Source organism: Rhamphochromis longiceps, linkage group LG5 (assembly GCF_057381845.1).
Source record: "Rhamphochromis longiceps isolate RC_006_pf linkage group LG5, R_longiceps_female_GT1.1, whole genome shotgun sequence".
Classification (NCBI taxonomy): Eukaryota; Metazoa; Chordata; class Actinopteri; order Cichliformes; family Cichlidae; genus Rhamphochromis; species Rhamphochromis longiceps.
In genome coordinates, this window is record NC_140561.1 from 36910973 (window position 1) to 36983061 (window position 72089).

Genomic DNA, 72089 nt, shown 5'->3' on the forward strand with positions numbered 1-72089 from the left:
CTTATTAATAGTTTCAGTATTTTGGTATTTAAAATATAAAGCTGTTTATAGTAAGTATTAATAAATTCAGTCGCAAGACGTTTGTATGCAAAGTATACGTTCTAATAGTGATAATAGTTTCTTTGGTTTAGATGAGGAGTAAATAGCGTGTATATGTGTGGAAAAAAATACATACACGTTTTTCTGTAGCCTCGGGAAACATTTTTCTTGCAACGATTTCGAAGTAGAAGGCTTGGTGCTCCGTAGTCACGTGACTCCTCTGTTTACAGACATCCGGAGAAACATGGAGGACAGCACTGGCAGTAATCCCCAGTCTCCCGGATTCACAGAGAAACTGAAGTCTTGGCTCTCTTGGTCATGGACTTATGTGTGCTTCCTTTGGTTCGGGATGGTGCTGATAATGATATACGTCCTGTGGAGTCCGCTGAAACTTCAGGAAACTCTTACCTCAGGTGAATTAAGGCAGATGCTAGCTAGCTATTGTTAGCCTACGGGTGTATAGCTTTAGCGAAAGCTGTGGTTTGACAGCTCGCTGTCTGAGTTATCGAGACACGAACAGTGGCGACTGTCTGGTTAAAAGTAAAGCTTCTATTTAGATATTAATTGGCAGACACATTTTGCATTTTCTCCTACCGTAGATCACACTGAATGCAGTCGAAATTAAGTAGTTGATGATTTGTGTTACCAAGTTTGCTACTGTGAGCTAAATGTCACCTGGTAAAGACCATCGAAGTTGAATATTTTCAAGGTTTTTATTAAAACTACTGTTGGGCGTAAGTGTCTCCTTTATTTTCTTCTTTCAGCTTCAGTGTTTTTAAACACACTGACACCCAAATTTTACGTGGCTCTCACTGGAACCTCCTCTCTTATCTCTGGACTCATCCTTGTGAGTTAATTTCTTTATCACCATAAATTACGTTTTAACCGTAACACATTTTAATACATTCAGTTGTAACGTAGGTTTTGGTTTAGAGTGCATTATGCTATATGATGCAGATAGCAATAATTCTTTTCAGATGTTTTAAAAAATATATATATATAATTTTTCATTCCTTCTTATGTTCAGAAGGAACCAAAAAAAATCATCATAAACCCTTTAATTATTATTATTATTGTTTTTAGCTTTTTAAGTGTTTTAGCTCTTCATCACTCTCAATTTAAAGATTCATTTAGCACAAAATCAGCGACAAATACCAATACAAATGTTCAGGCTGTATAATGGCACATATTAATAAAAGCATATTAACCGTTTATGTTTTTATTACAGATATTTGAATGGTGGTATTTTCGTAAATATGGGACTTCGTTTATTGAACAAGTATCGGTGAGCCACCTGCGTCCTTTGCTTGGTGGAGTGGAAAGCAGCTCCACAACTGGTCTGTTCTCATCAGTTAATGGAGATGCAGAGCCTAGGCCCAGTGTTTCTGGTAAAAAAAAATATACATGATGCAGCCGATCATAGCATTATTATTCATATTTATGTAAACAGTAACAACAACCTCTGTTTGTAGAATGCAAGGTCTGGCGAAATCCTTTGAATCTTTTTAGAGGAGCTGAATATAACAGGTATGTGTTTGTTTAAGATTTTATTCAGATAATTATGTGGTTCAAACACATTTAAATTTCATAAAGGTTAAGTGTGTAAAATCTCACCACTTGATGTCAGTAGATTGCAGATTGCAGTCAGCTTAATTGATGGAGCAGTGGTGGAGGAGGAGAAAAATATACAAATATTAAATGGACATTTATAGTTTGAAAGAGCTATTTGTGATTTTTAGATCAAAAGAATGTTATAAGATATACTGCACTATCTTGATACTGGCCAATCTTTGGCTAAATATATGAAACTTATCAGGAACAATGGCAATGTCCATGTTAGCCACTGTATTCAAGACAAGGAGGCAACATGGCGGCTTTCACGAACCAGTGCCTGCTGCTATGTATATGAACATTATTTTTTTCTGTTAAATAACCTTTTAAAATGAGTAATTCATAATATCTGAATTTTTCTAAAGATTTGTAACGATTTAAACCTACTTTTTGTCTTTAGTGCAGAAGTATTATTTTTTTCATTTGATTCACTGAACCATAAAATGGAAGCTATTATTTTTACTCTGTGTACCACAGGTACACCTGGGTGACTGGGAAGGAACCCTTAACATATTATGATATGAACCTATCTGCTCAAGATCATCAGACCTTCTTCACAGGAGACACTCAGCAGTTAAGGCCAGAGGATGCTGGTGAGTTATACAAAGATGAGGCAAATTGCTCAAATCCATGCAATCAATGCATACATGCAATACATGCCAGAAATTCCTTTTTTTATGATGTGAAGCACTACGGGTTTGTATACCAGTACCATAAACTCACATCTATATTGCAGTAAGCCTAGATGATCATCTTCTTACAGTGATGCAGAAGGCCTGGAGAGAGAGAAATCCTCAAGCCAGGATCAGAGCAGCTTATCAGGCCATAGAGATCAACCACCAGTGAGTTCTACTCATACACAGTGAACCTCTCCATACATATTTCTAGACGCCTTGCACCTCAAGATGCTCAGTGTTAGGCTTCATTAAAGTGAGACTGTATTACAGTTATATTGCCATCACATTAATGAGAAAAAGAGGTTGAGGTTGGTGCTGCTGTTTAGAATCTTAGATTTAGAGAACTTAGAGTTTAGAGTACAAGTAAATTCAGACAGCTTTGTATGGTACTTGTAATAATTAAATAATCTTTGAAGAGTCTTTATTGTGCTGACTTTTGTTTAAATGCATTAATATATTTCAATGATAATGTTTATATACAGTATATTAGCGTCTTTAAGGGTGCTACCATTCTCAAGTTTTGTCTTTGTTATGACATCATCTCTTATTTTTTATTTGTGAGTAAATATAAATATTTTCTTGTGCACTATAAAAAACAGCTTGGATTGCTATTTATAAATACATTAATTTCTTGTGTACATTTGTGTAGATGTGCTGCAGCCTATGTGCTTCTAGCAGAGGAAGAAGCAACAACTATCACAGAAGCCGAACGCCTTTTTAAAAAAGCTCTAAGTATTGGTAAGGATGGTTTTTAATGCACTACAATAAAGTACTCTAGGGCATAGTAGTACAAAGAAAGCTCAGTAGATGAAGAGTAACTCAACACTGTATATTTATCCTGCTTGTGCTGCATGCCCTTACCCACATTGTGCAGTTTAGTACTTCAGTGTGGACCTCTCAATATGCCACAGATAGATATAATACAGCAAAGTGTATTATTTGTTTTACACTCCCTCTCATGATGGAAGAATTACAGCTCCAAGATAACATGAGTGCTCTACATTGGACCACAAAATGTAGCGTGATATTCATATACAATACAGTTTTAATTTGTTTTGTTTTTTAAACTCATGGTTATTTTGCTTTGCAGTGAAATATTTTCTCTTTGCAATACAGCAGGAAAAGATATCAACCTACTAGTATATATTAAACGCAGATTGGCAATGTGTGCACGCAAGTTGGGGCGAATTAAAGAAGCAGTAAAAATGATGAGAGATGTGAGTATCACCTTTAAACATGTTTACTGCTTTATTGTTTTGTCACAGAAAGTATGTTACTAAGTCGACATGTTTACTGTACCTAAAACTGTGAACCTTAATATGTTTTATCTCTGTACAGTTAATGAAGGAGTTCCCATTGTTGGGAATGTTAAATATACACGAAAACCTCCTTGAGGCTCTTCTAGAGCTTCAGGCATATGCTGATGTGCAAGCAGTCCTTGCAAAATATGACGGTAAGACTAAACTCAACAAATATTTAATTACTTTTGAATATCAACATACCATGATTTTGCACAAAGTAGGTCAGTCATTTGAGTTGCATGCCCAGTCACATAAACACAACTTCTGCTTCTACTTTAGATATCAGTTTGCCAAAATCCGCTACTATATGCTATACATCTGCGCTGCTGAAAGCACGGGCTGTCTCAGATAAGTAAGTTATTTTTTCTGTTAGCTTCAGTTGTTGTATGTGATTGCCCTAACTTTGTCACGAATGTGAGATGTGATTTCTTAGGTTTTCACCAGAGGCAGCATCCAGGCGGGGGCTAAGCACAGCAGAGATGAATGCTGTGGAGGCCATACACAGAGCCGTTGAGTTCAATCCCCACGTGCCAAAGGTCAGTCATTTATCTGACAGCAAACATAGGTCTTCATCCTGAATGAAAACATACATTAGTGACCAGATGATCTTTAAACCAGGCTGTCAAACACAAAGCCCGGGGCCAGAATTGCCCCACCAGAGACTCCATTCCAACCCACTGGACGGCTTTGGAAAATCTGAAGGAGGGCATAGATTTTGCATTTTTAACTGTTTTGGGGTTTATTTGCATTTGTTTTACATTTCCGGCTTTTATTGGATAGTTTAGACAGGACAGGAATTTGGGTAGAAAGAGAGGGGGAAGACACTCAGCAAAGGGTCGCAGGTACGACTCAAACCTGGGCCGCTGCCGTGCGGCATGTGGTCGCCTGCTCACCTCCTGAGATAAAGTGGTGCCCACTTTTCACTGTATTTTCATTGGTTTTACAGCTTTTCTACTGGTAAAGATTGCCACCCTAATTAGATAAACAATAACACCGAAAACAAAACATTTCTTGTATGTTTTTTTTTTCTCAACTCTCTTTCACTATCCACTATGGAAATTTCTTTGGATCGGGTTGAGGGGGGTATGTTAAATATTGTAATTTTAGACATTTTTGGTGCTGATGGAGTTCTCTGTACTACAGCAACATTTCTTATCATATATAAAAACTGAGATGTACTGTTAAAATAATAATAAGCGTCTTTACACTGAGAAAACGTTTGTTTTTGAACAAACGGTCTTGTGTCATTGTAACACTGTCAGTTCACGCCCTTCATCCGTGTGCCACAAGTGGTTTGGTGGATTGTTTTTTTTTTTCTTCTTTTTTTATTGGATGGATAGTTCTGTTTATCCATCACGTTTTACTGGACACAACATCGTTTGGAATTGGAAGTATGAGTATTAAGTAAGAGGTGATGAAAGTCAAAAGTCACTCTAACCTCACAAAAAATGTTTTTTGGTCACTTTCTATTGCAAAATTTCACCATTGCCTTATGTAGATGAAAATGATGAAAAACTGGCATTTTAGAGGCAAAAGGTCAAAGGACAGCTTCACTGTGACACCTTAATATTCTGAAAAAACAGCTTTTTCAGCTAATGAACTAAAGAGGAAATTCTGACCAGATTTCACAATTGAATGGATACTCAGTTTGTGATACTAGTGTTTGTTGCCCAGATATTAAATTATTTCAGAGTCTTGAGTTCATATCTTACATGAGTCTGCACAGACATGGACGTAAACTGCAACTTTACCTGTAAGGGGAGGCATACAAACAAAAGGCAGAAATTTAGCTTGACGTTACTTTAAATATTACTGCCTCTATCTGGTCTAATCACGCAATACTCACATGGCTGCCATTCGTAAAGGTCCCATTCAGGGCAAACAGGAAAAGCAGACAGTAAAGTAAACAGTCAGTCAATCACAAGTGAGTTATTTTGACTGTAATAGGTGGTGCAACTACAGCAGCTTTCATTCCATTCGTTCTGTGCTGCTGGCTCACCAGGAGATGTCAGTAAAGGTTATTTTCTCACTGGTAGTGTCATCTCTAGATCGTGGATTTTATCCACATTTAAAATTCTTCTACAGTATGCAATTCACTTTGATTGTTATTATATTAATATTTATATATCTTTATTATTGTTGTAGTTATTATACAACGTATACAAATTTGATCAGCATATTTCATTTTCTTAAGTCAGAACACTATTTTTGGTATCAAGTCTATATTGTTTTTACCAGTGTTTTAGTGCACTGAATATTTTTTAACTTGGTGATCAGTTGGTCATATTATCACAGCTCTGTCTACAGCTGGACCAGGAGAATATGGGACTCTAGCTGCATATCTCTTTTCACATCAGTTCCCACAGGTTTAGATGTCACACGTCCATATGCGCACAGATTGATACACAACCAGATGCAGCAGAGTTTTGTCCCAGTTCAGCCTTTGTAGTGTGGTGTTATTTCATTTCACAGACTCCTATTCTGAGAGAGAGAAAGAGAAGCTGTGTGTTTGCATGCATGGAGGGGGAAACATCAGCCAGCACTTTGATCCAGCCTTTGATTTTAAAGTGAGGGCCCTCATCTTCAATATCTCTCCAACTGCTCCCTTCCCATTCTGCCCAGAGGCAGCCGTCCTCTTTCCTCTCATCACATACCCTCATCCTGTTTCTTATCCTCTCATGTTCCCTTATCCCCTCATCCCTTGTTTGAGCCAAACAGACAGTCTGAATGTCACACTGCCAACTTTGTCAAAATGACTTCTTTGAATTTAGGTGAATGGCTAAATGACATTATGAAATTTTAACACACCTTTCATGGAGGATTATTGGACAGCTCGTCTTTCAGCATTTGACTGTGGAATCTGGTGCATACTCAGTGCTCTCATAGCAGAGCACTGGGTATGGAAATGCAACAGTAGGGAAGGAGGGGGTGTTGCTTTGTGTTGTCTGGCATGTCTAAGAGATGAGTGCACCTGCGACTCCTTTGGCCTCTTTAAATGGGCGGGCTTGTTGTCACCAAAAGCAGATTTGGTGCATGAGGCTTAAAAAAAAAAGAACATCTGAGTTTAGTTTCCTCAGCTGTAGGACTACTGTTGCTTTGGCAAAGTTTCTAATACAAGAACTATACAGGCCAGATCACACCATCGTGTTTCCATCAGCTGATGAAAATTTCTGAACTGTTTCAAAGACAAAGTCTCAAAACAATCAACATCTGCCCATTTGAACTGAAAGTGGTTTTATGGTTATCAGAGTCATTTCTCTTTTTTTATAGTAATTGGTTTCAGTACAGATTTAATGTTTTTTTAATGATCTTTCCACATTACATCTAATGTTTTAGTCCTACCAAAGCATCTACACATTTCAGATAAACTTCAGACAACATTAAACGCACTAAAAAAAGAAGCAATAAACTAAAGCATGAGACCACAGAAGATGCATTATAGTTGGCTTGATAAGAGAAGGGGAGTATGTTTTTGTTACTGTAAAGACTCTAGAACAGATAGTATTGCATTCAACCGGTCCAAGCAGAGTAGAGGGGCTTTGGCTGTTGTGATCCAAAGTTTAGAGAAATCATTGAGCAAAAGAATAAGTAACCAATTTCTTCCTACATAAGAAAAAAAAAATCTAACAGCAACACCTGAGGTGAGCACAGGATACATCATAAGCCTCCAGCAGCTGAGTGATGTGTTAAACCTCAAGTAGTAGCAACAAACCAAACTAATTCATAGTTTACAGTCATGCTTGTGACTTTGTGAGGCTACAATTGATTAAGGGTGCTAGCCATAAATTCTTTTTTCCAGAGCACTGGAAAACAATTAATGGCAGTAGGTGAAGAATTAAGTAAGTATAGTATAACAACTTGTGCTTTGAGGACTTAAAATATATTTGTGTAGGTCTTGATATAGCATACTTTAGTATTTCTCACTGCAGCCAAAAGATCATCATCCTAGGTTGATAGATGAGATCACCACCATTGCAGTCCTTTGGATTTTCAAGCTACTTCTCAAAAACAAATATAATAAACATTGAACTACTGGCACTCCTCGAAGAAGTCAAAGTCCGCAGAATTTATTCTCTGTATAATGAGAAGATGTGCCAAACGTTATGATCATGCTTTCATTTCTGTCCAAACTGACTTTAGTCAGACTGTCGTTACCATCCGTACAGTCAAACAATAAAAACAGTGCAGTAGCCTGTGGTGTACACACACAGATTTGGAATACTGAAGGAGCATTGTTGGGCCAAGCATTAAGTGGCGAGTGTGTTATCAAGCATGCCAAGCAGATTATATATGAATATAATACCAGGCTACATCACATGAGTTCATTCAGACTGCTTAAAAGGCTATGCACACACAAAAATCTACATATACAGACACACACACACACTTCATTTGCACAGCTGGTTCAGTGCTCTCGCTCAGCCCCTTCTCCTCACCAGCTCTTCATCCATCTAATTTCCTCCTCTTCTCTTTTGCTCCCTTCTATTTTCTTCTCCTCCTCATCTTCTTGTCCTCTTCTATTTATCCTCCACTCATTTCTACATCTGCCTGTCCATTCCAGTTATCCTCTCTAGCAGCCAGTGGTTAAGAAACTGACAGTTTCCCAGATGCTTGGATAACTGATCAAATGTCCCTGCTTGCTAAATCTGCTTTACATTTATTTTTACTACCATTTTTGCTAACATGCATTCAATCTGAAGCGCTCAAAGCGACCCAGGCCTATTTACTTTGCTAGTTTACCCCACTTTAAATGGCAGTTTTTTATCTCACCCAATTCTCAATGACATTCTCTCCTCTAGATTGCCTGTCAAGGCTCAGAAAACCAGAGTTTTTTTCTTAGTGTATCACTGAAATTGGCTGTTTGGTTTGTAAATTGAGACGGAATAGGAGCATTTGAGTTTGTTCTGAATTAAGATGGACGAGGTTTCATCCAGATGACAAAAATGGAATTGGACTGTGGCTTAAGTTTCGCCCACTTGGGGACAAATATAAGTTCCCTTACCTGTGGCACAAGATGAAGTAGCTAGTGTCAATGTTTGTTAAAATTATATATTTTACATTTTTTAAAAAACAAAAATTATAAACAACTACAGGGTTGATGGCAATGTTGCCTCTGTGCTTCATTGTGTGCGGCAAAGTGCCGCAGATTAGAATCAAAAGGAAGCTTATGAGTTATGCTCTGAGCTTATGACTGCCCAGGGATGAAAGGAGAACACATGAAATTCAATCCCTTCATCAAAGAGGCGACAGGGAGTGCAGAGGAAGGCTGCAGAACAGGGAGGTGGGGGTGTGACTGAGGTGTCACCAGTTCTAATGCCATGGCATGCAAGGAAGGACAGCTGAGCAGCCAGCCACTCTAAATGGTTAGTCTTAAAACATAGAAACACCCAGACATATGTGTGCCATGTACTGTCCACTCATTATTAACAACAGAGATAAAAATGCATGCAAAAATATTCAGGTTTTACTAAAAAATATGTATAGATACAGTGGTGCTTGAAAGTTTGTGAATCCTTTAGAATTGTCCTAATTTCTGAATGAATATCGACCAAAATATCATCACATTTTCTCGGAATACCTAAAAATACTTGCGGTTAACCCAGTTAAAAAATTAGACAGAAATATTTACAAGGAACAGGATCGTTAAAAGTTTGTGAATCTTTACTATAGCAACATTACGAGGTACTGTGGGATGTTGGTGGTGTTTCTTACATGAACTGCTTGCTTTAGATCCTTCCATCACGATTATTAGTCAGGATTTTGACTTAACTCTTCTAAAACCCCACCTTTGTTCTTCTTTACTGTTCTTTTGTAGAAGAACATCTATGCTTATGTCATTGTATTGCTGCATGAGCTGCTTTTCCTTAAAAGTTCACCTTAGGATTATTGATGCCACCTACACCTAAAGAAAATTGAATGCCTGTCCTCAATTAATACATTTTAAGTATAATATCCCTGTATATTTTATAGGGTTCTTAGTGTCTGATTTTTTATAAAATCAGCTGATGTTTTAAGTTCAAATATATTGAAATACAGGAAATAATAATAATCGAAAAAACAACCTGTTTTACTGAATGAACGACTTGGCTTTCTTGCTGATAAATGGTCTGAATTAAAGCTTGCTTCCATACTCACTAAGTTCTTTCTTCTATTTTATGCTATCCTTTGTTGTGTTGCATAAAATTAATGTGAATTATTATAGCAGTTAGGGAGGTTTTATAATCCACCACAATAAACCAGTGATAGGTTTTGTCTGTGGTGGTCGAGCTGGCTAGCTGCCTCTCCTCTGAGAGGGAATAGAGCATGGTGAAATGTTTGTGCTGAGATTAAAGGAAGGAAGAAGATGAAGACAGTCAAGTGCCTTGGCTGAACCGAGTAGAGCTGATGTAAGTAAGTCAGACAGGATAAGTGAGAAGGGCAAACAAGCACCTTCTGGTTGTCTCTTGGCTGCCGATTGCTGTTAGAGAAAATGTCAGGATGGACGGAGAAAAACTGCAAGACAGTACAGTCCACTAAAATCCTGTGAAATACAGATGATTACTTAAGTGTTGCTTTATGATGGTAACCTGCTTAATTGAGCCTTTATCCGTGAAGCTGAGAGGTATGAGAGATGAGAAGGACAGAGGTAACATAGGTGTAAATTTGCAAGTTTTTTTGTACAGCTATGTATAGGTGTCTAAAAATAACATGTGATGAAAAATGTAAGAATCTACATGTCAACTGAGAAAGAGAGAAAATGATGTGCAGCTACAGGCAGTAGGAAAAATGGGTGACACAGGTAGCAGTTATAGGGCCTTGAACATATGTAAAGACAAATTGGAGAAAGACAATGATGAGCCTTGGTAGTAAGTGATTATGGGGATGGGGGTAGGGGACAGGGTCAGGGATGGTGAAGCTGCATGGTCTGACTGGCTAGATGGATGGATGGATGACTGAACCTGTGACCATGGAAGGGATTAGACAGGATTAGCTGTGGGGTAACCTTCCCAAAGTGTCAGTGTGAGATCCAAAGCACTGCAAAGCTGGCCGCTCGGGAATCCAGCCCAGGGGGCCCCAGCACTGCACTTGGATTTTGTTTAAAACAGACCCCTGCCACACTGGGTACCACAGACATGAAATGCATAGATTGTCACATTCATCGGCGTCAATAGGTATACATTAAGGACTTCTATGCTGACGGATATAGACCTTTAAAAACATTTATTGCCCCCCGCCCCCCCAGAAAAAGCTCTGCACAATATATTGATGTATGTACTCTAAAAGCTAGATTTCTTCTATTTCAGAGTGAGAGAGAGGAAGTTCTATAGGTTGTAACTCTGGGATTTGTCAGCTCAGTGAACCAACTGACTCACTGGGACAAACTTATGCAGTAGGCCAAGAGAATAGAAGCAAGTTGGGCATGTTACACATTCATGGAATGATGTTACTGTACTGTAACAATAACACACATACACTGACTCGCGTATATAGAGAGAGTGAGACCTTTGGAAAACTTTTCCCTTCCACCTTGAACAATTGCAAAATAAGGTTCTAGATAAATACCTCACATGTACAGAATATGATTACATTCCACAGGGAGTTAGCCTGGGGGATTTGCACAATAGAGCAAAAAGTACTCATTGAGAAATGACGAGAAAATATGAATGACAACATTGAAGCTGCATGAAGTTATTTGGGACCACAAGGAATCTTTTTTTTTAAAACCCAAACAGTCATCAGTGGTTGTGGGCACTGGATAAGATTTTATTTACTTTAATTTTCCTGGTTTCTGTTTCCAGTAGTTGTACTTTTGAGCAGACTTTGGTTGCATGTTGTTAATAGTCCATTTGTCCAAATGCAATCTCAGAACCATCAGCTTACATCTAAGGTGCGTCATAAATCTGCTGTGTCTGCTGTCATAGACATGTGTGCCGGCTGCATCGAAAGTCCCAAAATGTTGTCCAATGTCCACAGTGCCTTCCTCAGACAACACCCAGACTGTGATTCAGTAAACAGTTGTCTGCTGATTTGTCAAATTGTCATTCAATTTCAGGTCATTATCTTACCATCTATCAGAATAGAAATTGTTTTAACTGCTTTATTATTCTTGCTCTTATTCAAAAATATACTAAAAGAAGTCGGTAACTGAACAAATTCAGGATCTTTTTTTGCTCAGAATGGTCTTTTATGAGCGTGACTATGTACAGTTAGTTCCCATAGAAGAAAAAAAGTGTCAGTCTTACATTGTGGATCAGAAATCTATGCAATTTTTTGGCATTTAAAGCTATTTGAAAAACGCGTTTTCATTCGTTATGGCTGAGTAAATCCTAATGTAAAAAAAAGGTGGAAATCTGAATCACTGACTAAACATAATGTGCAATGTGCTCGTTTGAGTTCATGTTGTTTGTGCAACTGATCACAGTATGACAATAAATTTAAACTAAACAGTACAGCTGAGTGAAGGATGAGAAATGAAGATATAAAGGTACCAAAAAGACCAGATACTGAACAGAAGTCCTGTATTTTTTCCACTTCCTATTTGTAGTACTTATTAGAGATGAAGAGCTTGATCCTGCCTCCAGAGCACATCTTGAAGAGGGGTGACAGTGAGGCAGTAGCATACGCTTTCTTCCATCTGCAGCACTGGAAGAGGGCAGAAGGAGCCTTAAACCTACTACACTGCACCTGGGAGGGCAGTATGTACCTTTCTTTTTATGGTTATTTTTTTCAGATATAAATGTTTTAGGTTCTCATTTGCTTTCTTTCATGTTAGTAAGCTGTCACCCAACCTAGCCTGTACTTTGAAAACACTATACTAGAAAAGCTACTTCTCTTTTTGGTTTTGAACCTACAGCCTTGCAGGTGTAAAGCTTTACTAGTCAGCTGCCCTGTCTTTTTTTTTATTTTTTTTATCATTGTGTCATAAGTCATGTATTCACAGTACACCCACAAATACGCATTGCTATAAGTGGATGAGATCATCACAAAAAGAATATTATTGTTATATTTTATCTGGATGTCAGTATCTTGTATCCAACTTAAATGGTTTACCGAAAATTGCTCCGTATTTGTGTTTTAAATAGCTGCACTTAAGCATAGTTTGTGGTGTGTTACTCATCCAGATTTAATGTCCCGCTTTTCCCCTTCGACTGTATTCTGCAGCTTTCCGAATAATTCCCTACCCACTGGAGAAGGGTCACCTCTTTTACCCGTACCCAGGATGCACAGAAACAGCAGATAGGGAACTACTGCCCTGTAAGTACATTAAATCTACTCAAAACCTCGTCTCTTTAAAACAAAAGTTCATCTGCCCTGCTTGTGATACTGTTTCTCTTTTTGTCTCGATTTTCTCCAGCTTTCCACGAGGTGTCTGTGTACCCAAAGAAAGAGCTTCCCTTCTTCATCCTCTTCACAGCAGGCCTTTGCTCTTTCACTGCCATGCTGGCCATGCTCACACATCAGTTTCCTGAACTAATGGGTGTCTTTGCCAAAGCAGTAAGTGGTATTGCTTGACTTCCCAGTTTCATCTCAAACACGTTTGGTTTGAATTTATAGATTTCTTATCACTGAAATTTTTAATGTTATCATGAGTTTGACTCAGATTTCAGGGTTATTGGCTGACCAGTTTTAGCTTTGACCATCTGAAGAAATTTTAAGTGTGCCTATGCCGCCGCTAATCAGTATAGTTTGCCATTCAAACAGCTACAGAGAGCAAAACTCACCGGAGCAGCCATTCTCCACCATGAACTATGGTAAAACCAAACACCGCTCGCGCCTCACAGATGACAGCTTACAGTTTTGTGTAAAGATGAGGTGACTTCGTACAGCCCCAATTTGTAGACGCTGTGCGCAGAGGTTCATAAGCAGACCCGACAATGTTTGCATGAACACACTTTGAAGCATTACGTTATGGACCACTTTTCACACATAGTTGCTGTACCCACACAGCCGGCTGTAGCTTTTCATCTCATAGCCCATTTTTTAATGGGTGTTATTGGTAACCCGAACCTCTAAGTTCCTTTGGTAATTGCTGCCTTCTATCACTGTCAGCAACACTGGAGGCTCATGGGAGTCGAAGGCTTGTAAAGTCAGTGTTTATGATAACAAGTTATAGTCTAACTTTAGCTATCAGTGGGAAGAGCTGAAAAATACAAGTTTAAAGCCACAGCAAACATGCAGCCTTAAAGGTTAGAACGTATGGATGCTTGCACTGCTTCATTTTGTGTTTGTGTATTATAGAAGTGTTGTGTTATGTGTTTTAGCCAGTTTGGCAAACTTCTTACTTTGGCTAATCTTTTGTTTATGGTCAGCCTGTTTATTAGGGCCTTTTAGTCTTGAAGCGAGTCTCTGAGAACATCTAGTTCTGTTCCTTTTGTTATGGGAAAGATTGGGTGCAGATTGGACTTTTACAGCCAGTCCGGCTAGTCTGGTTTGTGTAATGTTCAGATGTTCAGATAGAGTGCATGAAAACCAATGAGGGAGGAACACAGAGGTACTCACTGCCTTCTGAGGAAAAACAGATTTCTATGAATCTGCTGCTCTTAAAAGCAGGAAAACGCGGCGGATTTTGGTGGTCGTGACAGTCCGCGTGTTTTTCTTACCTGTGGATCGCCCACTTTTACTAATTGGATTTTAAGTGTATCAAACACACTTTTAGCACGACCTCATATTGTAATATTTCAGAGGACATCTAACTATTATTATTAGCTAGCATTTAAATTGCATCATAACGTAATTCTTTGTGGCATAGATTCAACAAGGTGCCTGAAACATTCCTCAGAGATTGTGGTCCGTGATGAGATGATAAGATCTCACAGTTTTTGCAGATTTGTTGGCTGCACATTCGTGATCTGATTCTCAGCTACATCCCAAAGGTGCTCTACTGGACTGAGATCCGGTGACTGTGGAGGCTATTTTAGTACTGAGACCTCATTGTGATATTAAAGTTTGACATGATTTGAGGTTTGTGAAATAGCGCATTAAGCTGCTGGAAGCAGCCATCGGAAGATGGATAACCTGTGGTCATAAAGAGATGGACGTGGTCAGTGTACATTTAGTAGCCCTGGTTCGAATCCACCCTGAGCCATTTAATGCATACCTTCCCTCTGTTCTCTCTCCTCAGCTTTCTGTCTTCTCACTACTGTCCTATAACAATAAAGGTTCAAAGCTGCCACCAAAAAATATACTTAAAAGAGGTTATTATTTCTGCAGTCTTATCTCTATATTATAATAAATTCTGATTGTAGCTTTTTATTATCATTTGCCTTTTGTTGTTATTGCTCAAATCATACTATCAAAGGTTATTAAGAATCTTTTATTTACTTTTTATGGGTAAGTCTGCAGCTTTTCCCAGCGGCAATAAATACTGTAGTTTATTTACTTTTTTCATTTTTTCACTTGAAGATGGTGAAGCTGTAAGAGTGACTGTTGTTGATACTGCTGTCCGAAAGTGTCTCTCATAAATCATGGATAATATAAAGTTTATAGAGAAACTGCTTAAATGTAGTGATGCATCTGTGATCTTTCCACGAATGCAGTTTGTAAAATGATCAATCTTGGATGATGCTGCTTTCTTGAGGAAATGTACAAATATGTTCCGCCTTTGACTCTGACTGCACCAAACTGTAAGCTGTGCTTTGCATTTGCAGCGCTGAATGACTTCAGCTTGATTTATAGGGAGAAAAAAAAGCTAAGCAGTCAACTGTACATCCCAGCATATAAAAGTCAGGCTTGTGGAGAATTCTTATATAATTTTCTTTTCTTTTCTTTTTATGTTAGGTTGCCATTTTAAAAGGGGTGAGCTAGAGGACAGTAGTTTCTATTTACTTTATTTAAATCTGTGTACTTTTCTCACTGTGTGTAACAGCAGTACTTTGTAATCTTTTCTAAATGAATGTAACTCAAAGTATATATAAAAAAACACATAATACATTTTTTTTTAAAGTTTTGAAGTCCAATGTTAAATGGAATTCAAAAAGATATGTTATGAAGTAGTAATATTAATTTGAAATGGAAGAAATTTCACAAACCGTTGACCGGAAGTCAATTCTGCCTTTTCTTACTTTCAGTTCTTCAGCACACTCTTTGCACCCCTGGGTTTCTTCGCAGACAAGATGGAAAGCTTCATGCCGTCCAGTTTTTGGCACCAGCTGACTCGGATTTGACCCCGTCTAACACAGACACAATGCATACACACACACCAATATCACTCCAAACCCTTGAACAAAAAGTGTTTTCTCTCCTGTCTTCAGCATTAGTGCCCACTTGCTGCATTGTTACTGATTACCGTATGTTGGCTGAAGTTGTATCAACACAGTAATACTACTTCTAAGATGCTCTCCCACACTCTTCCAATAGTCAGTTTTTCCAAGAACACATTTGGTGAATACCATTTGCAACAGTTTCATAGGGTCATTCACTTTTGTTAGCATGGGGAAATCCAGCATTTTTCAATAATCCAGAATGCCTCGGTGAGAGGAGCTCCTGAGTAAATTCAGATTAAAAAAAAGAAAGATTAAAATTTGGTTTTGCCTGTGTATGGAAGAAAAAATGTGTACATAAAGGGTCTCCTGCCCATTTGCAAACAAAACATATTCTTTTTCTTTGTGTAATCAAAAAGATGCCATTTCAGTGGGCTATATTGACCCTCACATACATCTAGCAGGGCAGATTTAAACGTCTGAGGCCTCCTAAAACAGAGGCAGGATTTATAACCTCAGAGGGACTGCAGTGTATACAATGCCTGTGCAGTTCAACTATTGTCGCTAAGGCTGAGTATCTCAGCACTACATCTCTGGGGTAACCACTGCATCATCAAAATGTAAATAGGATCATCAGCGGTCAGCAATCATACTTAAAATCACACAGCATAGGCAATTTAACATCTTCAATAACAAAAATTAAAATAATTCTAAATATGCTGTGTAAGGTCAACTTGGGGCAATAACCCTCACGATCTATCATTAGGCAAACATGTCAAGTTGGTCACTTCAACTGCCTGCTGATATGCATTTAGAGTGGGCAGAATTTCCTTTTCCTTATTTTACTAAAATTTTGATGACTGTCTGAATTGGTATAATTAAGCTAATGTTTTCTTCTGTGAAAGGTTGTTATTTTGTATTAAATTAAATATGCTCTATTAGAGCTATACATTGAAAGATCTTATTGAAACATAACAACAGGAAACAAATGTACCTGTTTTTAATTCATAGAAAACGTATACAGGTAATATAGAAAGTTTTAAAAACCACAAATTTGCTTAAATAATTTTCTTAAATCTCAGGTATCAGTTTTTTCTCAGATATCCTGACATCACGGTGACAGCTTTCCACCTTACGTGAAAGAAAATGTTATAATAATTTTAAAAAGTGCCTTTTAGATCATTACATAGCTAAACTACTGTGTAGTGATTAAAAGCCTGTTTGGTATTTATTACACCTGCAGTATGATAGACTCAGTTTGGGAAAAAAATGCTTAAAGGGTCATTTTTATAGAAATGTTATATGGAATCAGTATAACAATGAAAAACAAAAGCAAAAAAAGGGCATGCTGGTTATTATGCAAGGGAACACACAAACACATCATTCAGACCTACTCCAAACTCTGACTACTTAGACTGCATTCTGTGTTTTACCTTGATCTTAAGTATTTGTCTATTTAAATGTGTGACACACAAAGGATCTTTAGTGTGCAGCTGAAATTTAACAGTATGCTGAAGACAGGAGGATCTGTGAACAACTGTAACTACGCGTGGATGAGTTTGAAAGCAAAACAAAATAAATTAGTCTTTCATTGACCTTTCTGTGCTTTTGTCATATTTCTGATTTGAGTTTGTTGCAAAAGGCCCCAGATTTACCCTGTTCAAGGCAAAGTCGGTGTTTCCTATAAGCAAGCTTTATTTTTTGATGATTTGTTGAAAACGGCTTACAGAGGCACGGCCAATGGCTTAGCTGATCAAATGAGACATAAATGCGGTCCTTTGCACAGCTGATGTCATTTTCCTCCATCTTTTTAAATCTCTAGTGTCTTATTGAAAGACACTTACTCTGGCATCCAGCTACTGCTATATTTAGCCAAGAGCCATTTTGCGCAGCATTATGATTATACTACTCTGCCACCATCAGCAGATGCTTTAATGTGGCATGTTCCTGCTGAACCTTTGATGCCATAATCATACTCCATACACTCGCGCTTAAGTGGTTTGCAGCAGTAATGAATAAGTCTGTTGAGGACTGTTGACTGGACCTCAAGTGTTTGCTCAGAGTGCCAGAGTGTGGTTTCATGCTGCATGTCGAAACTTGAATTGCTCACGGACCTTCGTGGCAGAGCCATTCAAGGTCAAGATGACAGGAAAAATATGTAAGAAAGAAAAAAGGAAAATGCATTTGTGTTGAAACATTTACATTTATGACCACAGTCGGTACGGTTAGTACAAAATTAAAAACTTGAATGAGGGGGGTAAATCCATGTGGAAAACTGTTTAATGAATACATTTATGGTGGTGATGCATGACCTTAGTGCATACCTTAAACAGTTGACCCACTAAATAAGAGTTTTTAATACCCCACTATCAATCTAGTAAGGTCACCGGCATGATAAATGAACAAACTCTTGTGGAGTGGGATCTGTGCCAAGTCCAAGCATGTCCCTGAAGGCTGCATACAGTATGTGTTGGACTGAAGACTCTTGAAAATCTGCTTCTGGGAGTGAAAGAACATACTGCTCACAACAGTTTATGTGTTTTGTCTGTCCATGGGTCTGTTTCACTGTGTTCACATCGACCCTTTCCAAAAAAGCACCAAGTGAAATGTGGTTTTGTAACTTATAAATTCTGACATTATGAGGTGTTTTGCATATTTCATCATGACCACCCAGTGCGTTTATATAAGCAACATGGCACAGCGCTAACAGTTCTATTGGTCCAATATTCTAACGTGTCCATTGCATTTGACATAACCTGTCACTCACGTGTGATAGACTATAACTGATTACAGTATATACTTCATCTGTCACACTTCACACTGGTTTGCTCTGCTGAAAACAACTGTGATCTAGATTTTTATTACATGATTTGACTGTTAGCTCAATCTATCTGATCCTATGTTGCCGCAGTAACTGATATTTATCAGTTTCATCGACTGGCCTTAGTCCTGGCGTTCCATATCAGAATTCAGTTAAAACTGGAAGGGATGTTTCCTGAGGACTTCTTCAGCCAATGTAAGTGCACTGCTGTGTTTCCTAACATACGTATCTTTCAAAATTTCACTTGGACGAATAGCATGTAATCCCGTTCCTTCTTTACCCTTCGGGTTATGTCTCTTTGATTGGCAAAATAAGTAACCACTGACTGTTTTCATGTGTATTGCTATGGTTATTTGCTTAAGAGTAGCGCAGCTTTTTTGCTGTTTGCTAATTATTGGTTGCTGGCGATGCTGAAATTGACATGGCAATGCATGCTGAGGTCTAAAGATAACACTTAAATCAGACTAGTTTAATGTTATTTGCTTTACAAGAGTAAACTTGTCTTATTGCAAACCTGGTTTTGTCACACATATTGAATGTGAATGTCCTCACCCTAAATCTTTACTGCTGCTTATACTCCTCCTGCACCTCCTCAACAATTTATCCATGGCCTGCAGTGTATGATTGGGATGTAAGATGACATTGTTTGCACTGTTTGCATCGTGAATGCTGATTCAGGTTAATGGTGGATTTACTCGTTCCAAAAGATAAATTGTATTTTGTGAGGAAAAAAGTGTCACATCAGCTATAAAATATTCACAGGCTCTTCCTGCTGCAGTAACAGCTGCTGCCCAACTCAAGTTTTCTTGAAAATGGCACTAAAATCTGAAATGTTTGGTTTTTTGCTTGTTACTATAGATTTGGTGGTGAAGTAGATACTTGAAATAAGGCTAAGTGTTTTAAAGAGTCTGTTCCTTGGCCTTTACATGCATACATTTTGATTTATATCTAAATTTTACTCCTTTTACCAGTAACAAATCTGTAAGATATCACTTGGCAAGTAATAAACTATAGCAGCTACAGTCGAGTCCAATTTCATGTCCACATAAAACCCTTAATTACTCCTGATGGGGTCATAAGGGTGATCTTCTTTTCCAAGAACAACACTGAAACTGTTGGGACATTTCATTTAAAAAATAATTTTCATTTCCAAAGCGCTCTACAGTGCAACGGTTTCAGCATGCATGCGTATCAGCATGTTTCTCATATTACTATAGGCAAGTCACAGATGTATATGTGATCGGAGTGCAACGACTTAGACTGGAGTACTTGTCAAGCAAGGCTAAAATAAACATGTTTGGTTTAAAAGTGGCATAGCAATAAATTGTTCTTGAGTCATTACAGTTTGTGAGTACGGATTATGGAATTTCTTTCTTCTGCTTCCCATGAATGTGAAGCATCCATGTGGACCACACTGTCCCCTGAGACCATTTTAGCTCTGAAATGTTGTTAAACCATTTGATATCACTGCGATGGCAGTGAATGCCTGCAATGCCACTCCTTTTATTTTTACAGACTTCAACTGGGTGACCCACACTGGAGGACAAAGTAGCACAGATACTATGACTAATTTGAAGATCAACAATATATTAATAGAAATTTCTTTGTTTATACAGCTTAATAGTTGGTCGATCAAGAAATTACTTAAAAAAAAAACCTAAATAAATTGTTATATTTCAATTTAAAGATATTTTGTGATTCTTTTTATCACGCTATCTAAGACTACCATCAGTCTTGTTATGCTAATAAAAAAATATTTGTCTAACACTGAACAATGAACTTTAAAAAAAAAAACCAAACTGGTCATTTGCATTGTTTTTATCCCGTCCACGCCATAGCTAAGGTAATGATAACTGTAATAGGAGACCAGGGGAATACCTAAAACCCAAATATATACATGTGGGTTATAGGCCCTTAGGCTTAATTGAGAAGATTATTATTACTGTTTTTCTGCCTGGAATTAAAAAAAAGAAAAAGAAAAACATCTGGAAGTTGACATCTTTTAATAGTAGACCGAACAGAACCAAATGAACTCATAATTATGACACTGGCGCTCCATAAATCCAAATCAGTGAAACTCCTGTGGTTACAGATGTAGGATTGAATATAGCATGTTAAAACTTATAAAGAACTTGGGAATTAAAAGTATGAACAGAACAGCACAGGTCCAGGCCTGAGCCCACAATCTGAAACAGTTTTCCTCTTATCTTTCAAAAACAGCTAAATTACTCTTCATTTACATTCAAAACTGGCTTTTTTCTGTTTTTTTTCTTGCTTGCAATTAACTTTTGACTTGGTGTCATTTGCTGTTGTCCAAAGCACTTTATTTTGGCTGTGCCTCTCATTACGTGGAGTTGAAACAATTTGTTGACTCTTAGCATTTCACAGCTTGTTGTCAGATTCATTTAGATCTATAAACTCCTCTGAGGGTTGTGTCTCCAATGGCTTAACACTATGTCTGGCTGCACTGCCAGATGTTAGAAAGCCAAATGCAAGGTCTGTAGCTACTTCAGTGCTCTTTTTGCAATGGCTTGGCTTTGTTTCATGAAATAATTCACTTCTTAAAAACCGGCCAGAGCCAGTGAGTGTGTCCACAAAGAACTGAAAGCACAGTTGCATAAGATTGCATTATAAATATGTTCTGTCACAATATGATGGCTGAACAAATATGCTGTTTTGGCCTTTGTAATAAGGATAAGGCAAATGTTAAACAAAAGCTCTATTTAAGATAAATCAGTCTGGAAACTAATATTGAGTTTTGAAAATATTTGCAGCTCCAGTGACATATCAGGAAGGCCGGTTTAATAGTTTGTATTCATTATAATGCAGTTGTATGACACTGCAATTTACAATTTTGGAGGGTCACTACGTCCAAAATAAAGAAGCTTTGTATTTCTCTTTTTACTGTGCACTTGTCTGCATTAGCATGGCCTATGGAATTTGTTTAAAGTTCACAGTAGTAATGGAAGCAAAAACAAAGAACCGGAGGTAGAAATTACAATTTTTTTCCATGAAGCTGAATGATTTGTTAGATCTGTTACAGTCAAATATTAGCATACTGTACAAGTATCTTTCAAACAACAGACCAAAATTTGTGAGGCTATTTTGATGTGTTGGTGTGTCCACAATCCTTGTATACAAAGTGAGCTGTCACTGTAAATGATAAGTCTTTGCTTGCTCTTCTGTTTGTGGCTCCTTTGACCTTACAATGTGATTACCTGGCTTTAATTAAGAAAGACCTCTTGGAAAGCGCTATATTTATTTAGTGTGATAGCTGCACAAATTAGCAGCAGTGGTTTCGGGTGCACGGTGGGATCAAAAAAGTTTTGGAAGTTTTGGAAAAGCAAAAACCACAGGCTAACACCAGTTTCCAAGTAATCATGTGCAGAGGTCTGCTGTAACATCTGGACCACTCACCCTACCCATTAGATTTGGTTCTAAACAACTTGGATCTTTTTTCATAAAATTAAGTAAAAAATTTAAAGGTCACTGTTTTGCCACTGTGGAGTGTGAGTGCACTAAAAGGGAGTGTTCTAATAGAATGGGAATCAGTCCAGAGGTGTACAAGGCAACCTTGAAGGAGCGATCGGCAGACAAAGTACTACTGTGATTATCTCTTTCATCTCTTATGTGCACACAGTTTTTACATACTATAAAACAAGAAGCAGGCAGTAGCTCATATATCTGCCTCAACCAAGGGTACATTTACAACAGAATATAATATTAAGCCATTTTGCATCAAAGTTTCAAAGTCTGATTCAAAAACGCTCCGCACATTATTTTTTAAAACACTTTTTAAAGCAGCACATGATCAGTAACTGGTTCTAATTTCCAGTTTACTATCACCTAACAAATGTTTGTGAAGTATAAAAGCATCAAAAGCCAGAGGTATTATAGTTAAAAGATCCCAACTAGAATGGAGTCATTAGTGCACAGGCTAATGAGTCAGGTGCACGTTTGATTTGTCCGCTCTCCTTCCTAGGTTACGTCCAGCCAGTCGGGTCGCTTGTGGGGTTTGCAGGTGTGAACGTCCACTACGTTTTCACAGTCTTTGCACTCCACAGCGCAGCACCACTTGAACTTGCACTCACACTTAGTGACACGTTTGACTCGCATGGTGTCGTAGCCACGCCCACAGCACATGACTTCACAGCCATCTATGCCTCTTGAGGACTTGTTGCACACTCTGCCTGCTGTGCCCAAGGAGCCTATAATGAGAATAAAGGACCAGAGATGTTGTTTTGGCATACAAAGAATATTGGTACTGCAACTGACAGGAAAAGGGTTAGTTTATTAGAAGACAGCCATCTGTGCATGCCCTGCCAGACTATTAAAATAAATAGTTATCACTATAAGAAATACAGGTTAGGATGAAAGAAATCAAATGTTTGTTATACGTATGATACTTTTGTTTACATATATTAAACAGCTAATATAAAATTTAACTTAACACAAGCAGTGGATTTCATGACACTTCTGTAATATGTTAAAGTTTTAAAGGTCAGGGACTCTTTTATTTTTTGTTTTAGAAAAAAACAATTGATTTGGACTGATAATATGCAGCAGATTCAATTAGATTTAAGGGAACAGAAATACCTGCTGCTGACAGAAATGATGCTGATCAACATGAAACAAAGATGTGTCCTGTAGAGCTACAGAGAGGGGTGATACCTCTGTGTGCTTTCATTATTAAATCACTGATAAGTACAGCTCCTTGATTAGAAGTTGCTTCTTATTTTAAAGTAGGCATAATATAGAACTTTAATTGTGCACATCCAGTAACTATACTGGGTTTCCTGTCTATGCATTCCCTTGGGGAACTGAACGATTTATACCACAAATAAATAGTCTGACTGACCGCTCAAATGTCTTTCCACCATAAGCTACATTCACCTTTTCGCATGTATCCATAGAGCACTTTTTTCAATATACCTAAGTGTTTTATCTCCTGTGCGTTCACACCTAAAACCCATTTAGAATCCCAATTTAACCTAAGAGGCATGTCTCAGTGCTCAGAAGGAAGCTGGGGTAGACACAGATCCACTGCACTGTGCCATCCAACTCAGCTTAATAGCATTTTGAAAATTTTCCATGATTACGTGGATGCCCAGGAGTGAAAGCTGGCAGAAGTTATTATTGGCAATGTTCATGTTGATGCTGAAAACTGAAACTGTTTTGCCAAAGCAAAATATCACTTTCCCTCACTCTTCAGCAGGCTATAAGCTTCCCAACAGAATAGTCTCAGACCTAAATGCAATTGTGTTCATGTACTCAGGTGTAAAATCCAAGCCTAAGATCAGGTGCCAGGTCCATTAACAAAGCATCCCAGAAGTCTAGAGAACAAAGGATAAGAGGAGATCTTCCCCTCAGGCTCTAGGGAGTGGAGCTTAATGCTGACCAAAGGAAAGATTTGAAAAATAAGCCTGCATGTATCCTTAGGCTGTGAATTCCTATACAATGAAGATTAGTGGTGAGGAGGGTCATCGGCTACTTTTTAAGATCACCTTTTAACAAGGAAAGGCAGCTTTTCCTTTGAGCAAACACACCTTCATTGCATCTCAGTTGTCAAAGTGCGGCCAAGCTAACCGCAGGTAGGAGTGACAGAATCTGTTAAGTTAGAACCAACGTGTCCCCTGCACATGCCATCGTCCCTAACATATTAACAGTGAGTTAGCAAAGTTCTTCACGCTCTACTGAAGGAGCTGGACTTTAGGAAAGAGATGAGCCTAACAAGGCAAAGCAAACATTAGGTATTAAAGGAGATGTTAAAGGTCAAATCACTGAACTTTAAGCTGTGAAGGAATGCAAGCCTGCAGTCAATGAGTCTCTGATTCTCATAGATTTTGTTAAGCAGTCAGTCCTATTTGCCCCATCCCATAACAACATACTCATGATTTTAAATTAAATAATAATAACAGTATTTTACACAAAAATGATTAAACTGTTTAAGCACAACTTCAAAAGGACTTCACTGAATCTCAGAATGTGAGTTGCTGATGTTTTCCACAAACACAACATATCAATATGCTACTCCTCAGAAGTTAAAAGGACCCTCCTTAAGGCAATTTCTTTACTGTAATAATAAATGATTGTCATAATAATATTACTCTTGTGTAACAGTGGCACTTTACTAAAGTTTGACATGTTAAAAACAGAATTAGCAGGTTAGCACAAGCAAGTTATTTAAGAATTATCAGCATTGGCCAATAATAATAATAAAAACCCTTCTTTTAAACTTCACTAGTCTCACTAGTGGCACATATCACCTGCCTAAACGTTGTTTTCCCAAAGACAGTGGCCTCCTTCAGCAGGACAGTGTTTCCCACTACACTACAAAAGCTGCTGGTGTTGGAAAAAAGCTCAGGGTGTTGACCAGGCCTCCAGACACCACAGTGTAATCGAACATTTGTTGAATATGCTGGGAAGAGTAGATCCACGGAAACCCCCACCTGCTGCAATTGCAGGACCCAAATGATCTGCTGCCAACATGCTGGTGCCAAATACCAATGAACACCCTCAGAGATCTCTTGTCCATCCCTCAACTAGTCAAAGCTGTTCTGACTGAGGACTGTGGATGTACACAATATAAAGCAAGGGGTTTTATTTTTGTAGCTTATTTGTGTGTCTCACCTGCTGCACGGTCCATGAGACAGTAATCTGGAGAGTTCTCAACAAAGACTAACTCATTCTTGGTGCTTCCCTTAAAGTCCTTGTCAGCCACAATAAATCCTGTCCCATCTTGGTTCATGGTTACCTCGACGGCTGTGTTGTACTTCTTGCGAAGATAGTCTCCAGTTCGCCTGAAGTCAGACATAGCCAGCCAACAGGTTCTGAGAGAACAGGAACCACTGACCCCGTGACACTTGCACTCCAGCTTCATAAAGCGCTTCACTGCCTGGAGCAGAGATCAAAGGTGACACAGTGTCAAGCCAACAATGTTGTACAAGAGAAGATGTAGGTGTAATAAGCTCTCCTAGCATAACGGTTAGCTAAATATTCTTAATGTAACAGCTTTTACGTCATTATCCTTCAGAGACGTCTTTACTGAAAAAGCCATGTCAATAACTTGAACAGTGCAGAATTTAATGCTATGGGACCCTCATATGCAGTTATCATATTAATATGCATTATGCTGGATCATCAATAGATGCTGGGATAATGCGGAATATTCTCAATAAACAGATTCTTAGTCTTAAGAGATTTACTTCCTAGTCAAGTAAGTCAACTAGCCTAGTAGTTGAAGACATCTTTAGGCAAAAAAGAATTTCTAATGATTTTAAGAGTCGATGTTTATTATGACCAACTTTAAGCTTGGAGAGACCAATCTATGACTCACAGAAGACGGATGAGTTGAAGGGCCATGTGTATCTCTCAGGTTTTGTGACACGTCTTTTTTTGGTTTTTATTTCTACTTTTTTTTTTTCCATTGGGTCTTTGTTTTTTTTTTTTTTTTTTTTTTTTTTTTTTAAATGACATCAGAAACAGCAGTATGCGACATTACGTGATGGCAGAGCTTCAGTTCATCCTTTGTCATTTTTTTTTTTTTTTTTTTTTTTTTTTTTTAATAAATAGGACAGGGGGAATGAATGAGAGAAAGAGGGGGAGAGAAAGAAAGAAAACCAAAGGGGAGAAGAGACGGTGAGAAGGGGGGGAAGAGAGAGAAAAAAAAAAGAAAAAAAAAGAACTCCTGGGTCACCTGTATGGAGAAAAAAAAAAAACAAACAAAAAAAACAAACAGAGGAGACAGCAAACAACAAAGAGTAACATAATAATAGAGAAAACAAAGCACCATCACAATAAACTAGCTAGTCATAGATATCAATATTTACTAAATAATAAACGATATTGTGCAGCACGCAAGATAGACAGCGCACAGTGTGCTTTGAGGCAGCAGCCAAGAAAGCTTTAGTCCGCGTCTGTGAATACCCATGTGTGCATACCTGTGTGGATCAGCATGCTTGCATTCCAAAGGTTTCTCCATGTAATGATCTGCTAGGGAGTGTGGGGGGGCCACAGCCCCGTCCTCCAGGGTGTGAAGCGGGTATGGAGGAGATCAAAACTCCAGACATCCAGAGGCCCCCAGAACACAAGAGACCATGGAAGACCAACAGAGGGGCAGCCGCGCCACTGTTCCAGTAAGAGCTGAGGAGAGTCCCAGATGAGGGCTCGCCCAGCAGCCACGGAGCAGAAGTCAGGGGGAGTTGCAGTGACGCGCCCGTGAGCTCCGCCGGCCCCCAGCTGTGCCTGAGTGACCGAGCCCCAGGCCGAGAGGCCGGGGGCACCCCACCTCCAAAGGGGCCCGAGCGAGCCCCAGGCCCCAGGCCCCGACAAGCGGCCGCCAAGGAGTGAGCCGGTGTGTACCCGGACGCCCACCCCCAGACACAAAGAACCACCAACACACCGACACCTGAGGGAGTCCGCCACCGGCAGGGGAAGTGGTGGTGGGTGGAGATAGGCCTCCAAACCTTGGAGGGCCTGAGGTGTCCCCAGAGAGGTGGCGTCTGATACCCAACAAAGACCCGTCTTTGTTAAGCTATCTCTTGTGTGCAGACACAAAAAGGGTTCATCGCTTGAGTTGGGTGCCTTTTTATGTTTGAATAAATTTGTAGGTCAATGTTACATTTAACAAAAACAACAATAAAAGCGTCCCCTGAAAATGTTCCTGAAAAGCCTGTTGTTTTCATTGTTACTTCCTAAATATGTCTAAATTTACAATTCCATTAAGAGATAAAGCTTAAACATTAATATAAAAAACGTTTCCACTGACCATCCGACCGCATCGGTTGTTGTGCAGATTCATCAGGGCTCGAGCATCTTTCACCATCCTCTCACGGGCGTCGACGAAAGCTTTGGCAAATTTTATGCCATAGTTGATGTTGTCGCTGCATCCGCCCCAGTCAAAATTGCCTTTGTCGTCACTGTCTTGCCCTCGTTTTTGACTGTCACAGGTGCAGATCTTCATTTCCCCCTGACTGCAGGCCCTGGTAATGGCGTAGACCACTCCTGCTGAAGAGATGGCGTACACAAATGCTGCCTCTCTGCTGCCTGGATAGACGGGGAAGGGAGCGTTGCAATTGCAATCATTTAAAGAAGTAACTTACGACTGTTGGTAAAGAGAGACCTAATGTTGCCTATATCTGACATGTGACATTATTCAAAAGTTGTCATAGCACTTGTTTTTCTCAGCTGTTCTTCTAGTGCCCAGAGCCATGTGTTATTGGTGAGTAAAGCAGTCATCTCTCTGCAAATTCTACAAGGTAGGCATACCAAGATCAGTCCATCTATGGTGGATGGTCCAGACAGTGGTAGCAGCATGTCAGCTATAACATTAGACCAGCCGACTCTCCTTTCACCTATTAATTTGCACAGATGGCAGCTTTCTAAGTCATTGAGCAGTGTTTTCATTTTAGATGAGAGGAGATTTTGGAGGTTATTTGGTCTGGCTGTCCCACCCTCCTCCTGTTCTCATTCCTGCTCACGCAATGAAGCAGAACACAGGCGAGATGTCAGGGAGTAAAGCTTTGTCTGGCTGCCAGAAACATCTACCCAAATATTTACATCTCCTATTACTGTTTATACATCACCAGTGTGGATCTCTCAATCTGCTACTTGTTTTCAGAGAACATCCACTTTCCCAATGTTCCTTCATTCCTGAGAAGGTAAAAAACCCACAACAATTTCTCTTTCTGTTTGCATTCCGGGGTAAAGTTGATTTAATAAGACACCTATTAATTCCCTGCTTATCTGATAACAGAGGAGACATTTATGAGGATGATTAACTTGAGTGTCACTGATATAAACAACCACTGTCACGCACAAAGAACCACACAGATAGAAGCCTTAGCCATGTATGTTCAGACTCACTTCGGAGCATCACCCTGCCAAAAACAGTGTGGTCCCGGTCCAGCGTGCTGCAGTTCCAGCGGTGGTGTCTGAACTGATGTTGGCACTCTTTGATCCACTCTTTGGCTCCCTCGCTGATGGACTGCATCAGGTCTGGGTGCCGCTGGCAGAGCTGCCGTTGCTTGTTCACAAGACCGGGAATGTTGTCGCATATCACCCGCGCACCCAGAGCTCCGATGTACCTGCGCACAGATCCATCGAACACAGTGTTGGTAAATTCAAGGACAATTCCACTGAAAGCGCACTCTGTGGTAGTGCACCTGCAGCTGTCACTAGACTGTGTGCCAGGATTTCTTTTTCCAGTGAGTTTACTTTCAAATTTGCCTTCCTGTTTTCATCGAGACAAAAACAGAAAAAATTGTGTAGCTAGCTGAGCTAGCTGATTTGCAAGAGGTTAAGGTCCAATCTGATTTTCAAGAAATATACAAATAGTGGAAATAGTACAAATAACAGAGACGTATGTTTGCTGCATTTAGGGTAATGGGGTGAAGCCCACCCTACATGGCCTTTGGTGTGCCACTTGTTTTAAATGCCAACACATGTAAGCTGTCAGCGTGAAATCTGGTCTGACTACATCTTCAAACAATTCACATTTCTAATCAAATGTGTAAAAAATTGGGAAATTGGGAACTCTGAGTGAAGAAGATTCCAGTGTTTACCAGATATAGAGGGTCCCCCAAAAAATCTTTGGGTTATATTATGGGTAACCAACATTTAAGAGCTCATTAAATTCTATGGACTCAAAGGAGCCTGCTACTGATCACTGCTGCTTTCATGTTAAAAAAAGCCCTTTAACTATCAGACATCTGTACTCAGTGCTCCTTCTTTGTAATCACAGGGTTCTCAAGTGCAGCCTGCAGTCTAGGAGCAACCCCTGAGCAACATTTAATTCAGTTGCCATTCAGTGAGGTACAGCAGTATGGTAGAAAATATTCATTATATATTTAAAAAAAATGTTTTAATATTCCCAAATGTGGCTAGTGTAAAAATAGGAAAGGCTCTCCCACTAATGGAGAATTTTAAACTAGCAAAAGAAATAGATAAAAAAGAAAAGAAAACAATTACCAGCATAAATTTAACAAACTGACAAATTTAAAAGATTAAACAGCCAGGTGCTCCTAGCAGGTGTGGTCTGAAGCATTCAGGTTTGTGTTAACACAATGTCATGTGCAATACTCAAAGAAATTACAGATAAATAAATAATAATAAAGCAAGTAAATTATGGCTTGTTTGGAAAAGTTGCCAGGAGAAAGGCTCTTCTCTAAAAAGACAAGGCAGCATGTCTTAGTTTTGCAAAGTTGTATCTAAGCAAACCACGAGACTGCCCCAGGACAAAAGCAGTTCTTTGGTTTGTTTTATGGAACATTAAACATCAAGTAAGCTATAGTAAAGCTGCTAAGTGGATTGTATTGCCTTCAGACAAAGAGAGGACAAACTGTTTTTCTTTTTCTGTCTTCTGTGCCAGTTAACTTTACTATTACTACTTTTCTCCCCGTGTAAAATGTTTTTCGATGAATCTAAATTATTGATACTGTTCCTACTTTTCTTCACATTCATCCCCATTGTCTTCTTAAGACTCAGATATTCAGGATGTTGAAGAGATTATTACATTCCTCTCGTTCAGTGAAATGCATTTGCTTCCTGCTTTCTTCAAATAATCCCCAACTTTGTAACAACTCTTAAGAAGGGTGATCACATGCTGATTGCATTGTGACTCTGGGGGTTCTCTTATCAACAGGACATGGCCGTCATCTACAGTACAAATGAGCACTCCCCCCCCCCAGTCCATCTATAAGCCTACACACTCTATTCTCCATCCGGATATCATTATAGTCCCTAATCGCAGCCGCTTTTGTGTTGCCTGGCCACTGAGACAGAAACAGATATAGCAGGTAGTTTCCACTCCTCTTATGGCTGTCCCAGTCCCATTCTAGATGCAACTATCTGCCTGAGCAGTATAGCAGAACAGAAGCACTGCTTGTGTTTACTGTGTGTTGTACAAACCAGCTGTGCCAAAGGACCCCTGACTCTCCAAGAGGACACACACAGAAGAAGAGAGAAGTGCAGCAAGGCGCACAGTGCTTATATAAATTATTACAATAGTTAAAAATAGGCCTAAACAATTCAAAGGAAGATTTAAAAAAAAAGCAGGAATCAATTACGTTTTTCTTTGGAATTTCTCAACGATTTATTCACAGTTTACTCTGAATTTGCCTGAAAGGGAAACTCAAGAGCAAATTGGATGATATGTGCTTTCGGCTCTCTTGGGAAATTACCAGACATAGCATTATTTACAATGGGTGCGTTTTAGCTTTAAATAAATTCATAAATTAGATCTTAACTGTTATGAAGTGTAGGGTAAGATCTTAAAATGGGGGGTTTCCCTTGGCTAGTTAAATGTAAAGTCATTTAATAGGTTTTCTGTTAAGTGTCACCTGAAATATGAGAACAACAATGTCAGGTGAGAGAGACTGGGGGTGGGGGGTCTCCAGCATGTTTTAGGTCTTGAAAACCTCAAGAGAAATCATCAAGGGGCATTTATTCATGCACCAACGCCTGCACCTGCCGTGTACTCTGGGCAAAATAGATGGATAGGGGAGACGCCCCCTTCCCCCCATACACACACACCCAAACACACACATCAACATCATTAATCTTCATGAACTTTGGATACACAGCCTGCTCTTTTCGTTTATGGATGTGGATGTTCATGTGAGCAAAGTAGATCTTTTACTAGAAAATCTGAGAAGTAAGCAGGTGTAAATTACATATAAACAGACGGATTTCTCATCTTTAAATCTGTAACAGCTCCAAGGACAAGGATACATAGGGTTAAACAATAAAATCCACTGTAAGATAACTTTTTCAACTGCAAACTTAATTAATTAAAACTAATCGTTATCTATATTTTCTGGGTGAAATTTTGCCCTTGTTGTCGTTGTTGTAAGTCGTACTTTATATTCGATTGGTATGTGACACCAACCAATCGGACGAACCATCAAATTCCTCTCAGTGGTGAAACTTACCACCACGATGAATCCACTATCGGTGTGAATATGAGCAGGAGCAAAATAAAGATGAAGTATATTTTAGAGATGGGTTTGGAGTGATGGTGGTTTCCTGCCCCATTTCTGATCCTCATTGCTTTCTCCGACAAGCCCGTAGATGTCATCATGTTTCTTCTTTTCATGTATTGGCTGTGCAATAAGGCGTGAAAGTCCTTGACGCCTGCGCGTCCTCCATCATCTGGTGGAAATAAAAGTTAGGAAAGAGGAAAAGTGCTTTTGAGACCCCTCAGTTATTCGCTGTCATAATGCAGCCTTGATTTTCTAGCATTACATCCATAAGCTTTGGACATTGCACTTAAGTGAGCGGGATGAGTCCTTCGTTTCAGACAATCTTGCGTAGATTCACGTCTTCTCCTCAGCTGTTGCGCTCCGAATCTGGCTTCACTAAATCTGTGAGAAGTTGCAAACTATAAAATCCAATGCCGATGATCAGTTTCGTAACTGATAAAAGCCACTCGAATCAGATCCTGACATAGGAAAAGTGTCTGCGTGGATGGGACAGGCGCTGCTCACCTTTCATCCCACTTGCCGATAATGAAGATGCGCACCGAAACGCTGCGCTTTCCTCTTCAGTGCGTCAGCTGTCTGCGCCTCCCCTCCCTCCCTTCTCACCACACCAATGCCCTTTGTCAAAAAATTACAGAGACCGGTATGCAGATCTGCAGACAGAAGGAAAGGAGGTTCTGCCTGACTTCTCCCGGCAAATCAATTAATCCACTCTTTAATTTACACCTGCATCACAGTTCGTTAGCTCATTTAATTAAAAGGTCGGTAAGAAGGTTGTCTCTGTTTTCTCTTTCTGTCATATGAGAGAAAGTTTAGTTTGGAAAAATCAGATCTCAGTAATGATGCAAGTGTGTAAGCGTTTACACATGATCAGAAATACATAATCCTTCCCAGGGCTCATTGCATCTGCTCCTCTAATGTAACTGGTCTCATCTTTTTTAAGATTTTAGGTTGTGTGGTCCCTGGCAAAGGAACACATGTTTAAATAGATTTACAATCGCTGACATGCAGAAGTTTCAGTCCAAAATTAAACTTGTCATTAAGTGGCCAGTTTGTTTATTACGTTCAGCAAAACTCTTTGCAAATCTGGCTTTACAGTAAATATAACCTTTAACAGCATCTATAGAACAGAGGAGAGAGTTCCCCAAATAGAGAATCCAATAGATGCATGCAAAGGTATGAACTCATAAGGTAAAAGGCAAAGGATGATTACACAATACTGATCCGGTCCATATTTTGCTCTTATTCTTCTGTTTTGTTTGTTTACTGTACGTTGCACGAAGCCACTCCTATGCATATGTTTTAATAAACTGTATGCATGTATGTGTATAATATATACATATAAGAGAAGACATCAAGCTTGCAATCTACACCAAACCTGATCTGAACCACCCAAGCAGTGCTTTTGCTGTTTGTGTGTATTTTGCGTTTTCTTCTGTTCGTCTTTTCCACTATATCCAAATGCTTGCTCAGTCGGGATCATCTGATTGTTGCTGTTTTCTCTCTAATATTGTAGGGTCACTATGTTGCAATATAATGGGCCTTGAAGTGACTGTTATTGCGAATTAGTGCTGTATAAATAAAACTGAATCAAACTGCTAAAAGTTGACTCCACTCAGCAATTAGGCCTGGAAATACTTAAGGTGATGGAGAGTAAAACCCCAGTGCTAGAGTGTCTTTGTATTGAAAGCGTGTGGCCTGTGTGTTTGTGGCCACCTACGCCTTCCCTGTGAAGAGGAACACATTTGATTGTTGAACTGTTTGGCTTCCCTCATGTTTGTCATTTTTGATTCTTTTTGTTTCTCTTAGTAATCACAGATAAATATCTCTTCTGCCTCCCCGTCTCCTTTTTTTTTTTACAACAAAGGTCATGTAAGAGGCGTACACATGGATGAAAGATGCACCAGTATACGTTTAGACACTGAAAGCCCAGATGCTGCAAGAGTTCCCTCCAGTTACAACTGAACATGTAGAATAAAAATTTCCTTCTTTATTAATTTGAGCTCCACGTGAATAAAAGTAGATTTATTGTCGATCTTGAACAATTTTTAGAACTGTCACGTCCTGCAGTATTCTGCGGTTTATCCAAAATTTGGCATAGTGCTCAGTATAATTCCCTTCTGCTGAAAAATGATTAATAAATTACTAAAGTTTCCTCTGTGCCATGCAACCCAGTGGGAGAATAAAATTTTCTTTTTTGGTACAAGCATTTGAAACTCCCTTTGTAATTCCTCTGGAGCGCATGTTTGTAGTTCAGCTCATACCAGCAGTCCTGATCCAATATCAGCTGGGTAATGTGGAAACATCTGACCCACCTCAAGGACATTTCTGGCTTGTATCCCTTCGACTTAGGTGAGTAAATCAGTGTCTTGTGTATCCAGCAGGTAGGCAGACCAAGATGTCATGTGTATGAGTGTGTGAAGTCATTTTAATCAGTGCAAATCCAGGGTGTTATTTAGGGATGTAAGTAAAGGTCAATAACAATGCTGCTGCCTAAAAATACCACAGCACAGAGAGGAAATGTAATAGTGTGTTTTACATGTGAATGCAAACTGTTTTTCAGCTGGGAATTTACCAAGTTTTTTCTTAAAAGTACTATTTATCATTGTATAAGTATGTAATTATAAATTTTACTGATATAACATTGCATTCTTTACAATAATAATTTAGTAATGAAGGCTTAAAATCTCTGGCTCGTCTATTACTGCACATTTTCTCTTCTCGTCCTATGTCATAGACAAACATAGGCCAGCTGTTTGTCCTTCAGTTATGTCATACCTGGCCTTAGGGCCATACTATGATCCTCATTACATGTAACCCTGTCTTTCTTTACCACAGGACAGGCTATTTTACAGTGACAACTCCATAACAAATTGCTTTACAGGGAGCAGGTGATGGTGGCGATAACATTCATCATCCAGGCCTCCCTCTACCCCTGTCTCGCTTTGAGCCAGCTCCAGCTGTGGTCTTTAAGGGGCTCAATATGGGGGCTTGAGCTCCTATTCTCAGCTCGTGTCGTGGCCCGGGATAATTTTGGATGGAGAAAATGAGATCAAGAAAAGAAAAGGAACAGGAGAATGAGAAAGTGACTGGGCCACTGCAACCACAGATGAGTGTGTAGATCGTAATGATTACAACATTTTGGGGGGTCCAATGCTGTCACTCATCGTCGATACAGACGATAAAATGAACGGCCAGACAGTTGTACTGTGCTTTCTTGGAACACGTCTGACTCCAAGATGAGGAGGCTGTAAATTTGTGGTTTAGCTCCTGACAGGTTATGCGCTCCCTCCTTGACCTCCGTTTCATCATCTCATTCACACGACATGACACTGCAACCATATGCCTAGTCTGAAATTGTAATAAAGCATGCCAGGGAGAGGCATGTGCTGTCAGCAATCCTTTTTCAAGTTCAAGTTCATTTATTTATATATAGTGAAATAGAGTGTATATTTTGCAGAGTGTGCAGTATCTAGCCCAGTTAATCTGACTACCAAGTTGGTCCCTGAATATCAGTTCGGTAGGCTGATATTTTGCCTTTGTGGCTTAACATCGGTAAAACTGCATAACCTTGCTGAAAACTCACTTTAGAAGTTATCATACCTAGACTACAAAACAATGTAACTGATATTTATTTTGCTAAATACCAAGATTTTCAGGGTCCTCACATAACGTTTTCAATTACTGACTATTTCTTGAACTCTGTGCCCTGCTGCTGAAGGCATCAGTGGCGTATGAGACAGAGTGAGCAGCCAGCATGGCTTCCCGGACTGCTGATGAGCTGTGACCCCTCACAGCTCATCAACCTGAGCCCGTGTTTATGGAGGCGGAGAAGGATGGGGCTTTGCTGTGTCTGTGCATGTCTGTGTTAGAAGTGGAGTACAGCTATGCTGTCCTACACTGGAATGTTAATTAGGTGAACTGAAAAAAAAGAGAGGTGACCTGTCCTGTTAACCGCCCATTGCTTTGCCCGCAACCAGGAGGGTAATTTAGTGTATCAAAAGAGCCGAGTTAGCGAGTGTTCACTGTTAGGACACTCGGACTAAGAATGTGATCGAGTCAGAGAGAATGCACACCTTGTCAATTTATTAGTCTGCTGCTTCTCCTCTTTCTGTATTTTGTGTGGACTTATAATAAAAAAAAAGGTTAATAAAAGGTCATTGCAACAATCTAGCTTCTCGCTCTTAACTGACTCTCTTAACAAGGAGCACAAAAACCAACCAGCTGAGTTAATTCAAAGATCTCATATTCATTTTTGAAATGGAACAAAAGCAAAATATAAAAATCCTCTTCTTAGTACACCCTTCCTTCAATCTAAGATATATTTCCATAAGATATGGGTGCTTCTTGCTCTGACTAAATTTTTTTTAAAAAGAAGCAAATAATACACTAACCTAATATCTTATGTTAATGGATTCACTCTCATTGTCAGCACAGAACTTACTTGATAAATTTTGCATGTAAGGCCTTCACGCAGAGGTTTCTGTCATTTCTAATGCATGTAGAGAAATAACAATTTTTCAGTCTGTAAAATTACAAACAGATGCACAGATAAACACACTTGCTTTTTACAGCCATATTTATGTAAAAGTACAATATAGAAATTGATTTAAAAATCTGATTCCATTCACAACTCAGCAAAGGCACCTGTGGCTTCTTATCAAGCACTGACCTCTGGTGGACACTGTTTGGCAGTACAGTATTGAAAACATAAAAAGAAGCCACAACGTTTAAAATTACCTGTGTAATATTGTATGATATGAAGTTAAGTCCAGTAATTCTATTCACTGTGATGGACTGTGTTGGATTGTTAGACTATGTTTTTCAGAGTTGATTTGATGCAATGTTTGCTTGCTCTCAAGCACATCATTCCCAAAACAAAACAACATTTTTTCCTCTTTTCCTGCTCAAGACAACACACTCGCGTTTCTTCAAGACAACAGAACAACAGAGCAAATAACAGAATGATCAAAAAGATAACAGACATAAAGATGCACTGATACAGACGAGTGTCTTATGGGAAATAGACATTAAAAACTCTGTTTATTAAAGTAGTTTAATCGGACTAAAGGTTTGCTACATGCTCTGTCAACACAGACAGCAGCTTGTAAATGTAATTTTGAAACAGTTGACCCCTTGGTGCACAGTCACGCGAGCTGCCTGACACTGAGATGTTGGGAGCGGATCCTCGGGGTTTGGCAGGGTGGGGCCTGTATGCATGAAGCCTGATTGGATTGGGATCTCAGGGATTTAGAGGTCAGGTCAGCACCTTGGGCTCAATGTCATTTTTCTCAGGCTGTTCCTGAACAATTTTTGCAACAACTGCTTTTTTAAGAGGTGCATCGTGTTTTATGTACTGCTTTATGTTGCAGCGCATGTCCAATTTTGGATTTTTTTTGTTTTATATAGTATCCATTCACTACTTTGTTTGGTATACCGGTGCTAATTAATGCAAATATAAGTATAAACAGCCAATAACATGGCAACAACCTGGTGCTTGTAGACATGGTCAGTACAGCTTGCTGAAGTTCAAACTGAGCATCAGAATGAGGAAGAAAGGTGATTTGAGGGAGTTTGAATGGTTACAATTTCCCACACATGCATCTCTAGAGTTTTCAGATAATTGTCTGGGAAAAAAAAGAAAGAAATATCTGTTACATCCAAGGTATGTGGAAAAGCATTCTTTGGTTGCACAGCGCGTCACATCTTGAAGCAGAAGGGCTATGGCATTAGAGGGCCACAGCATGCAACACTCCTGTTACATGCTAACCACAGGAAACTGAGATTACAATTCACACTCTGGCTAACCCAAATTGTACAGTAGAAGACTGGGAAAAAAATTGCCTGGTCTGATGAGTCCCAATTTGTACTGCAGCATTTGGGTGGTACGGTCAGAGTTTGGCTTAACCAACATGAAAGAATGGACCGTCCTGTCTTGTATCAATAGTTCAGGCGACCGGTGGTGGTGCAAGGGTGTAGGGTTATTTTCTTGGTACACTTTGGACTCCATGATACCCACAGGCTATAGTTGTTTAAGTAAATCTGACCTCACTGGTTTTTCCTTATCAAAAGTGAGGAATTAATACGATTTATCATATAAAAAAAAAAAACACCCAGCACGCCCCTGCGGGCGGTTTATCCTTCAAGCTCGGGTCCTCTACCAGAGGCCTGGGAGCTTGAGGGTCCTGCGCAGTATCTTAGCTGTTCCCAGGACTGCGCTCTTCTGGACAGAGATCTCCGATGTTATTCCCGGGATCTGCTGGAGCCACTCGCCTAGCTTGGGAGTCACCGCACCTAGTGCTCCGATTACCACGGGGACCACCGTTACCTTCACCCTCCACATCCTCTCGAGCTCTTCTCTGAGCCCTTGGTATTTCTCCAGCTTCTCGTGTTCCTTCTTCCTGATATTGCTGTCATTCGGAACCGCTACATCGATCACTACGGCCGTCTTCTTCTGTTTGTCTACGACCACTATGTCCGGTTGGTTAGCCACCACCATTTTGTCCGTCTGTATCTGGAAGTCCCACAGGATCTTAGCTCGGTCATTCTCCACCACCCTTGGGGGCATCTCCCATTTTGACCTCGGGACTTCTAGGTTATACTCGGCACAGATGTTCCTGTACACTATGCCGGCCACTTGGTTATGGCGTTCCATGTATGCCTTGCCTGCTAGCATCTTGCACCCTGCTGTTATGTGCTGGATTGTCTCTGGGGCATCTTTACACAGCCTGCACCTGGGGTCTTGCCTGGTGTGATAGACCCCAGCCTCTATGGATCTTGTACTCAGAGCTTGTTCTTGTGCTGCCATGATTAGTGCCTCCTAAGGCTAGACCCCCTATGCTAAGCAAGCCTACCGCAGACATGAGCGAGACAGATAAATATGAAGGCATGCCGGCTCGGACGTCGCCCGGATCAACAAGGTCCGCGTCAGGTGTTGAGGAACCAGGGCACCCTGACGAAAAGTGGGCTACTGGAACAAGAAGGCATCGGTGGGCAAGGGATGAAAACAGGGCGTTGTTGGAATGCTACTACGCAAGTAACCCCGGCGGAAGGGGCTACATGAATAGGATGAGGGACACATATATATATATATATATATATATATATATATATATATATATATATATATATATATATATATATAAAAAACACCAAACTGAATGTCCTTTTTTATGTTATTTAAACAAGTTCTTGGCAATAATACCTAAAACACTATAATTCCTGTAGGAGGGCTAATAAACAGATGAATGCATGACAAAATTTAGGATATATTTATTAAAGATACCACTTTCCAGCCTAACAAAAAAGTACTGTAAAAAATATAATTAAAAACAGAGGAATACCCAGCATGGCAGGATGCGATATTAATCAAAGCTATGATTGGCTACATTTTTTTCTTATAGTGATTTGTTATAAAGGACAAAGACATGATGATCAGAACAGTTTTTACAACAGCACCTGCATATAACCATCAGAGTCTACATAGTTATTGTAACTACATCATTAAATTAATAGACAACAAAACATGACATGACATTACGGCACTAATCAGATTATTTGTTGTGTTAAAATAAGATGCAGTAATAAGTAAGGACTACTGGGTTTTTAATTTAAAAAAAAAAAGAACACTAGTGCAAACTAAAACGACTCTGTAGCCTACACTGGTCAAAGGTTAAGTTACTGATGATTATTCTTACAATAAAAAGCGACATACTTGAGACAAAATAAATGGAAAGACACTATTAAAAAATTATACATCGTAACAACATAATATGCACCTTATGAAACTTAAACTCAGCTGTAATTGTTCATTACTACCAGCTCTTCATCTACTTCCTACAATAGTGCCCTCGCACGTATTTCAAATAAATCTAATAAATACAAACAGCATAACAGTGTTTGAGGGGTCATTTGTTTAAAAAAAGGAAATGATAAAACTCTGGTTATATACAAACCTATATCTTATTATGAAATGTGAATGTTGCCACAAGCAGATCGGTTAATTAGATGAAACCACCATGTCCAGTTCTTTAACTCCTTCCTGGCTGGAGGTGAGGCCACAGCTTCCTGCGAGGGGACTATCAGAGAAATGGCTGGGAGACCTGGGCACTGCAGCTGGAGAAGAAGGGGCCTGGGCTAGACCAGGCTTCTTAGGAGGGATTGGTGGAGGGTTGCCCCGCTCTGCCCTGGGAATGGTGGGCGATTTTATTCCTTGGGGAACCATCCCTGCAGCCCTTCCAATGATTGGAGACAAAGGTGCTGCCAGGCTGCGGTAGTCTGTACCAAAGGGTGAGTTGTTCGATGTGGCGAGCTTCGCCGTAGCACTTTGCTGGGCGGTGGTGAAACGTGACAGGACTTGAGTAACTGTGCTGCGGGCAATCTGCTTGACCGGGTTGGCCTCTGGCGACGAGGTGACGGCCGCAGGAGAGGGGTCCTTCGGCAAGAGAGGAAGAGCAGGCTGCACAGCCTGGGACTGCGGCTCTGGGTCAGGGGTACCCTGAAACTTGTGGCGAGCAGCATGGAAACGTTGATTGATCCCGGCTTGGTAGGGAGACTGAAAGCTTTCTTGATTTGGGCTGGTTGGTGGCCGTTTGGCAAGAACGGGTGAGGCGCAGGGGGAGGAACAAGGAAGAGTTGGAGAAACAGCAGTGGAGGGAGAGAACGATGTTTGGGTCTGAATTGGAGGATTTTCATTTCCATTCTGTGGGTCATGATGCCCGTTAGTCTCTGCTGGACAATGATGACCGTTTGCCTGTGAAGGTGGCTTGTTTCTGTCCTCCTCTATGTCCTCAACCTTAACAGAGTCTACTAATGACTTTCCCGGAGGAACGTTTGTGGCCCACTCCTTTTCTCCTGGCTCAGTTGGAGCTGTAATGGCTCCTCTAGTTTCCTTCATTGTGTTCACTTCCTCCAGCTTCCTCTTGAGCTCTTCTACCTGATTACAAGAAAAATAAAAAGATATGCAGAAATGTGACTCTGCACTAAGATTCCCCTGCTGGAGTAAGTTTATATGAAATTAGAAATTTTGCCAAATGTGCATCCTCCATAGTGATGACTGTGCAAACCTGATGCTGTAGCTGACAACAGTGAGCTTCCTCCTTCTTCAGTCGTGAGCGGAGCTGTTCACGGTCTGTGTCAAACTCAGCCAGCTGCTCCTCCACTCTCGCCTCCATCCTCAGAGCTTTTGTCTTCTCATCCTCCAGTTCTTTTCTAAGAGACTGACAAGTCTCTTTTTCCTACATCAGAAAAAGAAAATCAAAAATCGAATATGCCTAAGCACATACAGGTGCTAGGCAATGATGGGGTTCCAAATGTTTTTATACCTTTTCGAGTTTACGGCTCAGTTCGCTCAGTCGGTGTCCCTCCTCCAGAGCTCTGGCACTGGCCCACTTGCACTCTTTGGCCAAAGCACAGGAGAGCTGTTTGTGCTGAGCCCGCTCGTCCTCTAACTGGTCAGTAATGCGCCGCTGTTCTTTCTCCAGCCGGCGGACCTGACTCCTCTCAAATTCCAGCTAGCAACACAAAGAAGAAAAAATAAATTAAAAAAAAAAAATCTGAAAATACACTGATTTTCATAAACACACTATGGCTGCTTAAACATCTGAAAATTACTGATTTAGCACATTTTGGACAAATATTTGATGAGTCATCAGTGAGAAGGCACCTGTTGTTGTAAGCGCTCCCTCTCCTTTTCCAGGATATAAGTGACATCATCTCCCTCCGCTGTATCCTCTGCATGCTTCCTCTTTTCCTCCTCCAGGTCTGCAATGACCTGAAGGAAACACAGCAGGGAGACAAAATCTGAGTTTGGCCTGCTAAAAAATAACATTAATACTGATTATCTCTAAAACAGTTAAACAAGTTAAATGGGGCAGCGGCCTCCTGGCCTGGTGGGCTTTGGAGGTACTGCATACGCGGTATTTTACAGAAAAATAAAATCTTTTGAATATGCAACTTTTTTAGTTATAAATAAATAATAAACAACAGTAAATATAATAAATAATATAAATATAAATCATTTGACTGAATATTTGCATTATGAAAAGTCACAAAAACTCATAAAAAGCTATTTTAAAAACCCTCTTTATTCACAGTGCATTACAAGCCAGCACTTCACTGGCTACTGCCTCATTTATGTTTTCTTTCTCAAACGCTGAGGATTACTTTTAACTTTTTTTCCCCTCCAAATCATCTCATTACCAGCGCTTCTGATTAAGGACGACACGTCCACCCACCCTTCTGTGCCTGCTCTCAGCTGCAGCCAGCTGGGCCAGCATCTTCTCCTGCATTCTCCTGCAGTGGCTCACCACCAGTTTGAGGACCACTAGAGGGTTGGAGGTGGAGGAAGAACAGCCAGCCTCTTTGTCCTGGCCCCCCACAGCCTCACTGTCTCTCTGCAAAGCCTGGAAGGGGTCACTGAGGTTGTACCTTCCATAGCGCTCCTGAATGAATAGCTCTTTACGCTGTGCCTGCAGGGGGGGGCGGAGAGAGAGAGAGAGAGGAGTCAGCCTTTTTCCACACAATGTTTGTAACTGGGCTGTAGCAACTGTATCAGTTTTCTGGCTTCTCAGACTGATCAGAATCTTAGCTATTATTGCCTTTTTAGAATGGAGGGCAACGAAACTTGGTACACGTTGTTGTTCCTAGAGTATTTAAAAGTAGAATGGGAGGCAGAGCCTTCAGTTTTCAGGCCCCTCTTCTGTGGAACCAGCTTCCAGTTTGGATTCAGGAGACAGACACTATCTCTACTTTTAAGATTAGGCTTAAAACTTTCCTTTTTGCTAAAGCATATAGTTAGGGCTGGACCAGGTGACCCTGAATCCTCCCTTAGTTATGCTGCAATAGACGTAGGCTGCCGGGGGATTCCCATGATGCATTGAGTTTTTCCTTTCCAGTCACCTTTCTCACTCACTATGTATTAATAGACCTCTCTGCATTGAATCATATCTGTTATTAATCCCTGTCTCTCTTCCACAGCATGTCTTTATCTTGTCTTCCTTCTCTCACCCCAACCGGTTGCAGTAGATGGCCCCGCCCCTCCCTGAGCCTGGTCCTGCTGGAGGTTTCTTCCTTTTAAAAGGGAGTTTTTCCTTCCCACTGTTGCCAAAGAGCTTGCTCATAGGGGGTCATATGATTGTTGAGTTTTTCTCTGTATCTATGAAGCACCTTGAGGCAACTTTTGTTGTGATTTGGTGCTATATAAATAAAATTGAATTGAATTGAATTAACCTATGAATCATTCCAAGGGAACCTAACTGAAGTAATGAGCCAGTGCTCCATGTATGCATAACAGACAAATTAACAAAGAACGAATTTTAAATTGTATCTTTAGGCCCTCCGTTATTAGCAGACTGTCACAAAAACACAAACATTTGTTACCACCACTTTAAATGAATGTGCAAAAAATGCCAAAGATAACAGTTTTACAGGCATAAAACTGTGTTTTTGTGCCAACAATATTAACGATATTAACCAAAGCGCCATTATCAGAAAATGTAGCATATCTCGGGTTTTCGTGCAGTGTTTCCTTTAAAGATTTGTGGAGACTGAACGATTGGATGACAAAGAAAGAAGCAACAGGCCTAAAAAACTATCTACACCAAATATCTGAAAGTCATGTCCTTAAGACATTTGGAGGAAGAAAAAAAAGACAAGAGACCTGACACATAATCTAAGAGACGCATCTGGCCTTTAAGTTGATCCATCTATTGTTCGCCGAAGTCTCATCAGAAAAGTCTCAAAGGAAAGGTGGCTGTCAAGAAACCATTTTTAAGGAAGAGAAGCAGGGAGAAAAGATTGAAACACTAGTGGCAACAGGTCTTTTGAAGTGATCAATAAAACCTGAACTTGATATGCACACAGGACGTACAGAGTATAGATTATTCTTTATAAGTTATTCTTTAACTGTCCAGGCATGTATTTAACAAGAGTCATTAACCTACTGTGAAGATAATATCTGACTCTGCACCGCTGTATCGTAAGATATTCACTTGACCCTGAGCACTACTTCTGCATTAGGCTATATGATACTGGATGACACATATGCCAACACCAGAATATGTATGACAGTAGGGCTGTTCATATAACGATATATATCCAATGACGATATAAAAACGTGTATGGTTCATTTTACGCTATCGTTTGTTTCGTGGTGTCACAAAATAAACTTAACGGCAATATTTTTTTCATCGTTTTGATCGTCACTGTAGTGGCTATATTAATTTCTTAAAGTTCTCTCTTTCTCTTATATTTAATATAACCACACTACAGATGGACAAGTGCCTGTTTTTATGTGTTGTGGTTAGCAACAACGACGGTAAAAGCATCGCGTGTGCGCTTGTTTATGTTCCACATAAACCTTTCACAATAAAGCTCAAGATCCTGTTGAGACTTTTCAAAATAAACTGAATCACATGAAAGAGCAGATTATTTACGGATGAGAAGTAAAAAAGAAAAGAGCCACCAGGTGCTAAAAAATAAACCTTAGACTCAAACGTTAGAACAGGCTTTTCCCCGCAGCACGCCGTGTAATAAATACTCACAAAGAAAACGGCGGCCTTTACAACTTATGCCTAAAAATGTATCGTTTCATGCATCGGTTAAAACACTCGACTCCAGCTACATGACGCGCAGCTGGAAACACTTCCCGCAAGTCGAGCTGCCCGAGATTCACATAATTTAAAGAAAATGTTACATTTTTGTGATTTATATAGTTATCGACGATAGAATTCTTATATCGGGATATGAGATTTTGGTCATATCGCACAGCCCTATATGATAGCCAATTTTATCAGCTGACATCTCTTGTGTTCATGAACGGTTTCTTAAGTTCTCCAATAGACCCACCATGGGGTTGATGTTCATCTAGTACCATCATCACGTCAAAATAGTTCTGTTTATGAATAAATACTTGCAAAATTGAATGAATATTAATCTTCGTGCATTTTACCTGGTTGCGTCAAAATGCCTCCGTACTAAAGAACAATCTCATGAACAGAATTCCACTGTAGTATATAATGCTTCTCTTGGTCGGTAAAAAAGATATCTCAATTAATTTAAGCAGACAGTATCAATCCACAGCACAGAGTGTGATTATGAAATGATTTAATAGCTTTAATCTCTGGCAGCTATGACATTAACACATGCTGCTATCTCTTCCCTTCCATGAAAAGAGGAAATCCAACGCCGTTTTCAGCACACCATGATTATCATTTCTAATACTGATGGTAAAGATGTAAAGAAGCAGTACTTAGGGGAAGAGAGAAAAAGAGAGATGGAGAAGGAGATGTTTAAAAAACAAAATAAGAAAAAACACTAACAGGAAAAAGAGCAACAGATGGTCCGCGTGTCGGTCTATCTTTAGCAGGACAGCTGCACCAGACTGGGCCTCGGCCAAGGGAGACCTGTTCTGTTTAACTCATGACAAAGGAGGAACAATAGCAGCCACACATTTCAGGTTTAGAAGATGTCTTTAGGCCTGCCCTGAAGAGGTACTGCAGAGGGAGGTAGAGAGAGAAAGTAAGTGAAAAAGAGAGAGCGGGAGAGGAGGGCTGTAGCAGAGCCAGCAGTGTCTTAGTGAGGTTTCAACAAAAGAGGATGAAGAGATTAAAGAAAGCGGTATCAGCTCTGGCAAGGTGAGGACAGAGCTCCTGAAGACTGATACCAAGATTACTTGAAAGGTTTAAAGTGTTGTCAAAGTGTGGAAAGGCCTGCAGAGCAATAGTCATCCATTCTTTTACAAAGCCTGTAAGAAAAGCAAAATAAGTAATTAAAATCTTTGCATCTTGCTGCAGTTCACTGGCAGCATTTATTAAGGAGTCCCGTGGTATAAAAAGCCCACTGTGGCTGACAGATTAGCCATCATGGTGGATAACTACCGAGCTTAATAAATTGACTATTGCATGAGCACATCATAAGCTTCCTCGGGCAGAATATAATTGATACAAAAGTGCCATTAGCCATTAGTAGTTGTGGAGAGATTCTGCCATAAATGAAATTTCACAAAACAAAATAGACATTTGCTAATCGAGCGGGGAGAAAACGTGAGCTGAAAAACACCAAGATCCTTTATAATGCTGTACTCAATTCTATAGAACTAAAATGACAGTGTCAGATCAAACTCTAACTGCTTTTAGGAAGTTCTTCAAGTTCACTTAGTTGTTTCCAGAAAAACACCGGGAGTGTTCACCAATGGCTTTAGACAGAAAATCAAAGTTCAAACATAATTTCACGAGAGATCAGAAGCTTTACGGCTATCGTTTTCTCAATCCTCAATGTTGGCTCATTTGGCACAAAGCGAGCAGGACAAGGCTGCGAGGCTTCGCAGCTGTTATTTGATCTAGTCCGCTGAGGACGGTGTGAAGGCGGATCAAACAGAATGGAGGGTGAAACAGGAAAACACGGGTTGCCCGAGAGAATTCAAAAATGCCTCTCAAATGTGGGCACTATCGAAAGCCCAATCACCATTCAGGAACTCAGAAGCAGACTTTTGTGCTATGCAGGACATCTACTCTGTTGTTCTTGTACCGACTATATTATAGGGAGCAAATAATGTTTATACTGGGGCTAAAAATAACATACATCACCTAATTTTAAAGAGAAGTCTGAAAAGCGAAATCTGTCTGCAGAGCTGGCCCACAGCCCACTCCTGTTCCCGTCAGTGACTGTCTGCTCTGATGTGTCACTTTACAGGCCAAGACTAAAAAAACCTTATATGGGAGTTTCCATTCTTGCCTAAGTCAGTCATATAAAATGACACTTAAAGGGAAAATAAGACTAGATTTATAAGTCATTCCTTACAGAGGAGAAAGCTACTTAGAAACATATACATAACTAAAAAAAAGTTTTCATTTCTTTCCTTGTTTATGTCTAATTATTCAGCCTGCACTGTTTACACTTTAATATACGTGGATAACGGGCCTTTAAATTGTCAGGATTTTTTTTTTTGATAAATTCTCAGCACCCCCTCGTTACACAAATGTTTACTCATAAACACAGACTGTGTTTCTCTCTCTCCCTCCACAGCCCTTCAGTGCACAGACAGATGTGTACTTCCTCAGCACAGAGAGAGTTTGTTTTCCTCTGCATCGCTTCTCTGTAAAGGGAAAAAAAACCAATTCCTCATGCTACTTCATACTTAGCGCCCACACCTACCACAGTATTCATCGCATCATACAGTACATGTACAACACCCATAAACACTCAGGGCATGGTTGTTATGCATCACAGTCTAGTTTCATTATTTACGCCTTTGTCAGTTGGCAACAGTTCCTGGCAACCTGTGGGTGCTTTTTCTTGGGAAGCTGTCTTTTTGCCATGGCTACGTTGGTTCAAATCCAGCTTATCTTTTGCTGACATATGCCTCAAGTCTTTCTGCTATGCAGTGTTAGTGACAAGATTGATAAAATAAAAAGTTATGAATAACTTTCCACCCTGGAATCCTGTATACTGTATGTCAGATGTTGTTAATGCATGTCATTAGCATTCTATGGTAAGGAAAAGGCTATCTAAAACCACTATCCATCACTGAAGTGCAAAATATGTTATGTTATCTGATAGCGAATCTAATCAGCTGATGCATCGCAGCCCAACAAACAAAAGTGCTCTTTCCTATTTCAGCACCTAAACACAGCACAAGGTAAGATTTTGAAGTAGCTTCATTTGGAAGCTCTTGTCTGCCACGCCATGTGAACCTGACAGTTAATTAAAGGCTAATTTCCATATCCGAGTCCCTTTTGAACATAAAGACTCATATTCCTTTCCCAAACCAAAGGGACTACTGGATCACTGCAGGGTTTTGTGTGCCAAATATAAGCGTTGCCAGAGACTCACTTCCTTTTGAAAGCCACAGTGTGAGCAGCTGCAAAAGTGAGTCACAAGGGGAAAAATGCAGCAGATAGTTAGAATGCCACTGATAGTTCTGCATAATTAAATATAGAGTACCACAGAAGAAACACGCCATTAACCTCACATCCTGTACTTGCCATACAATACAATGTCCTGTAGAAAATCACTGATAAAAGATTTGGAAAAAACACAGAGAAAGTAGACAACAGATGAAACTTGACAGTTTTTATACTTTTAAAAGCAAATATGTGAAGAGTTTATCACGCATGTGATACAGTTTATCTGCGTCTGTTTTATTACAATGGAAAATTGTGTTAAAGCTAAACACCTCTCACATGACGGTGACAGTGTGGCACTGACACATCAGATAAAACCAACATGAGTGGCCTTACTTCTCCAATTACTGCTGGCAGACTTGCTAATATCTGCAACGAGCAATGGATACAAGTTACTCTTATAAAGTACAAATATTAGACAAACTCAAACTCAATTTTTATGGGGAATCACATTTTGTTGCAATCTATCCACAGTGGACAAGCAAAAGCCCAAAATGTCAACCTCGTTTATGTAGATAAAATGAGAGAATTAAATGCCTGAGAACTTTGCACATAACTTTTGGGTGTTTTTTTGTTGTTTATGACAGTCCCTTCAACGGCAGTTACAACATTTATCTAACAGACAAACTGCCATTCATAAATCCATGCAACAACAATGGAAGATCTGGTTATGGGGGTGCTATTTCTCTGATAACAATCCGCTTTTCATGTTAGGACAAGACCCAAGGTGCCATGTTTCAAGAGCAGAACAAAAGAAAGGTATGAACTTGTGTTTTCACTTTAGCAAACTCATTTAGAAAAACTAGAACCCTGCAGCGCTGGATGATTAAAAATCCTAACTGCATATGACTGGAATTAAAGGCTGCGTGACTAATACTGATTTTTTTCCTTGAAAAAACAAATTTTTTTTACCCATAACTTAGTGATCGCATAATTATTAAAGTACCATAAAACTGTCAGACTGGTCCAACTGAAGGGATGAATGGGTTAAGAATTTGTGTAGATGAGGGCAGCATAGCCATATTCACTTCAAGCTCCCTCCAGTTAAGGCCAATGTTTATTTGTTCACTCCTACTCATGCTCACAGTGAGTCATCAGGCACCCAGTGTGCTGTAACTCTTCTTGCCTTAGATGGCCAGATCCCTGAGGAGATGTAGGAATGTGGTCTAGACACAACACATGAACATTCAGCAGTGTTCCACAAGCTGCCTCCTCTCAAGTTTGTTCTTTCAATGGCACATTTTACAACACGAAAATGACTAGAATTCCAAGTGCGTAAGGGCTGTAAGACGCAAACATTACTGGCAGGAATGAAGTATGCAAAGCATTAAAAAATTTGAAAAAGGCAAAGCCATCTTTTGCAGAAATGTTGCATCATGAAGTTGCTTAACCGCTATTTATCATGCATTTGTGATTTTGCGTCAAAACAACACTTATTATTATATTTAAAAAATATATCTAAATAAAATACAATAGATCCTTAATATAACATAAAAATTTACAGAAAGCATGAGAAAGCATGTGAGCCTGCTGGTACAGCAAAAGGACACAGAATGGGGAAAATAGCCTGCCAATCCTTTAATTGAAAGGATTGGCCAGCCTAAGGCATTTTAACGTCAGAGCTGGTGGCTCTGCGTCAAACTGACAGTCTAAACTCTGCAACAGCAAGTTCAAAGTGAGTGCATGTGCACTGTTCACTGGTTCATCTATTCACTCCAGTGTATGGTATACGTAAACAATGCCCGGAAAGATTTAGTCCATTCTCTCAGACACAGAGAGTAGTTCTCAGATTAGGCAAACTCAGAAGGTTTAGCTTAACGGTCACAGAAAATAGCCTTGTACAGCAAACTGTATGCTACTAAAAATCTAGATGACATGCAAGGAGAAATGTTTTGTAGGCTACATATAACTCTTTACTTGGGCTACCACTTATGTACATTAACTAATGGACAAATCCCTCTCTCCTCTTTTGAAAGATGATTTGCTGATAAATAAAGATAGGCTGAGATACTGGATGGATATATCAGGGCATGCTTTGGAGTGCTTCTCTTGCTATCTGTCTTTACCATCCTTTTCAGAGGCCACTTCTAAGGTCAGATTCTCTTCCATTCATCCTGCCTACAGCGTACCACAAAGTCCTGATCTTTCCTTTTTCTGTTACATCTCCTCCCTCTTCACCACATTTTGATCACTTTTAAGGATATTTCTTATCACTTCTACACAGATGACATTCTGCTGTTTAACTCTTTTAAGGCATAAGATATATCTAATGTTATGATCTTGCATATGTACTTAGAATTCTATTAAAAGTTGGATGGCTGATGACAATTTTCTCCAACTTAATGAAGAAAGAACAGAAGTTCTTGATTGTGCGCTGGACAGAATGTGTCTAAAGTAATGGAAACTCTAGATTTCCTTGTCACTATCGCTGAATTTTCATTTAGGAACCGTGGGGTAACTTTTGACTCCTTTTTCACTCTGGAATTCTCGCATTCATTTCTGTTTTGCTCTTAGTTTTATCGCTTAAGAAATATTGCCAAGTTGAGTTCCATTGTGTCATGCTCTGAACTGGAAATTGTTATTCATGCTTATATTTCATAACATCTGGATTAGTGCAATTCATTGCTCACTTGTCTTAACAAAGCTTCCCTGGAACGTCTGCAGGTTATGCAGGACATCATGATTACGTCTTCTAAGTATTAGCATATCACATCATTGGTAGTTCATTTGCAATGGCTCCCCATTAACGTCACTCCACTTTAAGATTCTGATTTTGACTTTTAGGGGTCTGCACAGACAAGCATGAGAATAAATTAGTGAAGTTTTACTTGGAGTTCATTTGTAGGATAAGAGACTCACTGCAGAGCCAGCTCATTATATCAGTTCATTATTTAATTGTACTTGAAGTACTTGCTCATGCTAATCAGCTTTTGCTAATCTGATGAAAGCGTTAATGTTTAAAGATCGTTCAGGTAAAGACTGAACTAAAAATGCACTCACATTTTTTGTGACAACCTAATTTGGATCAAGTCCTCCTGTCTGTAGTAGAAAGATTTTAGTAGTAGTTTTTTTAAATAACAAACAAAGACGGGGAAATGGAAATGAGTCACACCCCAACTACGTATCAACAGATTAATATCTAGAGCCTTGAACAGTGGTTATTATAATGGGTTTATAGTTATAACATTATTCTGGATGAAGATTTCTAATGCATGAACGCTGTGGTAATATACGTGCTACTCCTCATGTTTCCACGTCTCTACACCAAGGTCAAAAGTGAAAACTTAGCATGATCCAAGATCCATAATATCCAGATGAATGGATAAATACACCGGTTAGAAATAAAACCAAAATGACCCTTTAAGCAGACAGTATAAATGAACAGCGATGGCTGCATGCAGGAGTTATTTGAGATATTTCTATGGATAAATTAATTGCTGCTGTGAAAGCCTGTCATTGCTGAATTCATTCTGAACACTGATTTACTGCCAAAACCACGAGCGTTGAATAGCCACTTTTCAGCCTCGGGTGTGAATGTTTTACATTAAAAAGACATTTTGTGCAGAGAATTTATAATAACACGACAACGTTCCCAGCTCTGATGACGGGTACCTTTAGGGCTTCAATGACAAGATCCCGGGCCTCCAGCTCTCCCTCCAGGATGCTGAAAAGCATCAACAACTCTGGCTTGCTCAGACTCTCCATGTTCAGTTTGGACTGTAAAGGCAAGACATAAAAAGAGAAAGCCTGTTTTTTGTTGCTCATTGTGATTTATACATTGCGTAATTATTACTCTACTACTGAAGAAAAATCACATGGAAAGTATTAATCTTGCTTTTTTCCCATAACAATACTGCAGTTACTCGGTCTTTCATTTCATTGTCAAATAAAGCTTAATGTTTTCCAATTCTCCCAAAATCAGAGATCCAGACAGCCATCTGATCTAACCCACTGATTTATGAGCTTTCTGTGGATTAGTGGTGATTATATTGGGATAGGGTCATTTTACAAAGCAGACTTAGTGTGCAAAACATATACAAAATCTTTTCGGTCTTATATTTGAGGAAACCCGATCATTAGTTTGGATATAGCTTAAAGGTACAGTGACTTTCTCTAGTAAAATGCAATAAATATTTAGCAACAGCGCAATTTCTGTGTTTCTAAGGTTGCTCACTAACATGGACGTGTTGATCAGAGCACACGGATCTCAAATAAGAGACCGTAGATAGAGACCAGATAATCTCAGAGTAACTTAACTTTCACATCACTTTGTTTCCCAGCTGTGTGTTCCCATCATAATTGGACATTATGGCAGTTGGTTATTTTTTTGTTGTTAAAGTTATGTGGTCTCTTTGTAGTGTCTCTGTTCTCACAGCTGTGTTGGTACTGCTGACAAGCCCTGCGGTGTCCACATCTCAAACATCCAACCACGCTCTGCCCAAGTGAATGCAAGCAGGCCTCTCTTTGAAATGAGATCAAAACTGTTGATGGCACTGCACTGACGATCCTTTATAGACCAGAATCATCACGTGGGACGTCTGGGATGGATGAACACTCCACCAACTGACTACCTAATAACAGTCATGCACGCTCAAGCTTGAATAACTGAAATATTCTTTCTGTTAAGTGGCTGAAGCATCTAAAAAAATCTCACTCTTTGCTGTCACCAGACTGTAATCAACACCTGAACAAGCATTCACTCTGATCTGAGCAGTTTGTGGTCACCACACCATCCCACATCACAAAGTCATCACGAGATATCTTAAAAAAAGGGGGGGAAAAGCCACAATATTTCCCAGTCTTCTACAGCGCAAGTTGCACAGAAGCCTGAAGATGAATAGCATTCTTGAAACCTTAGCATTTACACGACGCCTAACAGGAGAACAAGTATGCAGAAATTGAAACGAAATGACCCTGCTGAACTGCATTTACCGTCTGCAGCAGCGTCCTCGCACAAAGAAGGCACAGTGTTTTAGTTGTGCCGTTAGAAGAACTCATGGCCTGTGGCCTAACCACATGGGTAAAAAGCTAATTAAACTACAGCACACACATCTCCCTCGGTTTTGGTTTACAGGCCCGCTTGCTAATTTCACAGGCCACCATAATCACTGTGAGAAGTGTGTGCACTGTGTTATGAGAAGAGTCTGGACCAACAGGAGCCTGCATGTGCCACTGTACTTTTCTAGACCCTCAACATTTTAAAATTGTTCTGCCTAATCCCCCTGAGCTACAGTTGGCAATTATTAGTGTATACAAACAAAGGGTGGTAGCATGGGAAATGCAAATATTCCCACAAGTTCTCCTTGCTCTACTTCCGATGACGAAAGCCCTGTGTCCATAATCTTTTTATCCGTGGTTGTTTTAAGCCAGGATAGCCATGTGCCTCGTCTGCAACACTGTAAACTCGTTAAAACACACAGTTACTTTCGCTGCAAACAAACATTGGAGCAAAGAGGCCTTTGTTTTGTATCTTCTTGTGTTTTTGTATGTAGTATATAGGGCGAAAAAACCCTCTTTCACCCTAGTACAGCCAAAGTTCTTTAAATACCCCCTTTTTTTCTTTTCTTTTTTAAATCCAAGAAGGATTTCTAAGCTTCCAAATCCCAGTTGTCATACTGACACTATCCAAAGTATGCCAGACAGCAATTTATTTTACATGAAACTACACGAAGTCAGATCAAAAGCCACTCAACCTCATCTGACAGATGATTTCATACTTAGTCAAAGATAAAAGTTTCGCATAGATTCCTATTTGCAGTCTGAAACCACACAAACTAACGTGAGATGGAGGTCAGCTAGAGGGAAATAAAGCTCGAGAGGTCTCCTGAATTTCCTGCAGCATGTCTAGATACTAAATTGGATTTGTTAGCCAACCTAATTTCTGCACAGGCCACTTAGCTTCCTTCCTCCCTACATGCGGTGATATAGTTTTAAAATAAGAACTACATCGAGTTAAGCAGCTGTGTGTTGTAAGACCGGCGTATGCTCTTCTGTGATTTAAGAGTCGTTTAACAACTGGAGCCGCTGCAACAGAGAGCAGCATTATCAAAGATCAGTCGGTCATCTGAAGCTCAAGATGATGATGACGAACTGAAAAGTCGTTTGTTTTGTTTTGTTTTTTAGGAAAAATATTTAGTCTTAAACTTTTTTTTCACAAATGGAAACACGTCAAACGGCTCGGCCTGTACCCTCTCTGCTGAAGCTTTATGGGTTTTTTTTTTCTTTTTTCCCTTCTTTAGACAAAAAGTCTCGGTGCAAAACTGCAAACTATCGTGTACAACTTCATACCGCAAACACAGAAAACGCTGTCAGCGTGACTTCTTACCTTCATGAGGCCCTCGGAGGTCTTTGAGAACTCCAGCATGAACTTTTCTCCTGTCAGAAGATTTCTTTCACTTGATTTGCGTCTTCTGATCCCGTCGCAGCGGAACCCTGGACGGCCAAGAAGCGTCCTGAACGACGGCCGAGCTCGCCAATTGGCGTGAACGGCCGCTGAGTCCTGACCAATGAGAGGCGAGATTATGCGGGAATGGGCAGATTCTGTGACGATCTACTTCTTGGTTTTTGGTTGGACTTCTTTGTTTAGTATTTCTCGAGTTCCTCCTCTGTCTTTACTCTGGAGTGTCTTACAACCATGCGAACGTCTTTACACGTGGTTTACTTTTAGACAGTCACGAAGTGACTTTGTATCTCTGGCATATCGCGCTTTTGTGTAGTAGAGTTTTTGTTGTCCTCTCCTCGAAATAAGCGTGTAATATTTCCCCAGGTAAATCGTGGACATTGATGTGGTTCCGCTTATAATAGTTATGTCCTTCAAAAAATACAGAATATCTTTATTTCAGTACTGTAATACCACAGTAGACTAAAGAAGACATTCTATTGCAAGCCCGAAATAAAAGCGCAAATAAATATTAATAGTGCAGTATACTTAACACACTCGAGAGGGGGCTATTCTGCATAGTGGGTTGGTGAATTGGACTGAAACTTATTGTCCTCCTAGAGACAATATTATGCGCTGCCCTGGGCCCTGTTTCAGGAAGCCGGTTTAGTGGAAAAACTGAGTAAGTATACCCTGAGTTAACGAAAACTCTGGGTTTTCGGTTTCACAAAGCGAGTTCAGCTGCAGCCTGAGTGAGTCACTATGACGACACACTCCGTGAAGCTAACCTGCCCCCTAGCAGGTTTACTACAACTAACCCTGACTGTCTCCGCCCCTTTGTCGGAAACCTGACAGTAGGAAGTGTCGGACATGGCGTGCCCCTTCCTTGAAGAGCCAGTAGATCGTGAAGCCCAAATTCTCCGCAGAGCTCTCCGCCGGGAGAGAGTGATCAGAGCGCGTTTGGACATTTTATCATTTCCTGATGATTTTCTGTGTGAACGTTACCGTTTCTCAGCACAATCTGTAAGTTATTTGGATAACATCCTCAGGCCATATATTACGCATGTGACACATCGCGGACATGCTCTCAGTTCATTGCATATTATTTGTATTGCACTTCGGTTTCTTGCAAACGGGAGCTTTCTGTATAATATTGGTGACGCTGAGCACGTTTCCAAGGCTACCGTCTGTCGGGCAGTCAGGAATGTTACAGTTGCACTGAAACGTCTCCTGTACTCGTCTGTGGTGTTCCCCGGTCACAGACCCACAAGATTTATCAAAGAGGGATGCCACAAAATTGCAGGTATCAGGATGAACAAAACTTAATTTATGATGTGGTGATACTTGGACTACTACTTAAATTGCACATTTATTTTCAGGGTTCCCAGGCGTGATTGGCTGTACAGATGGCACTCACATTCCAATCATTGCTCCTTCAGTAAATGAAGGAGACTATGTGAACAGGAAGTCTTTCCACAGCATTAATGTACAGGTACATAGTTCCCTGTAGCATGTCAAACTAACAAATTATTTCATTATAGTAATGGATGCTAATTTGTGTTCTCTGCACTGTGAAGATCATATGTGATGCTGCCAACATTATCACAAATGTGGAAGCCAAGTGGCCAGGCTCTGTCCATGACTCACAAATATTCCGTGAATGTACACTGAGCACAAAATTTGGACATGGTGAGTTGAGAATACTTTAAAATATATAAAGACCAATTGCTTCAGGGACATTTGAACTGAAGTGTATCCTTCTGTCTTAGGAGAGTTCACTGGCTACTTGCTTGGTGATAGGGGGTATCCATGTTTACCCTATTTGCTTACCCCTTACCCTGACCCTGAACCGGGCCCACAGCAGCGATATAATCTGGCTAATTGCAGGACAAGAGCCAGAATTGAAATGACTATCGGAATGCTTAAGGCCCGGTTCCAGTGCCTGCAAAGACTCAGGGTCACCCCAGAAAGGGCATGTGACATTATTGTGGCATGTGTGATTCTTCACAACATTGCCACAATTAGAGGAGAACACTGTCCTTCTGAACCAAACATCAGCAGTGATCCAAACCATGAACATCCTGACCCTCCCACGGACATACAAGATGGAAGAGCAGTCAGAGACACCATATGTCACAATCATTTCCTTTGACCCATCACCTCAACATGTTGAAAGAAGAATAAACAGATTTTTTGTTCAACTGGCTTTATTGGTCGCCTGTGTTTCCTGTACACAAAGTATTAAAAGATGTAAACCTCATAAAGTGTCTCTGTTGCTTCCTCCTCTGTAACAGCTGTCAATGTTTCTTCATTATTTTCCTGTAGTAAAGAAATAAACAACATTGCTGTTCTACTGTAAACTCATATAATCTGTGGAGTATTACTCACAACTGCATGTTGGTCTGGCTCAACAGGAGGCTGCACCAGATGCAGTACACCATCACCATCAACTGATAGAATATGAGGTTTATACAGGTCACTTATAACTTACAAGGGACCAAATGGCAATTAACAAACATACCAAGCACCTTACACTTCATTGTCATTATGCTCTCAAAGACAACCAAGGCTGAGGGAAGGCAAAATCAGTCGGAAAATAACTTCACTACAAAATAATTCATTATGGTAAAGAGTTTATCAAATGAATGTGTTGCACTGCAAAGGTGACTGTGAAGAAAGGATGTATGCACATCATGTATTATTTTGAATTTACCCCTTATGTAGGCACTTGTGTCTTGCGGGGTTATTGCCTCAGAGGATGTCCCCGCAGAGATGCCTTCGGCCACAGGGCGCCCACTGTTTTGGCTGAGGGCCAACTGCTCAGCCTCTGTGAGTGGTGGTGGTGGAGGACCCCCACCTGTTTTTCGGGCCTCCGCTTTTTTTCTGTTGGCTATAACGGGCCACATTTGAGCATACAGAGTAAGCAAATATGTACTTGTAATGTGCTCAGATAATTTCAATAAGTGCTTACAGAAAGAAAATTAATGTAGCCTCTAACTGCAATTGATTTACATGGGACAAACAGACCAAGCACTATGGCTCATAATACAATTACACCTTACCTGTTTGGACTATATTTTTATATTTCATTTTTACTTGCTGCCAGGCACGTTTGGGGCCTGTTGGGTTGCACCTGCGCTCACATCACATCACAAAATAAAATGTATAAAATAACAAATAAAATAACATATGATAAAATAACGTGTTAAATGGGTGGAAATCCCTCGATCAATGTTTAAATTAACACTCACGCATTGACTCTGTCGGCTATGTTTTGCCATGCATGCTTTTGCAGCTGTGGCTGTGTTACTTTTTTCCGCGGAATTTGCATGTTATCGGCATATGCTGCCATCAGAATTTCGGCCTCAAGCGCTGTGAAATACATTGACCGCGCCTTCTTTCCCTCCGTCTCCATGGTGACTCGCTTAATCTGTGCTCCGCTTATCAGGGCTTTATGTATCCTCGTCCGCGCGCTTCACTTGGGGTTAAAGCAACTCCGCGTTGACTGAACTAATTGTTATCAGCCTTTCTGAAACGGAATATTCCGAGTTGGACAGTTCGGGGTTACTCAACCGTGAGTGTCGTTTTTCACTCTGAGTTTTCCAAACCGGCTTCCTGAAACAGGGCCCTGCAGCGTAAAACAAGTAAACACATCAAATAAACAGAACCAACAACATTCCCTCTAGCAGCCATTATAAATGAATAATTAATTATAAAGCATTTCCCCCCCTGATTGTTCAATAATGAATATTGTTGGATTGGGAATTTTCATGAATCATTTTGATTGTGCTGTTTATCTAATTTGGAATCACAGCTGCTATGTTGGATCAAACGTAGAATAAACAGAAAAATCTCAAGTACAATATTTCAAAAATCAAACTTGGTGCAAAAGTGTAAAGGTTGTCACTTTGTGCAACTGACAGCATGAATACGTCATTTTCACACACAAAAAAAAAACACAAAGAAAGAAAAAAATCAACTTAGTGTGATGTGCACATTAAAACAGTACATAACAAATATAACACACACACACACACACACACACACACACACACACACACACACACACACACACACACATATCACCTCATTAAGAATTTTAAGATATGTCCATGAATATTAGTTATTCCAGCAAAAGACTCGTAGATTTGTGGGATTTCAGTATTATTGACTGCTGTCTGGTGCCACAGTCACTGTAAGAGTCTGCAGTAAGTCTAAGTGTTTTCTGAAAAGAGTGGTAAAAATGTCACAGGGTTGCTGAGGTCACTTGGGAAATCAAAGGGTTTTCAGACTGTAGACGAACTAATATAACAGCCAGTTTCAAACTTTGAGAATTTAAAGCTCCCCAGACGGAAGAAACTGGAGGTATTAAATTCCCTGTGTTTTTGCGTGATTTCAAAAACAGACTTTAATAGCTCTTTGTATCTCATTAATGAGACAACATTGTCTATGATTTTCTAAATCTATAGCAAAGGGGATACAGCTGTGTTGTTGTTTTTGTAGTTGTTATCAGGCGTAGCTCTCCAGATGGCGTGTGCAAAAATCAGGTGAGTTATTCATTGTGCTGAAGATTGAAAACTGCCTCAGAGGAAAGCTGGAGCCCATTCTGCAATACATAATAGCTGCCAGTAGAGTGCAATGCTCTCACGATGCAAGCCAACATTACAATGACCAAAAGGGGCTTTATCACCCAATACACACCCAAAATACAAGCTATTCACCGTGGCTGTGGATAAGAATAATGGGTAATTAAGCACTTTTATTATTTTCAGTGCCATTAATGGCTGTCAAGAGGTCATTCTGGTGATCCACTCCTGCTCATGATTATTGGCCACAGGGATTTAAGCTATAACTCTGAATCTAATGCTGAAAGAGAAAAGGGCTTGAAGTTTTAGGGCATACCAGAAAAAGCACAAGTGTGCTTCCTATCTATGACTATGCAGCATTTCTGTGCTATTCGATAACTGTCTCTTTTTTCCCCTCACAGTATCTTGAGGGTATACAGAGAGCAAAGTCAGAGAATTGTTTCTCCTGATAGGCTGCTGGTGAATGGTGTCTTCCCAGCCCTAATAGAATGTCTCTATTTCAGGCTCCTCAATTAACCAGCTCTGTTCAGGCTGCTGACTGGCTGCTGTGAAGAATTCGTGTCCTCAGATCCGTTGTCCCGTGTCCTTGTCTCTCTTTTACAAACAACCGAGTGTGCAAAGTTTTTCATTTAGCTCCGCTTTGTTGTGAAAGCAGTGGGTATAGAGCCTACTGGCTTAAAATTGAACCATCAAGAGGGATTTTCTCAGTGCTGGTCTTTTTATTTAGAACTGATCAAAAACAGTACTTTTGTTAATCATCAACAATATTATAACATGGTTTTTGTTGGACTATTAATGTGAGCGAATGAGTGTTTTTATTGAATATGAATATAATTTTAAGTACTTTTTATTTCACAATACTTCTCCAGTTCAGGGGGAAACATAATACTGTACATTATTTTATAGATATAACTCTAAAACAAATGACACACTATCACCCAGCACTTAATAAACTATTTAAATGAGCGACAAGGCCATACTACGCATTACAGCTTTTCACATGTGCCTGTGTGTGTGTGTGTTATGATTAATAAATCATTGCCAGAAAATGACATTGTGTTATTTTATTAGTTTGACAGAGTGACTGGTGACTCCAGAAGCATGCTATCCTCCTTAAATTCCTAACCGTCTTGTCCCTCATCATTTCACTGATGATTACTAACCCAGATAATGAATACTTTGAGGATGGCTGATTTCTGTTTATCAGTGTGAATGATAATATGATGGTTATGGTGATTTTCCTCCAGTGGTCATGGAAAACAGTAAACCACGGAAAAAAACAAACACCCAGATTATCAACACTAAGACATGTGCAGGGATGAAAAAATAAGCCTCCTGTGAGCAATATTAAACAGAACAGCAGCGGTGCTTGCAATCCTTTCACTCATTTAGCCATGTGTTATCTTTTTCATTCATTGTCTACATTTTTATATTGTTCCTTGCAAATCCCTTTATTTGTTTTACATATAAATTGGTAGAAAAATGAGAAATGGATGCAGCAATTTATTGAAATGTTCAAAATTACACGGAAATACAATATATAAGGTGAAAGCAATGCATACAGTTCTAATAAGCTTAAGTGTAAATATGACGACGTTTATTCTTCTGAACTTTTTTAGGCATACTTTCTTCTAACTATTTTAAATATTTTTCAGAAATAGATCCACAGTCTTCTTGAAGGAGATTAAATGCTCTTGTTTTGATGTTGGCTGCATTGTGTCCCATTCTCTGTCAAGAGGATTTCAAACTGCTTCACCATTGTTGAACATTTTTGAAGGTCTGGGCTCATGATAGGGTTCCATTGCATGTTTTCCCATTTAGGTATTCTTTCACTGAATTGCCGGTGTGTTTGGGGTCATTGTCATGCTGATCAGACATTTTTCAGATGGTGTTGCATGGTGGATCAAATTCTAACTGTACATTTCTGCATTCATAATTCCATCAGTTTTGACAAAAGCAATACAAAAGCTCCACTACATTTTACAGATGACTTTAGGCACTCACTGTTGTAGCTCTCTCTTCACTGCCTCATTCCACAAGACCTGTTGACATTGAGTTTCAGTTCAGTCCTTGCATTATTTGGCATACTACAGTCTGTTCTCCATTTCCCTTTCTTAAAAATGACTTCTGCACAGTCATGCTTCCATCGAGACATTTTTGATGAGGCTTTGGTGAACAGAAGATGGATCAGCTTAAAGGCCAGGTGCATCTCTTGGGTTATGTGTCAGGTCTTTGATGGATTTTCTTCCTGTTTCTTAAGGACATGACTTTTAGATATTGTTCATCTGCTGTAGATAATTCTTAGGCCTGAAAGATCCTCCTTTTTCCTCTACTTGTCCAGTTTCCTTATTTTTTTTAAGGACACATTGCACAGTGCGATATGCCAATTTTTTGGTAATAGCTCTGTGGAAATACTCTGTGCAAAAAGCACTATTATGCCCATCAAACCCTGTAAACTTTAGCATTTTCCATAGATTCAAGAAAAAAAAAAGCTTCTTTGCTAAGTTGCCCTATATGTGTAGTTACACCACTGGTTCATATGAGTTAGGTGGCTTTTTATGCGTGATTCCATATTAAGCTTAGCAAAAACAAAAAACAAAAAAAACAAATAACAAAAACAGTCCTCTGAAAATGGTGAGGTATAAGAAATGAACTGAAAATTAATGGTATCCAGTGGAAAACCTGGAAAGAATTAGAAAGCCGGGAGAAGCATTCCTCAAATGGCACATTAAAATGAAATCTCAAAGTCTGACTCCTTGGAAGTAATTGCAATGGCAATTTATTTTTATAGCATGTTTCATTATATGTAAACTTAATGCGCTTAACACTAAAAATAAGAACATAAAAACATGTGTGTGTTTACCATTTCCTTAAGGCAGTAAAAACAGCAAAATAAAACTTTAAAAAAATAGTTTCGAGCTTGTTTATGTCTGTTGGTTCAGAAGTAATTGATCTCAGGTCAGCAGGCAGCTTGTTCCAAAGAACAGGGCCTCAACAATCGATGGCGCCCTCAGCATACCTCTTCATTCTAAGAAATTTTTAAAAGATCTACACCTGATGACCTGAGAGCTCTGACTGAGTGCACAAGTCAAAGATGTACTGGAAGGCCAAAGCACTGAGAGCTTTGTGAAGTAATAACATGATTTTAAAAGTAATTCTCTATTTTGCACTGCGAGCTAACAAAGTGATCTCAGTACTGGAATAGGTGCAAGTGTGTGTCATCTGGATAAGAATTGTAGGATATATTATGATTTTTTTTTATGATAGTACCAAAGCGGAACATGTAAAGTTTAAAGAATAATAGACCAGGAACAGAATCTTGAGGAACTCCTGGTTGAATCTTTACTTGTGGATGTCTCAAACTGCTGACTGAAACATAAAAACGTCCACACTTCAGGTATCATGAGAGACAAATAAGAATCTGACTAACTGAATCACGAAGCCGTTAAATTAAAATGTGATGAATAACAGTGTCAAAAGCAGCAGTGAGAGAAAGTAAAACTAAGACTGAAACTCTGTAAATCACTATTGATCTTCAGTCACTTGTGCTTTTGGTAAGAGCTGTTTCTGTGCAATGATTAGATCTGAAGCCTGATTGGCACCTATCATAAACACTATGTAATGAAAGCTTTTACACAAAGCTCAAAACTTTTACACAACACTATATAATACGTTGTCTCCTCTTCCTCTTCCATGGATATGCTGGAGTTTGACAGTTAGATGAACAATACTGCATGTGAAGACTTGCATAGTGGAACATACATATATTGGTGAATAAACCAGTGAGGGAAGAAACATTATAACACATGTACAATACAACCAATGTTATTTGCCTGAATGTTATAAAACATTTCAAGATTCAAAATTCAAGAACTTTATTGTCAGTAGAACAATATACACAGTATACAGTGTAATGAAATGCCGTTTCACCTCAAGAATCAGAATCAGAATACTTTATTAATCCCGAAGGAAATTAGGGTTACAGCAGGCAGCACGCTAATGGCGCATGCGCACTTACAAAGGAACCTTCTGACCAACTTTGCACAAACATCGCATTGGGGAGACATGTCAGAAAGGTAGGCTGATAGGAAAAAAACAACAAAAATACATAACATGAGGTAAGAGGAGGAGAAAAAAAAACTCCACTCAGACTGAGCTACTAGTGGGAGAACAGTTGGATAACAGAAAAAACCCCTCAGCACAAAACGCACATGACTATCAATACACCATAGAAACACAAGACAAGCAACAGGGGCGGGTAAAGGGTAAGAGAGAGCCGGTGTAGACAGCGCATCCGGTCCTGCAGCATGTCTGTGCTGGTCCAGTCGACTGCCATGCCCCCCCATGGTACATTTGCTAATTGTACCATGGGGGGCATGGACTAAGAATGAGAAATTTTCTATTTTGAGTGCAGAAGTAACTAAATATTGTGAATAAAGCCAAAGCAACTCAAAAAACATTGTAATACATCAGTGATCTAATGTGTAGCAGCATGGAACCCACTGTATGTATTCTTCATAAAACATTGATACTGCTAACAAAACTGTTAATTTAATACGTTTATACTTTAACTTGGTAGTCCTATAAACCTTCTTCAAAAGAAAGGCTTTCAAGTCAAAATTTTGGTGTCAGCACATGTTCTTTATGCTCCTTTGTACTTTCCCCCCACACCAATCTTCCCCCACACTCTTTCTCTTATCTCTTTTGACATCATTGCTGACTAGGATGTTTTTTTTTGTCAAATCCATAGACCATTTTTAAAGATCCTTGCTTTCAGTGAAATTCTGAATCCAATTCTAAACCGGGGGCTGATATTTAGCTCTTCACTGGAAAAAAAAAGAAGAAGAAAAAACACATTTTATTTTTCAAAATAGCTGGATGAAACACAAAGAACATCATTTTCATTTGCTCAGCTGTGACAGTTCCAAGTTCCATCATGAGAAAATGTTTTAAAAGTGCTCTCACAACTGCAAAAAAACATGTTTAACCCCTAACATCTGGGGCCCCGGTCTGAATCGCAAATGCATATACTTCAAAAACCTCCATCTCTCTTACTTCTGCTGTATTATTCCCTTCTTAAGTGAAAGTGTGCTGGTATTCAAAATGAATATTTCATCTCCATTTCACACCTGGCACTCCATCGTAGATGCCAGACATAATGTGGAGATGACACACCACGGTGGCACAGACGATCAGAGGAGAGGAGCTGTAAATATAGCATCAGTCTTGCCGTGAGCCGATGACAATCTAGGATCTAATCTGAAGCAGTTATCAGCATCTGTTGCCTGGCACCCATTTCTGTGGGGGTTTTAGTTTTTCATCTATTGCTCCATATCTATCAATTTTTTTTTGCATCTGATTCTCTGTACAGAGGACACATTCAAGAGTGTGGGAGTGTGGGAGGATGTAGCCTCTCAGTAGCCCCCACTAACTTACTCTGTCACCAGCACGCATGTGTCCGCTGCCAGCTCACCTAATGGCATGAAGAGGTTAAGTTTTAGAAATTGATTTGTTTTGCTAGTGACCATGGTAAATGTAAATTGCCTGAGCGCCTGACCTTGAAGAAGTCCTGATTAATAATTTGCATATCTCCAGAGGGGTTATGTGTCTTCATGCTGCGGACTGCCATCATGGTTACCAGAGCCTTTGTTTTGTAATCATGCAGCAGCAGCTGGATATGAAATTTAACATCTAACAACTGTTTTTTCATTCTGTAGTCACTGTGTACAGCATGTAAGCAGGTTGTTTACAGTCATTTTTTTTGTTGCAAGTCGTAAAAAGTCTCATATTAGCACAGCCATTTAATTGTATCTTCACTTGAATAACTGGATATGAACTCTGGGAACGTTACTTGGAAAAGGATGTAACGAGTCTAATTTATGGCTGAGACAACAAGAAGTCTCTGGGTTTAGATAAACTTGAATATGAGCAGACAAAAAGGGAGACCGCCACAAATCACAGGCTTACAAGAGACGGGAGACAATTGGAGGTTTGTGATTTATCAGCGTTTGAACCAGCTTTTTGACAAAGGCCTTTTCTCCACAAAGAGACAAACCAGCCTCATCAATTTGGCTGTCCACTGCAGTCTTTGTTATCAAGGCTTGTGAGTTATAAACCAGAGTATGTTGATCAGCATGGGGCTTGTTTTATGCCCCTGTCTGAGCTGAATATGCCTCAGCTCATTTTCCTGAAGGTGCGATATTTTTTTGTAATGTGTGCAGAAAGAAATATATTGAATGACGACTGGGAGGCACTGTAAGGCCAAAAAAAAAAAAAAAAAAAATTGGCTCTAATATGTCACCAAGACAAGAAAGGAATGAATGCCATCTTAACGTCAAATATCCCTCAAACTAAGATGCTTTCATAACTCAAAATGTGACCTATTGCGTGGTTTATGATGTCTAAAAGACATTGTTGTTTTCCCTTATGAAATGGACTTCACTAAACCCGGTTTGCTAGGATCAATACTTCACTTCAACACTTGACGCAGTCTTTCTTCCTCAAAGAGTCTGAACTCACCTGCATTGAAAGTAGAAGTAGCAGTTTATTCTTTGCAGCTGCCAAATGCAACACATCTGTTAAAATCAAAGGTATAAATATAAAAGGGCACCGTGACACTGTGTAGATATCATGTCTCTCTCCTGCTCTTAAATTGTACTCAAACTCTTAAAAAATGCAATTTGAATAAATTATTGTACAATATGGAAAACACATATCTCTCTTGGAAGAGGCAGCCTGTTTATCCAGGCAACCATCCAGGCTAAAAGCACAAAATAGTAAAATTATGAATGGTAATTTAATCACATAATGGCTCCTACACTCTCCAAAAGTCTAATTCCTTGTGTCTGCTCCTCTGTAAGTAGCATGCAGTGTGAATTTCAATGATGGATACTGAGGACAATTGTTTTATTCCATTTTAGACAACTCTATTCGTGACCGATGGAAACGGATCTTCAGCAGATTCAATATAATAACTGAAAAGGAGATATAATGCTTTTGCACATCTCTGAACAATGTTATAAAAGTGTATTAGATTATCTACTTCATAAGAAATATCAGAGTTATAAAAATTCCAGAATGGCTTGTTATGCTTTCTTCTTCTGCTTCACATTACACATTTAAGTATTTATCTGCAGAGCTAGACAGTATTCAAGGAGACATTGATAAGATTTTGCGATAGTTTTATAAATATTCTAAAGTTTAATCCCAATTGGGTCCATCTGTGGGGCTCATAATTTGGCAGCTGCCTGTACAGAAATCAAAATTAACTTTGATGTTTAAAACTATTCCCAGGCAAGAAAGTTAATAATGCATGATTCAAAAAACTGTGCATGATCTTTGGCAAAGTTTTAGAGTGCAAAATGTCTACATCCACAGATAGTTATTACAGTTGGGTTAAAGTCTGGAGAAAGATGGTCCATATGATTATTATAAACACAACCTTTAATTGCAGGTCAGTGACAAGAGGAAAGTTTCTTGCATTTCAGTTAAGCAACTTACATCCACAAACCTGACCTCCACATCCTTTCTTTCAGCCTCTTACAAGTAGCACACAGTAAGTGACAATTTGCTAAGCCCAGCCCTTTTAATTACTGCCCTTATCCCTGTCAGTCTTTCTATTCGTGCACAGCAGATAACAGGGGTTTTTAATGCCTTTGCAGTTTTTAAGCACTTTAGACTTACTAGTAAGTGGGGAAAAGTTGCACTTTTTTTTGTAACTGCAAACTTTAGGGTTAGTCTTTCATGCAAATGGACTGGTTCTTATATAGACTTTTCTACTCTACATGAGCGCTCAAAGCACTTTATACAACTTGCCTCATTCACTCATTCAGACCCACTCATACAAGACATAGAAACAGACTTTATTTAATCCCACACTGGGGAAATTCATTTGTTACAGAAAGAAAAGGTGAATTAGAGCTATATTAGAAAAATATAAATATAAAAAAAAAGAAGCCAGAATACTATACAATGCAAAGATGACTGCTATGTACAGAAAGCGAACACTTTTTCCTACCTAACTGCTTTCTTTCTAACATTCACACACATTTATACTTTGATGAATGCATCGGAAAGCAGCTTGGGGTTAGTATCTTGCCCAAGGACATTTGGCATGCAGACTGGGAGCAGCCAGGGATTCATCCACCAAGCTTCCGATTAGCAGCTCTACCTCCTGAGCTCCAGCCGCAATGTGTTTCATGATTTATCGACATTTTAAGAAGTTATCTTGTTAGTCATGTTACACATGTTATGCTTGCAGCTTGCATTAGAGCAGATAAAGGCACTTATACCTATATAAGATGAAATCCAACTATTTGGATGGTGTACACAAGAGTGCAGAACAATGTTCACTTCTCATGGCTGCCATCCTGCTATCTGTGTGCTAGAAAGGTAAAAATTATAGACTTAAGTCAGAGGGTAGATCTGACTTTAAATAATCATAATGGTGGGCTTGATATAAAGCTTGTCATTTTTACTTTAATGGTGAGCATAACTCACTAAATGAACATCATGTTGTATTCAGTAAGACTACAAAACCCTATCAAAGACTACTAACCATAGAAGTTGCCATTTGCTGGCTATTATGAAAAGTACAGGTTTATGGAATGTATGCACTGGGTTCTCTTTTCAGGCCCAGAGGCATGTCCATGTTTTTCACATGCAGTCTGTTAGCCATTAACAAGCCTCTGGCTGGATATTTGACCAGCTGTCTTGGCAGAACTGGTAGATTTTATTTAAACTGGTTGATTTTAAGTGGGTCAAAACCAGTTTATTGGATCACCCACCTGTGTCCAAGTTTTAACCAGCTGATTTATGGTGAAGTTGAAAAATTTCAAGATAGTCCTCCCTCTTTATTATTCCATCCACTTTCTGCAATGAACTACCACTGGCAGCAAAAACACAGAGCATGATGCTACATTGTGCTTACAATTAGAGAGGTAGATTGTTGTTAGAGTTCAAAGAGTCACCTTAACTACTTCAGACATACCTTTGTAATTGTGATAGCTCATTTTTGTCTCTTCTGACCATGAAATGTTTTTCCCAGAGAGTATATTTGCTTGTCAGTTCAATTCAATTCAGTTTTATTTATATAGTGCGAAATCACATAGCAGTCACATCAAGGTGCTTTATGTTGTAAGGTAGAGACAGTACAATAATACAGAGAATGTTGGCAACTATAAATTTCAGTCGTGCTTGAAGGTATTGATTTTGGAGCTGGGGCTTCTTTCCTCATCAGCACCCTCTCAGTCCATTGTGGACAGTCACAATTTTCCAGCTAAGGGTAAGCTTGAGCTTACAATGTATATTTGTATATAATGTATTTATGTATATTTGAACCTGTGTGTATAATTTTGACCATGTCTGCATTAGAGAAAAGCAAAAAATAAAAAAATAGAGAAAATAAATTCAAAAATGTGCACCAGTCCTTGTTTTTACACTCTTTAAAGATGCAATCACAAGAACATTTCAAATATAATTCAAATTTCCAAAACGACGACATTCATGCCTATGATGACTAAATAACACAGAATGTAGTACGTTACTTAATTACTCCAAAGAAAAAGTAACTCGTTATACTACTCTTTAATTTCATGTTTCTCCATAAGATGATGTGAAACACATTATTTCATAATCACCATCCAATAATATAAACCTACAGGCTACAGTCCCACACACCAACACAAATCCCTATTTTAATGAGGAAACACACAATCTTTTTCTTTGTATTTAGTTATAAACACAAAGCCAACCGCACAAAGCAAAGGTGAAAACCAGCACAAAGACACTTCAAAGCAGTCACCACAGTGATTCTACTCTAAAAACATGAACAGGTAGAAACGGAGGCCGCAGGCTGACTGCTCATCACTGCCTTTGTTACCTGTTGAAGTTCAGGGTCTGGCTACTGGGCTGGTGTCGGCATTTACGCAGCTTTATCATCACGCTAGGTTCTTGGCTTGCTTAGCATTAGCATACTGTCTTTGCAGGTGTTCGCAAAGATTCAAAAGTTCGGTAAGCGGCATAATACGGGTGTTTCTGTCCTGGATGCAGTTTCCACTTTAGCATCACACTCCCATCCTTTTGTGCAATATAAGTACAATGTCGATATCCACGCTGTAGACCGTGGAGTGTGCCACTATTTTCCTCCTCCAGCACATGAATTGAACTCAGCTGATTGTACCGCAAGTGCAACTAGAACAAACAAGCTGGATTGATAGGCAAGCAGACTGTCAGGGTTTCTGGGTCTTTGACCCAGTATTCTTAGTTCATGTTCACTGTTTATATTCTGTCTGCTTCACCTCCTGTTTTATTGTGTTAGCCTTGGTCCATGTGCATTATGTTCCGTCCTCTTCCCGTTTATCATTAGGTCATTATGTTCAGCTGTGTACTCACCAGGTTCTAATCTCTCATCACTCAGCCTGTGTATTTATGTCCCTCAGTTCAACCAGTCCAATGTCGTGTCATTGATGTTATTGTGATGTTGTTCTCGCCGCTGTTAGGTTGTCCTCTGTTCAGTTCCGTCAGGTCAGCCGGTCAGTTGTCAGTCAGTCTTTCATTCATCCATTCAGTCAGTCGTCCAGCCGGCCAGCCGTTTCCTACTTCTGTTCTGTTTGTTCACTCCGTTGACAATAAAACACCAATCTTCACCTACCTGTGAGTCCAGCGTTTGGGTCCTCCTTCTTTCGTCCACGACCTCATCCTGACACAGACTAACAATTCCTAGGAATTGAACTATTTGGAACTGATTGTAGAGTACCGGTTCTCGATTCCCATCCCTAGTGATATTATGCCTAAGCGCTGAATATATCTATATATATATATATAGAGAGAAAGACATTTAAAACGTGTTTTGAAATTGTGAATTTAAGTACCCTGTCCAAATTCATGTGCTACACTGCACAATTAAGAGTGTCAGACATGGCTTGGTAAATGGGGCATGAGACACAGGGCTAGTTTCAAAACATGGATGAAACCAGGTCATGGACCACAAACTTTCTCTATGAAAATTTCCATCAAACTTTACTTTCAATCTGGGAAATTTGCTGTTGTTTTCTGACTTGGACACAAAAAGTCAGTTTCATGCAAATCAGTTGCTTTTAAAATGACGTTTTTTAAAATGTGCATTTTTAAATGGGTGAAAATAAAATACATATATACATCCCTTCTGTCCTTCAATCCAAACCACCAATTTTGGCTTTGACAAATCAATAGAATAGAATAGAATAGAATAGAATAGAATTCAACTTTATTGTCATTGCACATGCACAGGTACAGGGCAACGAAATGCAGTTTGCATCCATCCAGAAGTGCTTTAGTGATATAGATATATTACAATATATATATTAGCAATAATATAGATATGTGAGTATATTACAGAAATGGGTCTATTATGGTATGTTATAATGTACACGGTATGAAGTATGTTGTGAATATTCTATAACTATAAGTATGTACAGGCTGTAGTGAGTACAAGCTATGTACAGGATATGAACAGGATATAAATATGAAAAACTATACAGAATATGAAATAAATAACTTTACAGAATCTGGGATATACAGCTATACAGAAATGGGAACTATGCAAGTTGTAAACAGTTGTAGGATTAAAAATTATCGAATGTACAGAATGATTATTTACACAGAGCTATACAGTAGTCCAGTTAAGATAAGTGAGGGTGTAGATAGTTTCTACAGAGGCTATATAAAGTGCTAGTGGTTGTGAGTGGTGGTTCAGTCCATGTTATTATTGTGTTTGAGGGTACAGTTGTCCATTGTGGGTGTGTGTATGTTCAGTCCATGAGTTTAACGTGGGTCAGATGTCAGGAGGCAGAGTTCAGGAGTCTGACAGCTGTGGGGAAGAAGCTGTTCCGGTACCTGGTGGTCTTAGTCCAGAGGCTCCTGTGGCGCCTCCCAGAGGGCAGGAGGGTGAAGAGTCCATGTGATGGGTGACTGGGGTCTTTGATGATTTTCCCAGCCCTTTTCAGACACCGCTTCCTGTAGATGTCTTTTATGGCAGGAAGTGGTGCTCCGGCGATGCGCTGGGCAGTTTTCACGACCCTCTGCAACGCCTTCCGGTCCGAGGTAGAGCAGTTCCCGTACCAGACTGTTATACAGTTGGTCAGGATGCTCTCGATGGTGCAACGATAGAAGTTCACCAGGATGTCTGAGGACAGGTGGTTCTTCCTCAGAGTCCTCAAGAAGAAGAGGCGCTGGTGAGCCTTCTTGACCAGCTTGGAGCAGTTGGTCGTCCAGGTGAGATCCTCGGAGATGTGGACTCCCAGGAACTTGAAGTTGCTCGCACGCTCCACAGCCGTCCCCTTAATGTGGATGGGTGGATGTGGGTCAGCATTCTTCCTGTAGTCCACGATGAGCTCCTTGGTCTTCTCGGTGTTAAGCAGCAGGTTGTTTCTGTCGCACCACTCAGCCAGACGATCCACCTCCTCCCTGTAGGCAGCCTCATCGTTGTCACTGATGAGGCCAATCACCGTGGTGTCATCTGCAAACTTAATGATGGTGTTGGAACCATCAGCAGGTCTGCAGTCGTGGGTGAAGAGGGAGTAGAGGAAAGGGCTCATCACACAGATCACACAGCCTTGTGGTTCATCGTGATTGTAGATGAACAGTGGTTATCCAATCGGACATGTTGGGGGCGGTTGGTCAGGAAGTCCAGTAACCATTTGCAGATGAGGGAACTGATACCCAGGTCTGTAAGTTTCCTGATGAGTTGTGAGGGGTGGATTGTATTGAATGCTGAACTGAAGTCTATAAACAGCATTCTGGCGTAGGTGTTGTTGTTGTCCAGGTGTGAGAGGACAGAGTGCATTGCGATGGAGACTGCATCCTCTGTGCTCCTGTTCCGGCGGTATGCGAATTGGTGGGGGTCCAGGGTGGGGGGGAGACAGGATTTGAAGTGTGCTAGGACCAGTCGCTCTAAGCACTTAGTGATGATGGGGGTGAGTGCTACTGGGCGGTAATCATTGAGGCAAGATGGGTTGGAGTTTTTGGGTATCGGGACGATGGAGGTGGATTTGAAGCAGGCCGGTACCACAGCGTGGGCCAAGGACAGATTGAATATGTCTGTGAGCACTCCTGCAAGCTCCCCAGAACACGCTCTGAGAACACGCCCGGGGATGCCATCAGGGCCTGCAGCCTTGTGGACATTGATCCTGCTCAGCACCGCTCCTACATCGGTGGGGGAGAGAGTCATAGGTTGGTGGTCTGGCGTCATGTCTGCTTTGGTTGTGGTTGTGGGGTTCCCTCGCTCAAAACGAGCATAAAAGTTGTTGAGCTCATTGAGGAAGGAGACATCAGAGGATGCGGGGGAGGGTTTGGTGGTCCTGTAGTCTGTGATGGTCTGGAGTCCTTGCCACATGCGTCGGGGGTTGGAGTTGGAGAAGTGTTCTTCTACCTTCTTTTTGTAATGGTGTTTGGCTTTTTTGATGCCCTTCTTTAGATTAGCCCTGGCTGTACTGTAGGCGTGTGCATCTCCTGACCTAAAGGCAGTGTTGCGGGCCTTCAGGAGGAGACGAACATCCCGGTTCATCCAAGGCTTCTGGTTGGGGTACATGGTGATCCGTTTCTGGGTGGTGACACTGTCTGTGGTTTTGGAGATGTAAT

At 39.8% G+C, this 72089-nt stretch overlaps 3 protein-coding genes across 4 annotated transcripts; 1 reads left to right on the forward strand and 2 right to left on the reverse strand.

Annotated features, from left to right (window-relative positions):
- The first annotated feature begins 280 nt into the window (after positions 1–280).
- On the forward strand, positions 281–17402 carry LOC146670516 (suppressor of tumorigenicity 7 protein-like). 2 transcript variants are annotated; one of them, XM_085407476.1, is made up of 15 exons: positions 281–452; positions 804–886; positions 1268–1427; positions 1512–1566; positions 2128–2243; positions 2387–2492; positions 2977–3065; positions 3444–3544; positions 3666–3780; positions 3908–3980; positions 4062–4164; positions 12153–12303; positions 12770–12862; positions 12963–13102; positions 15676–17402. In XM_085407476.1, the coding sequence occupies exons 1-15, from the start codon at positions 284–286 to the stop codon at positions 15769–15771; spliced, it is 1650 nt and encodes a 549-aa protein (XP_085263602.1). In that variant the 5' UTR covers positions 281–283; the 3' UTR covers positions 15772–17402. The 2 variants fall into 2 exon arrangements, with proteins under 2 accessions (XP_085263602.1, XP_085263603.1); XM_085407477.1 differs by having other exon boundaries at positions 2414–2492.
- Positions 17403–20614: 3212 nt separating this feature from the next.
- Positions 20615–32179, reverse strand: LOC146670517 (protein Wnt-2b-A-like). Its single transcript, XM_085407478.1, has 5 exons — positions 31558–32179; positions 28493–28713; positions 27396–27673; positions 25259–25523; positions 20615–22836 (listed from the first exon to the last, which is right to left on the reverse strand). The coding sequence occupies exons 1-5, from the start codon at positions 31719–31721 to the stop codon at positions 22607–22609; spliced, it is 1158 nt and encodes a 385-aa protein (XP_085263604.1). The 5' UTR covers positions 31722–32179; the 3' UTR covers positions 20615–22606.
- A 7028-nt stretch (positions 32180–39207) lies between these two features.
- On the reverse strand, positions 39208–53959 carry LOC146670518 (CTTNBP2 N-terminal-like protein). Its single transcript, XM_085407479.1, has 7 exons — positions 53833–53959; positions 51120–51224; positions 41841–42074; positions 41270–41377; positions 40929–41117; positions 40671–40841; positions 39208–40540 (listed from the first exon to the last, which is right to left on the reverse strand). Exons 1-7 carry the CDS (start codon positions 53869–53871, stop codon positions 39605–39607), a joined length of 1782 nt encoding a protein of 593 aa, XP_085263605.1. The 5' UTR covers positions 53872–53959; the 3' UTR covers positions 39208–39604.
- Between the last annotated feature and the right edge of the window lie 18130 nt (positions 53960–72089).

Excerpts from the sequence above, each read along its gene's own strand:
- LOC146670517 (XM_085407478.1), bottom strand. The coding sequence starts at position 31,721 with ATGAAAAGAAGAAACATGATGACATCTACGGGCTTGTCGGAGAAAGCA. Across the intron at positions 27,674-28,492 it reads TGGCAGGGTGATGCTCCGAA|GCAGCAGAGAGGCAGCATTT; the intron begins GTGAGTCTGAAC and ends CCGTCTATCCAG. Across the intron at positions 22,837-25,258 it reads TCTCATGGACCGTGCAGCAG|GCTCCTTGGGCACAGCAGGC; the intron begins GTGAGACACACA and ends TTCTCATTATAG.
- LOC146670516 (XM_085407476.1), top strand. The coding sequence starts at position 284 with ATGGAGGACAGCACTGGCAGTAATCCCCAGTCTCCCGGATTCACAGAG. Across the intron at positions 1,567-2,127 it reads AGAGGAGCTGAATATAACAG|GTACACCTGGGTGACTGGGA; the intron begins GTATGTGTTTGT and ends TGTGTACCACAG. Across the intron at positions 3,781-3,907 it reads AGTCCTTGCAAAATATGACG|ATATCAGTTTGCCAAAATCC; the intron begins GTAAGACTAAAC and ends CTTCTACTTTAG.
- LOC146670518 (XM_085407479.1), bottom strand. The coding sequence starts at position 53,871 with ATGCTGGAGTTCTCAAAGACCTCCGAGGGCCTCATGAAG. Across the intron at positions 42,075-51,119 it reads TTGTCATTGAAGCCCTAAAG|GCACAGCGTAAAGAGCTATT; the intron begins GTACCCGTCATC and ends CCCCCCCTGCAG. Across the intron at positions 40,541-40,670 it reads GTTGTCAGCTACAGCATCAG|GTAGAAGAGCTCAAGAGGAA; the intron begins GTTTGCACAGTC and ends TCTTGTAATCAG.